Source organism: Salmo salar, chromosome ssa27, assembly GCF_905237065.1.
Source record: "Salmo salar chromosome ssa27, Ssal_v3.1, whole genome shotgun sequence".
Taxonomy (NCBI): Eukaryota; Metazoa; Chordata; class Actinopteri; order Salmoniformes; family Salmonidae; genus Salmo; species Salmo salar.
The window spans coordinates 22,392,501-22,451,360 of record NC_059468.1 but is presented as its reverse complement, the minus strand read 5'-3'; the positions used below and the strand labels follow the sequence as shown (position 1 = coordinate 22,451,360).

At 44.2% G+C, this 58,860-nt stretch overlaps 2 protein-coding genes across 2 annotated transcripts; one reads left to right on the top strand and one right to left on the bottom strand.

The window, feature by feature from the left end:
* Positions 1-316: 316 nt before the first annotated feature.
* LOC106588697 (ubiquitin-conjugating enzyme E2Q-like protein 1) lies at positions 317-23,508 on the bottom strand. Its single transcript, XM_014177961.2, has 3 exons — positions 23,132-23,508; positions 21,890-22,814; positions 317-492 (listed from the first exon to the last, which is right to left on the bottom strand). Exons 2-3 carry the CDS (start codon positions 22,619-22,621, stop codon positions 361-363), a joined length of 864 nt encoding a protein of 287 aa, XP_014033436.1. The 5' UTR covers positions 22,622-22,814; positions 23,132-23,508; the 3' UTR covers positions 317-360.
* Positions 23,509-29,599: 6,091 nt separating this feature from the next.
* On the top strand, positions 29,600-32,116 carry med10 (mediator complex subunit 10). The gene is made up of 4 exons (XM_014177962.2): positions 29,600-29,899; positions 30,255-30,338; positions 30,989-31,091; positions 31,353-32,116. Exons 1-4 carry the CDS (start codon positions 29,778-29,780, stop codon positions 31,446-31,448), a joined length of 405 nt encoding a protein of 134 aa, XP_014033437.1. The 5' UTR covers positions 29,600-29,777; the 3' UTR covers positions 31,449-32,116.
* The last annotated feature ends 26,744 nt before the right edge of the window (positions 32,117-58,860 follow it).

Here is a 58,860-nt window from a genome sequence, read left to right as displayed (position 1 = left end):
CACACACACACACACACTTTCCTGAATAAGTCAGTTCACGCACATCCCGCAGAACCTTCTACTCAGCCGAAGGAGGGATGAACACAGAGAGAGAGGAGGGAGGGAGGAGTGCAGCGCTGGAGGGAGGCTTGATGATGACGAGATTATGACGATTATCGGCAAAGTGAAGACGAAGTAGGCGAGCGTTCCTTCATTTGTTCCTTCTGAAGTCTCAGTGAGCTGATCAAAACAACAACAAGAAAAAACCCAAAGCAACCGAAAACAACTGGAGCGGTGGAGTGGTATGGTCAAGGAGGAGTTGAGTTAGCGTGGTGTGTCATGGTTAGCATGGCTAGCTAGCGTCATGGCCGGCCCATCTCCTCAGCCGTCAGACACAGGGGGGGAGACCCAGCCGTACTTCTCGTGGGTCTTCACCAGACTCTTAAAGGTGGCCTCCGCCTCTTTGCGGCTAAACGCCTTCTTGGACTTCCCTGCTTTTCTGCAGATACGCCCCTACGGAGAGAGAGAAAGAGAGGGAGGGAGGGAGGGAGGGAGGGAGGGAGGGAGGGAGGGAGGGAGGGAGGGAGGGAGGGAGGGAGGGAGGGAGAGATGATTAGTAGGGAATTGACGCCATTGATACATTGAAAACACACCCACACAGAAAGAGAGAGAGAGGGAGTGAGAATGAGTACAGTATCATCTGCATTCAACACCTCACTGAGTCAATTATACTGAGAAAAGAGGGACCCACAACCATCAACCATCCTTCCACAAGCTCCCTCGGTCCAACTCCCCAAGGTGACTACACAAGTCAGCTCTTTACGTAAAAAAACACTTCCTTGTCACAGATATTCAACACCCTTATGTCACCAGTACTGCATCTAAAGGAGGAATATCCTCATAAGGATGAATGGTAAAATAATTTGACAGGTGAATAATAACATACACTACATAACCAAAAATATGTCAACACCTGCTCATCGAACATCTCATTCCAAAATCATGGGCATTAATATGGAGTTGGTCCCCCCTTTGCTGCTATAACAGACTCCATTCTTCTGGGGAGGCTTTCTACTAGACGTTGGAACATTGCTGCGGGGACTTACTTCCATTCAGCCACAATAGGTCAGGCACTGATTTTGGGCGATTAGGCCTGGCTCACAGTCGGTGTTCCAATTCATCCCAAAGGTGTTCAATGGGGTTGAGGTCAGGGCTCTGTGCAGGCCAGTCAAGTTCTTCCACACCGATCTCGACGCTGAACCCCACACCGATCTCAAAGGAATCCCAACTCTGATCTTTTGCCAATTATTTGTCATATTTGATACAGTACATATAGTATCTTATATTTTTCCCAATGTGTAAACAGCAACAACAACAAAAAACACATCTGATCTTTTGAGTTCTGGTTTGTACCACATTTGTATGTGGTTCCCAATGAACTCTGATCCATTATGCAACCTCAGTCTGGACGCAGATTTTTTCCACATGACTTGCTGTTACCAAAACAACCACCCAAAATGTAATGGAACAGTGACAGAAAATGGACTGAAAAAAAGATCAGATATGAAGAACAAAAACTGAATTGGGTTCTTACGGCCCTGCTATATATCAGCCATCAGCCATCAGCCATTGAGGGGATGCTTTAAAAAAAAAAAAAAATGAAAGCTACTATGCTGCTCGCATTGCATTGCGTCCAAGCTCAAGAATCAGCCAGCTTAAATTCTCATTGGCTGACGCGCACTTTCATTCTATCTTGTGAATTGAAATAATGAAAAATAAAGTTGATTTTGGTTGTTTTCTGTGTAGCAGGTAGACTGTCACATTAAGTGACATGGGTAGTGTAGCTGAAGTGTTAGGGCGGTGTGCAGCATGTGTGTCGTTCCACATTTTATTTTAACTGCGAAACTATGCAATACATATAAATAAACTGAATAACAAAACAAACCGTGACGCAGAGTTGAAACATACACAAACTCAAAAACAATCTCCCACAAACCCTGGTAGAAAAAAAACCCTACTTAAGTATGATCTCCAATTAGAGACAACGAGGACCAGCTGCCTCTAATTGGAGATCATCCCAAACAAAACCCAACATAGAAATACAAAACTAGAACATGACAACATAGAAAAACTACACTAGAAAACCCCCCTGTCACGCCCCGACCTACTCTACCATAGAAAATAACATCTTTCTATGGTCAGGACGTGACAGATGGCTGTGTAAACACAACGTCTTTCACTCTCTTGAATGGGGAAAGTTATGCTATTATCTAATTAAATGTGATAAAATAAACAAGCCATCCAAGGTTTTTATAAATATTTTATTTATTTATTAATTATTTACAAATTCTGTATGGATCATGTTTTGTGAATGGGGGCATTGTCATGCTGAAACAGGAAAGGGCCTTCCCAGACCATTATTCCTCCTCCACCAAACTTTACAGTTGGCACTATGCATTCGGGCAGGTAGCGTTCTCCTGGCATCCGTCAAACACAGATTCGTCCATCGGACTGCCAGATGGTGAAGCGTAATTCATCACTCCAGAGAATGCATTTCCACTGCTCTAGAGTCCAATGGCGGCGAGCTTTACACCACTTCAGCTGACGCTTGGTATTGCGCATGGTGATCTTAGGCTTGTGTGCGGCTGCTCGGCCATGGAAACCCATTTCATGAAGATCCCGACGAACAGTTCTTGTGCTGAAGTTGCTTCCAGCAGTTTGGAACTCAATTTCAGACAGATGATTATTATGACCTATGTGCTTCAGCACTCAGTGGTCCCGTTCCGTGAGAATGTGTGGCCTACCACTTTGCGGCTGAGCCGTTGTTGCTCCTAGACATTTCCACTTCACAATAACAGCACTTACAGTTGAACGGGGCTGCTCTAGCAGGGCAGAAATTTGACAAACTGACTAGTTGGAAAGGTGGCATCCGATGGTGGTGCCACGTTGAAAGTAATTGAGTTCTTCCCTAAGACCATAAACTAATTTGAAGGGGCGTCCATACACTTTTGTATATATAGTTTATACATGACCACGGTTTTGGTGGTGACAGCTCAGGTGCTATGGATGCTGTTGCAACATTAATGTTGAAGGAAAGAGAAAGGAGAGAAAAACCTTTTAAGATGTCACTCTCGATTGCCAGAGAGAAGGAGCTACTCGGAGACTAGATCCTCTTCTCAGAGCCAACAATGAAACATTTCAACATCACAAATATGAAAAGCTATAAATATAGGAGATGATATTCTTGCGATGGCTGCAAAAAGCGTCCTATAAACAATTGAGTTGGTCAAAGAAGCAATTCCATCCAAACACAATCTCCCATCTTGGTAAAAAAAACAACAACTGTATTTCCTACACACACAAAGGCTAATAATATACAGTATGTGGCAGATGAGGAAAGAAGTGAGTGTAGGCGTTGCATGTGACGCTAAAGCTGGGATGATCTCTTAGCAACAGTGGCTCAGTCTTCTCTAAAGAGGATTGTGTGGGTGGGAGAACAAAATGACAAAACAAAAAAGCCCTGACTTTATCTTCAAAATATTAATATTTAGCCTCAGAGCCACAATAAGGGGCATACTGAGCTAATATAAGATGCATGGCTGATTCTGCTTTTGGAGGCGTTGTGTGTTGTCTTAAATTACATCATCTAATTTATGATTCACCTCTGGAGCAAAACGCTTTGAAGAGTCAACTCACACACACACACAGAGAAAGAGAGAGATAGAGAGGGGGAGGAAGTGAGAGACAGAGAAAGAGAGAGAGAGAGAGAGAGAGAGAGAGAGAGAGAGAGGGAGGGAGAGAGAGACAGAGAAAGAGAGAGAGAGAGGGAGGGAGGGAGAGAGCGAGAGAGAGGAAAAGAGACAGAGAAAGCGAGAGAGAGACAAAGAAAGCGAGAGAGAAAAAGCGAGAGAGAGAGAGAGAGACAGAGAGCGAGAGAGAGAAAGAGAACACAGGCCAGAATGGCTCCTTGCCACCACCACAGTAAATCAGTTTCCATTGGTCACACTCAAACCACATTAAAAGGTAATGTATTAAACGAGAGGTTCGTGTGTCTGGACGGTCATTTTGCGTCAAAGGGATCTCAGTAAGGCTCTGGTCAAATGTAGTGCACGATGATGACTCTATCTGCAAATCAAATCAAATCAAAGTTCATTTGTCACGTGCACCGAATACAACAGGTGTAGACCTTACAGTGAAATGCTTACTTACAGGCTCTAACCAGTAGTGCAAAAAAGGTATTAGGTGAACAATAGGTAGGTAAAGAAATAAAACAACAGTAAAAAGACAGGCTATATACAGTAGGGAGGCTATAAAAGTAGTGAGGTTAAATACAGACACCGGTTAGTCAGGCTGATTGAGGTAGTATGTACATGTAGATATGGTTAAAGTCACTATGCATATATGATGAACAGAGAGTAGCAGTAGCGTAAAAGCATCTGAAATAGCACCCTATTCCTTATATTGTGCATTACCTTAGGATGCAATTTCAGAACCATTCTTTGTCTGGTCAAAAGTAGTGCACTATGTGTGGAACAGGGTATCAATTGAGACTCTGTTTCAGATTCAGCCATTTTGTGTCAAATGGCAGGCTTGTTGTCTGGTCGGACATTTTGTGTCTCAAAGATTCTGAGGATGAGTAGGATGGGGTCATAATGCTGAGTGGTCAGGTGATTAGGAACACAGTTTCCATGTCTAAATGCGCTGGTTAATGAGACTCAGTGACTCAGACAGACTAGAACAGGAACATAATAAGAACAGGAGGATCATCAGCTCAGAAGGAGAGACCTTTCTCCTGTCTCTCAGAGGAGACATACAAAGACATTAAGGCTGTATCTCAATAGTTAGAGTAGTAGTAGGCCTACTATAGAGAGAATCTCAAATGCATACGTCCGCTCTCCTCTCTTCTCACCTCCTTCTCAAAACCCATTGGAGGAGAAGGTTAGAGCGAAGGGACCTCTGGCTTTCTCATCCAATGGGTTTTGAGAAAGGGGCAAGGAGAGAGATGATGTGAGGGGTATGTAATTCAGATTCTCCCATAGACTATTGAGATTAGTGATGCACCGATATGACATTTTTGGCCGATACCGATATCCAATATTTTCCTTGACAAAAAAAAACGATACCGATAACCGATATTGACAATTTTAGCGGCCTTTTGAACATTCTAGTACAGTTAAATAGTTAACACACACACATGGACGCAGCGGTCTAAGGCACTGCATCTCAGTGCAAGAGGCGTCATTATAGTCCTTGGTTCGAATCCAGGTTGTATCACATCCGGCTGTAATTGGGAGTCCCATAGGGCGGCGCACAATTGGCCTAGCGTCGTCTGGGTTTGGCTGGGGTAGGCCGTCATTGTAAATAAGAATTTGTTGTTAACTGATTTGCCTAGTTAATTAAAGGTTACACACACACACACCACACTGACCAAAATAAATAGCTAGCCAGCTACTTAACCCTGTTGCCCAAAGCTAACGTTATAAGCAGCCAGCTAGCTTCATCTGGCTAGTGAGGCTCGACCGGACTATGTGTTGTGAAGCTAGCCACAATAAGGATTAGGCACAATAGTGGACTTTTCGGTTAGCCTTCAAAATAAAAGTATGGCATAAATCTACTATTTGTGTTCATTTGCGTCACTGTCAATGACATGCTTTTATTTTGAAGGCTAACCGAAAAGTCCACTGTTGTGGCTAATCCTTACGTATCGATGAATCATTGTGACATATGAAATACGATTGATAGTGTAATCAATGTGTAATAACTACATATAAAATGTATGAATGCGTTAAATAATTATTTTGTTGGCATTTATGTATGTCCCCATTACCTGTAAAACATAATCAAAACCTATTTCTTTCACTTACTTGCTGTGTTGTGTTGTTGTTCATTTGTTCAGTCGTTTCATTCTCAACCAGGATTTCTATGGAACGCCATTTGGGTCTTTGTGTGTCAAAAAATATACTATTTAACACTATTTTATGTGTCAAATAACACTATTTGACGTGTCAATTAAGCTTGTTGACCAATCAGGACCTGAATATGACTGCACGTCACATAATTATTTAATGCATTCATACATTTTATATGTAGTTATTACACATTGATTACACTATCAATCGTATTTCATATGTCACAATGATTCATCGATACGTAAGGATTAGCCACAACAGTGGACTTTTCAGTTAGCCTTCAAAATAAAAGCCTGTCATTGACAGTGACGCAAATGAATACAAATAGTAGAATTATGCCATACTTTTATTTTGAAGGCAAATCGCAAATTCCACTATTGTGCCTAATCCTTATTGTGGCTAGCTTCACAACACATAACCCGGTCCGGTCGAACCTCACTAGCCAGATGAAGCTAGCTGGCTGCTTATAACGTTAGCTTTGGCAACAGGGATAAGTAGCTGGTTAGCTATTTATTTTCATGAACTGAAGTTAAATTTCAATAGGCGAACAACAAGTGGCAACCTAGCTAATACTTACTCACAAGGATTCCTAAATCATTGCTAAGAATAATGAAAATGACTGCAGTTTCTACTGGTCATTGTTTTCAGGCTGGTTGTATTGGTGCTAGCTAGGTACCAAGCTAAAGTTAGCTATCCCAGAAGTTGCGGTCAAACAAATTATGTTTTATTACCAACGCGGTATTGTAAACACATCGTTCGTGGCCGGTGTTTGCTTGTTTGCAGACTGTTTTGTACAGCTTTGACAGTGCTACTATATCTTTTTTGACACGCAAAGACCCAAACGGCGTTCCATTGAATGTATGTTGTGACGCTATTACTATTACTGTGTAGCAGTGACGCAATTACTGTGTAACTCCGGTAGGGCAACATCGGAAAAATAGTGCACTTGGTAGTGTTAACCGGTGCTCGACCAGTCGGCGAAAGCCATCATCACCCACGTCAGAGAACGGTTGATTGTCAAGGGCAATGACTTCCATTATCTTGGCTTTAATGGATTTCGCCTTTGAGTTGTCTCGCTGAAATGTTCTTACTCTTTCAAATGACTGCTTGACTTGTTGATTGTTCGATCCACACAGCAGACATTGTGGGCTAGGTTAGGAATGCTGTGTTGCACGTATAGCGCAACATTTTACGTGGAGTCATTACGTCATGTACCTTCGTTATATACGTATGCATGTCACCTTTGACATCGGTTTTGCACATCGGGCGTTAAACTAGACATCGGCCAATACCGATGTTAGCTAATATCGGCCGATTCTGATATGTTCACCAATATATCGTGTATCCCTAATTGAGATGCTCACTAAAGACACTGTGTCAGCAGTAATGGCCACCCTTTCTCAAAACCACTAAAACGAGTTGAAAAGTGAGGGAAATGTCTTGGTATTTTACCAGGCAAAATAATCCAGTTGAAGACTTATGACTTCGAGACAGACAAAGCCTCTTATCAATAACTCATTGAATTCCTGAAACCTAGGACCCATTCCAGAGAGGTGAAAGCTCAACTGGGTGAGACTGTTTAGCTTGCCTAACTAATCGTTACCTTGGTATAATCATGTCTGTGTTTTAATAATGTGCCAGTTGACTCTGTTACAACCACTGATTTATATATCCACTAGATAACTGGCAGGGGGCATAGTTTTGAAGCCACTGTGCCTCCATCTCGGCACTCCCCCACCGTTGTAAAAAAATATTTTGAAAGCTATAGAAATGCATTTATTAATGTCAACATTACTTTTTGACACATTTATTATATTATAGACACCTTAATGCATACTTTTAAATGATATTATATGAGCCAAACATTTTTTAAAAATTATATAAAATCATTACCCTTAAAGTATAGTTTTTGGAGATTACTATTGTTACTGTCCCCACTACAACCAAAAATACTTGAAACATTAAATTGAAATACTATAGAATTCCATTCATTCCTATGGAGGACTGCTCCTACTAGGGAGTGCCAATATGGCCGACCGGTGGCTTCAAAGCCTCTCAATGGCTAATAAATAGCATCAAAAATCCAGGGTTTATATACATCATTGGTTACAGCCCGACAAGGTTTGTGGCCATCTTTGCCATGGAGAGAGGTTGCCAGGGCGAATGAGAAGTGTCATTACCGTGGTGATTAATACCAGAGGACAACTGGCCAGTGGCCACTGGTTTAACACACAACCATTATTAGAGCAATTACAATACACACACACACGCATGCACAGCTAAATTCATCAACCTCATCAATTATGACCAATTAAACAATTAACAAATGACATTCAAAACAATTTCCTGAATTGTCTTGCACTGATTTAAATAAACTGGATATCACAGCCATTTGAGAGCTAAGCCTTATTTCCCCTAATCAACACTGCCTGGAAGAGAGCGATGTAGAGACTGACTACCTAATTGTTTACATTACATCAATCAACAATATCACTCCACCGGCCAGCACACTCCATTAACGTGTGACGATTATGTCTGTCCCCCTAGCCACTGCGCAGCGATTATTTCCTTCCCCTTGGCTGTGTGACGATTATTTCCGTCCTGTCTGACCTGTGCAATGGGTATTTCCTTCCTTCCTTCCTGTGTGTGTGTGTGTGTGTGTGTGTGTGTGTGTGTGTGTGTGTGTGTGTGTGTGTGTGTGTGTGTGTGTGTGTGTGGACAAAATAGGGACTGAAACAACTCGTTCCTGTCCCAGGCATGTCCGGGCTGACTGACGCTTAACAAGACTGAAATAACAGAGAGAGCGAGAGAGAGAGAGATAGAAAGAGAGAGAGACAGAGAGAGAGGGTGAGAGACGGAGGGAGAGAGAGAGAGAGAGAGGAAGAGAAAGAAGGAGCAAGAGAGAGATGGAGAGAGAAAGATGGATAAAGAGAGAGATGGGGAAAAGAGAGAGAGGTGTGCTTGTGTGTGTGTGTGTGTGTGTGTGTGTGTGTGTGTGTGTGTGTGTGTGTGTGTGTGTGTGTGTTACATCCAGAGTGTGCTTGAGGCTGTACACTACAGTTGTCTATCATTGTTAATCTAGTTCACTTAAGCCTTCTCTCCTTTGCTTGCTCACATCCACAGTGACACACACTTGTCCGTTGTGTGAAGTGAAGTGGTTGATGGGTAATCTTGTGAATGGAGATCAATGGGCTGGGCGGCGGGCGCTCCGATCAGGGCCCCAGTGTATCTTGGTAAGAGGCTTTGCGCTTGGGATTATTGCGTAACGCCTAGCTACATGTGCCAGAGAACCGGATCAAGCTAGAGAAACATGCTATGGGACTGGAGAGCTGGGGATATTGTCAACACATCACTGAAGACTTGTTGACTGTGGAGATTCATGTGTAATATGCAAATCGTTGTGGGTTTAGTGATGTCTGACTGTGTGTAGCTTGTGCAACACGCAAGTAGATACAGCACCAGTCAAAAGTTTGGACCCACCTACTCATTCAAGGGTTTTTCTTTATTTTGACTTATCTACATTGTAGAATAATAGTGAAGACATCAAAACTATGAAATAACACATATGGAATCATGTAGTAACCAAAACAGCATTATCTCAACCAGCTTCACCTGGAATGCTTTTCCAACAGTCTTGAAGGAGTTCCCACATATGCTGAGCACTTGTTGGCTGCTTTTCCTTCACTCTGCGGTCCAACTCATCCCAAACCATCTCAATTGGGTTGACGTCGGAGGATTGTGGAGGCCAGGTCATCTGATACAGCACACCATCACTCTCCTTTTTGGTCAAATAGCCCTTACACAGTCTGGAGGTGTGTTGGGTCATTGTCCTGTTGAAAAACAGATGATAGTCCCACTAAGCGCAAACCAGATGGGATGGCGTATCGCAGCCAAATGCTGTGGTAGCCATGCTGGTTAAGTGTGCCTTGAATTCTAAATAAATCACAGACAGTGTCACCAGCAAAGCACCCCCACACCATCACATCCACCTCCTCCATGCTTCATGGTGGGAACCACACATGCGGAGATCATCCGTTCACCTACTCTGCGTCTCACTAAGACACGGCGGTTGGAACCAAAATTCTTACATTTGGACTCATCAGAACAAAGGACAGATATCCACCGGTCTAATGTCCATTGCTCGTGTTTCTTGGCCCAAGCAAGTTTCTTCTTATTATTGGTGTCCTTTAGTAGTGGTTTCTTTGCAACAATTCGACCATGAAGACCTGATTCGCGCGGTCTCCTCTGAATACTTGATGTTGAGATGTGTCTGTTAGTTGAACTTTGTGAAGCATTTATTTGCGCTGCAATCTGAAGTGCAGTTAACTCTAATTAATTTATCCTCTGCAGCAGAGGTAACTCTGGGTCTTCCTTTCCAGTGGCGGTTCTCATGAGAGCCAGTTTCATCATAGCGCTTGATGGTTGTTGCGACTGCACTTGAAATTGACTGACCTTCATGTCTTAGAGTAATGATGGACTGTTGTTTCTCTTTGCTTATTTGAGCCGTTCTTGCCATAATATGGACTTGGTCTTTTACCAAATAGGGCTATTGTCACGTCCTGACCAGTAAAAGGGGTTATTTGTCATTGTAGTTTGGTCAGGGCGTGGCAGGGGGTGTTTGTTTTGTGTGTTTCGGTGTTTTGGGGTTTAGGTTCTATGTTATCTATTTCTATGTTTATATCAGTCCAGAACCTACAGAGACGCTCTTCAGCCCGGAGCCTCCAGCGACGCTCTTCAGCCCGGAGCCTCCAGCGACGCTCCTCAGCCCTGAGCCTCCATTTTGGGGGGGGCACACGGGGAGTTTGGCAGAGTCAGGTTGGAGACCTGTGCTAACTCCCCATGCTTATTATGGGGAGCGACGGATCAAGCAAGCACCTTGTTACGCAGAAATGAGCACGGTGTCGCCCATAAGCACACACAGTCCGGTGCGGCAAATAAGGGCTCCGCAGCGTTGCTGGGCGAGAGTTGGCCGGCAGCCAGGAAGAAGTGTGCCGGCACAACAGATCTGGTCTCCAGTGCGTCTCCTCGGCCCAGTTTACCTTGCGCCTGCTCTACGCACAGCAGCCCTCATTCCCCAGCACAGCCCAGTTCGCCCTGTGCCAGCGCTCCGCCCGTGCCGGGTTACAGTGACCATCCAGCCAGGACGGGTTGTGCAGGCCGTGCGCTCCAGACCTCCAGTGTGCCTCCAAGACCCAGTGTACCCTGTGCCTGCTCCGCGCACTCTACCTCCAGTGCGCCACCATAGCCCTGTAAGGCCGGTGCCTGCTGTGAGCACGCGGTCCGAAGTACGTCTCCCCAGTCCGGTGAGACAAGTTCCAGCGCCCCGAAGGAAGCCTCTAATGATGGTCAATGGTCCGACGTCTCCAGCGATAATCCATGGAATGAAGCCTCCAGTGATGATCCATGGCCCGGAGCCTGTAGTGTTAATCCATGGCACGCAGCCTCCAGTGATGATCCGGAGCCAAAGCCTCCAGTGATGATATGGCAACCCATGGCCCGGAGCCTCCAGTGATGATCCATGGCACAAAGCCTCCAGTGATTATCCATGACGCGGAACCAGTAGTGATGACCCATGGCACGGAGCCTGCAGCGAAGTTCCCCAGTCCAGAACCTACAGAGACGCTCTTCAGCCCGGAGCCTCCAGCGACGCTCTTCAGCCCGGAGCCTCCAGCGACGCTCCTCAGCCCTGAGCCTCCAGCGACGCTCCTCAGCCCGTAGTCTTCTGAAGGGGAGCTACGCCCAGAGCCAGAGCCACCTCCGTAGTGGGAGGATTGGGAAGGGGGGGTGTAGCACAGGGACCATCGTTGACGGTGGCCACCCTCCTTTCCCTCCCTTTAAGTTTGGGGTTGTTTTTGTTTTTGAGGTGCATTTGGGGTCTGCACCTTTGGGGGGGGGGGTACTGTCACGTCCTGACCAGTAAGAGGGGTTATTTGGCAGGGCGTGGCAGGGGGTGTTTGTTTTGTGTGTTTTGGGGTTTAGGTTCTATGTTATCTATTTCTATGTTTATATCTAGTTTTCTATTTCTATGTTGGGTTTTTGGCAATGACCTCCAATTACAGGCAGCTGGTTGTCGTTGTCTCTAATTGGAGGCCATATTTAGTTGTTTGTTTCACTTGTGTTTTGTGGGTGGTTGTTTTCCTGTATAGCCTGTGTTGCCTTACGGAACTGTTTCGTCGTTTTGTTTATTTTGTTCAAGTGTTATCTTTAAATAAATTAAGAAGATGAGCACTTTACCCGCTGCGCTTTGGTCCAATCCTTACGATGCCTATGACAGCTATATTCTGTATACCACCCCTACCTTGTCACAACACAACTGATTGGCTCAAATGCATTAAGAAGGAAAGAAATTCCACAAATGTACTTTTAACAAGGCACACCTGTTAATTTAAATTCATTCCAGGTGACTTCCTCATGAAGCTGGTTGAGAGAATGCCAAGTGTGCAAAGCTCTCATCAAGGCAAGGTGGCTACTTTGAAGAATCTAAAATCTAAAATATATTTTGATATGTTTAACACTTTTTTTGGTTACAACATGTGTAATTTCATAGTTTTGATGTCTTGACTATTATTCTACAATGCAGAAAATAGTAAAAATAAAGAAAAACCTGGAATGAGTAGGTGTGTCCAAACGTTTGACTGGTACTGAATATAAAGGGTTTCTAGACTTTTAATAATATCTTCCTGGTAGAAGATGAAGTGTAGAAAAGCAAAACATTTGAGAGTGAATTTGGTCTTAATTCAACAAAGGTCCTCTCTGGACGTGGTTATGTTCATGGCCGTCATGACCGCTGCCCTTATTAGCTGTGTTAACGTGCGATAATGTGTACTCCGAGCATGCGCTGACTAACTGGCAAGTGTCTTCACTGACATTTTCAACCTCTCCTTGTCTGAATCTGTAATACCTACATGTTTCAAGCAGACCACCATAGTCCCTGTGCCCTAGAACACTAAGGTAACCTACCTAAATGACTAACGACCCGTAGCACTCACGTCTGTAGCCATGAAATGCTTTGAAAGGCTGGTCATGGCTCACATCAACATCATTATCCCAGAAACCCTAGACCAACTCCAATTTGCATAGCGCACCAACAGATCTGTATATATCAATGATGTCGCTCTTGCTGCTAGTGATTCTCTGATCTACCTCTACACAGACGACACCATTCTGCATACATCTGGCCCTTCTTTGGACACTGTGCTAACAAACCTCCAAACAAGCTTCAATGCCATACAACACTCCTTCCGAGGCCTCCAACTGCTTTTAAATGCAAGTACAACTAAGTGCATGCTCTTCAACCGATTGCTGCCCGCACCTGCCCATCCGTCTAGCATCACTACTCTGGACGGTTCTGACTTAGAATATGTGGACAACTACAAATGCCTAGGTGTCTGGTTAGACTGTAAACTCTCCTTCCAGACTCACATTAAACATCTCCAATCCAAAATGAAATCTAGAATCAGTTTCATATTTCGCAACATATTCTCCTTCACTCATGCTGCCAAACATACTCTCGTAAAACTGACTATCCTACCGATCCTTGACTTCGGCGATGTCATTTACAAAATAGCCTCCAACACTCTACTCAGCAATCTGGATGTAGCCTATCACAGTGCCATCCATTTTGTCACCAAAGCCCCATATACTACCCACCACTGCGACCTGTATGATGTTGTTGGCTGGCCATCACTACATATTCCTCGCCAAACCCACTGGCTCCAGGTCATCTATAAGTCTATGCTACGTAAAGCCCCGCCTTATCTCAGCTTACTGGTCACCATAGCAACACCCACCCGTAGCACAAGCTCCAGCAGGTATATTTCACTGGTCATCCCCAAAGCCAACACTTCCTTTGGCCGCCTTTCCTTTCAGTTCTCTGATGCCAATGACTGGAACGAATTGCAAAAATCACTGAAGCTGGAGTCTTATATCTCCCTCTCTAACTTTAAGCATCAGCTGTCAGAGCAGCTTACCGATCACTGTACCTGTACACAGCCAATCTGTAAATAGCACACCCAACTACCTCATCCCCATATTATTACTTATCCTCTTTTGCACTCCAGTATCTCTATTCTCTACTTGCACATCATAATCTGCACATCTATCACTCCAGTGTTAAAGCTAAAGTGTAATTATTTCGCCTCCATGGCCTATTTATAGCCTTACCTCCCTACTCTTCTACATTTGCACACACTGCACATTTTTCTATTGTGTTATTGACTGTACATTTGTTTATGTGTAACTCTGTGTTGTTGTTTTTGTCGCACTGCTTTGCTTTATCTTGGCCAGGTCGCAGTTGTAAATGAGAACTTGTTCTCAACTGGCCTACCTGGTTAAATAAAGGTGAAATAAAAAAATAAATCAAAGATCCACAGATGATGCCATCTCTATTGCACTCCACACTGCCCTTTCACACCTGGACTAAAGGAACACCTATGTGAGAATGCTATTCATTGACTACATCTCAGCGTTCAACACCATAGTGCCCTCAAAGCTCATCACTAAGCTAAGGACCCTGGGACTAAACACCTCCCTCTGCAACTAGATCCTGGACTTCCTGATGGGCTGCCCCCAGGTGGTAAGGGTAGGTAACAACACATCCGCCATGCTGATCCTCAACACGGGGGCCTCTCAGGGGTGCGTGCTCAGTCCCTGTTCACTCATGACTGCACCGCCAGGCACACCTCCAACACTATCATTAAGTTTGCTGATGACACAACAGTGGTAGGCCTGATCACCGACAACGATGAGACAGCCTATAGGAAGGAGGTCAGAGACCTGACACTTACACAACAACCTCTCCCTCAACGTGATCAAGACAAAGAAGATGATTGTGGACTACAGGAAAAGAAGAACCGAGCACGCCCCCATTCTCATCGACGGGGCTGTAGTGGAGCAGGTTGAGAGCTTCAAGTTCCTGGGCTTCCACATCACCAACAAACTAACATGGTCCAAGCACACCATGACAGTTGTGAAGAGGAAACGACAGTCTCCCCCAGGAGACTGAAAAGATTTGGCATGGGTCCTCAGATCCTCAAAAGGTTTTACAGCTGCACCATCGAGAGCATCCTGACTGGTTGCATCAATGCCTGCTATGGCAACAGCTCGGCCACCGACCGCAAAGGCTGATTTCAAGTTTTCATAACAATCGGTAAACGGCATTTTTGGACGCCGATTTACGGCCGATTACATTACAATCCACGAAGAGACTGCGTGGCAGGCTGACCACCTGTTACGCGAGTGCAGCAAGGAGCCAAGGTAAGTTGCTAGTTAGCATTAAACGTATCTTATAAAAAACTATCAATCTTAACATAATCACTAGTTAACCACATGTCACGACTGTTCAAAGGAGCGGACCAAAATGCAGCGTGTTCGTAGTTCCACATATTTCTTAAACGTGAAACTGAATGCAATACACTTAAATACTAGAATATACAAAAACAACAAACCGTGACGCAGAGAGGAAAACACACTACTCAAAAGATAATAACCCACAAACAACAATGAGAAAAACCCCTACTCAAATATGATCTCTAATCAGAGGCAATGAGGATCAGCTGCCTCCAATTAGAGATCAACCCCAAACAATCCCAACATAGAAATAGAAAACATAGAACAACCCAAAACACCCCCCTGTCATGCCCTGCCCTACTCTACTATAGAAAATGACATCTTACTAGGGTCAGGACGTGACAGTACCCCCCCCCCAAAGGTGCAGACTCCGAACGCAAAAAAACCCCCCAAAAAAAACAAAAAAACAAACACAAAACACAAAGGGAGGGTAGGGTGGGTGACTAATGTCTATGGCGACGGCTCTGGTTCCGGGCGTAGTACCCCCACCGCCCGCTGATCCCCCCCGCTTCTGTATGTCAGGAGGAACCAGACCATGGATCATCGCCGGATGCTTCGGACCACCAACCGCCGCTGAAGACTCTGGGCTAAAGGCCGCCGCTGAAGACTCTGGGCTGCAGACCACCGCTGAAGGCTCTGGGTTGCAGACCCCCGCTGAAGGCTCTGGGTTGCAGACCGCCGCTGAAGGCTCTGGGTTGCAGACCCCCGCTGAAGGCTCTGGGTTGCAGACCCCGCTGAAGGCTCTGGGTTGCAGACCAGCGCTGAAGGCTCTGGGTTGCAGACCCCCGCTGAAGGCTCTGGGTTGCAGACCGCCGCTGAAGGCTCTGGGTTGCAGACACCCGCTGAAGGCTCTGGGTTGCAGACCACCGCTGAAGGCTCTGGGTTGCAGACCAGCGCTGAAGGCTCTGGGTTGCAGACCCCCGCTGAAGGCTCTGGGTTGCAGACCGCCGCTGAAGGCTCTGGGTTGCAGACCCCCGCTGAAGGCTCTGGGTTGCAGACCCCCGCTGAAGGCTCTGGGTTGCAGACCCCCGCTGAAGGCTCTGGGTTGCAGACCACCGCTGAAGGCTCTGGGTTGCAGACCAGCGCTGAAGGCTCTGGGTTGCAGACCAGCGCTGAAGGCTCTTGGTTGCAGACCACCGCTGAAGGCTCTTGGCTGCAGACCACCGCTGAGGGCTCCGGGCTGAGGAGCGTCGCTGGAGGCTCCGGGCTGAGGAGCATCGCAGGAGGCTCCGGGCTGAGGAGCGTCGTTGGAGGCTCCGGACTAGGGATGCGCACTGGAGGTCCGATGCGTGGGACTGGCATAGGTGGCGCCAGACTGGTAACACGCACCTCAGGTCGAGTGCAGGGAGCAGGAACAGGACACCCCGGACTGGGCAGGCGCACTGGAGGCCTGATGCATGGAGCTGGCATAGGAGGCGCCAGACTAGTAACACGCACCTCAGGGCGAGTGCGGGGAGCAGGCACAGGACATACTAGGCTATGGAGGCGCACTGGAGGGAGAGTGCGAGGAGCAGGAATCGGTCTCACCGGACTGGGGAGACGTACTAAGGGCCGAGAGCTCACTGCAGGCACTGGCTGTACCGGGTTATGGCTGCGCACTGGAGGAATAGTGCGAGGAGCAGGAATCGGTCTCACCGGACTGGGGAGACGCATTAAGGGCTGAGTGCTCACAGCAGGCACTGGCTGTACCGGGTTATGAATGAGCACTGGAGGGAGAGTGCGAGGAGCAGGAATCGGTCTCACCGGACTGGGGAGACAAACTAAGGGCCGAGTGCTCACAGCAGGCACTGGCTGTACCGGGTAATGGATACGTACTGGAGACTTGGTGCGTGGTACTGGCTTGGGTGGCTCCAGACTGGTAACACACACCTCAGGACTTGTGCAGGGAGCAGGGACAGGACACTCCGGACTGGGTATGCGCACTGGAGGTCTGATGCGTGGAACTGGCTTAGGTGGCGCCAGACTGGTAACACGCACCTCAAGACGAGTGCAGGGAGCAGGAACAGGACGTTCTGGGCTATGTAGGCGAACTGGGGACCTGGCATGCTGAGCAGGCCTACTCCTTCCGGGTTCAATAACCATCTTCGCCCTACACCGGCGAGGAGCTTGCACTGACCGCACCGGGCTGTGAGTGCGTATGGGCGATATAGTGCGCACCACACAGTAACTCATCGCTCGCTCCTCCGCACGCCCGCTCCGCCTTGCACTTTCTGCCAGTACTTCCCTTCGAAATCTCGCGTCGAGCTCCGCGCTTGACTCCTGTACTGACTTCTGTCTGCTCCACGGCTCTCACAGGAAGTTCGATCAGGGCTCCCCCCTGATGTTGACAAACTGCCCTTACGCCCCCACCCCCAAAGAATTATGGGGCTGCCTCTCCACCTTGATTATAGGTGGATATAGTGCTTCATAGTAACGTCGCTCCCTCTTGTCTTCCTCTAGTTCCTCCTTCGGGCGACGATACTCCCCAGCCTGGCTCCAGGGTCCTTTACCGTCTAATATTTCCTCCCAAGTCCACGACTCCAAGTACTTCTCCTCACGCCGCTTGATCCTTTTATGGTGGGTTATTCTGTCACGGCTGTTCGAAGGAGCGGACCAAAATGCAGCGTGTTCGTAGTTCCACATATTTCTTCAACGTGAAACTGAATGCAATACACTTAAATACTAGAATATACAAAAACAACAAACCGTGACGCAGAGAGGAAAACACACTACTCAAAAGATAATAACACACAAACAACAATGAGAAAAACCCCTACTTAAATATGATCTCTAATCAGAGGCAATGAGGATCAGCTGCCTCCAATTAGAGATCAACCCCAAACAATCCCAACATAGAAATAGAAAACTAGAACTTAAACATAGAAATAGAAAACATAGAACAACCCAAAACACCCCGTCACGCCCTGCCCTACTCTACTATAGAAAATGACATCTTACTAGGGTCAGGACGTGACACCACATGGTTGATGATATCACTAGTTTAACTAGCTTGTCCAGCGTTGCATTTAATCAATGCGGTGACTGTTAATTTATCATCGAATCACAGCCTACTTCGCCAAACGGATGATGATTTAACAAAAGCGCATTTATGAAAAAAGCACACTCGTTGCACCAATGTACCTAACCATAAACATCAATGCCTTTCTTAAAATCAATACACGTATATTTTCTTAAACCTGCATATTTAGTGAAAAGAAATTCATGTTAGCAGGCAATATTAACTAGGGAAATTGTGTCACTCCTCTTGCGTACAGTGCAAGCAGAGTCAGGGTATATGCAGCAGTTTGGGCCGCCTGGCTCGTTGCGAACTGTGTGAAGACCATTTCTTCCTAACAAAGACCGTAATTAATTTGCCAGAATTTTACATAATTATGACATAACATTGAAGATTGTGCAATGTAACAGCAATATTTAGACTTAGGGTTGCCACCCGTTCGATAAAATATGGAACGGTTCCGTATTTCACTGAAAGAATAAAAGTTTTGTTTTCGAAATGATCGTTTCCGGATTTTACAATATTAATGATGGCTCGTATTTCTGGAGCACCAAGTCTAGGTCCAAGAGGCTTCTAAACAGCTTCTACACCCAAGCCATAAGACTCCTGAACAGCTAATCAAATGGCTACCCAGACTATTTGCATTGCCCCCCCCCCCCCCACCCTCTTCTACGCTGCTGCTACTCTCTGTTATTATCTATGCATAGTCACTTTAATAACTCTACCTACATGTACATATTACCTCAATTACCTCGACACCGGTTCCCCCTGTATATAGCCCCGCTATTGTTATTTACGGCACAGACAAATGAAAATTTATTTGATTTGATAATGCTGATAATCACCCAAGGTCAAACCACTTCTAAAAACCATTCAGTGATTGAATTGGAGCGGTGCAGCTCACATGTTCTACAGCTTGAGCACCACTTATAGAATATTCCCTCTAAGATATGAACTCTGGTACTGTCAAATTAAAGAACCATCTTCAATCTAAAAACCTAGTCTTCTTCTGCTACCCTGGGGTCACAGCCATGGGAATCTATTGTCTTTCTACTCAGTAATTACATCATCGTCCCATTCAGGAGATGGTTGTTATTGGAGGTGATCATTTCTATCTCAAGCAGAACCACCACAGGGAACCACAGAGTAGCAGTACTGGTGGCACTAGAGGAGGAATTACTTTGTGTTAGTTTCACATTCAGGATATGGCAAACCAATCACATGGGAAATTAGGATACACACATACAGAGATGCACAAGCAAAGACACATGCGCATGCACACGCACGCACTTGCATAATTAATCAATATTGTTTTCATTAGCAAACTGGAGGAGGAAGGCACTGGGAAGTAATTAGTGTATACTGACTGCAGAGCTGCTCCTCTCTCTCTCTCTCGCTCTCTCTCTTTCTCATTCTCTCTCTCTCTTACTATCTCCCCATCAGAGTGTAATCAGAGATAAGATGGAAAGAATAACCGACTAATCCAGATGATGACAAAAGGTCTTCGCTGTCGCGAGTCAATTCTAGAACCTTGTGATGTTCTGTCTTGGCTGATACTGAAAAAAAAGAAAATGGTGTACTCTGAATACTGAATGTGTGTGTGTTGGTGTGTGTGTCTGTGTGTGTGTGTGTGTGCATGCGTGCGTGTGCATGTGTGCAATTTTGAAAGTAAAGATGACCCTTGAAGCTAAATACCTATCACAAGTCCCCCCGGAGACCATTTCCAGTCATGTTATTTGGGTCTCCCTCACGAGCCTTAAGGCCTCAACCAGTGGGATGGAGATGAGGACCACTACCTTCACAGCTGCTTCTGCTCACAATGCATCATTAGGATCTAATTGGCTCGTAATACATTATAAATGTATTAAGTGTAAATGAAATACTTGAGATGATGTGTACATCACCAATCTATATTATTGTCTTTGCTAGTCTTTGCTATGGATCCTTTTGGGTGTTTTTCCTTACATTGCCCATGCATTTACAATTGTGACCACATCTTATGTGTCAATGTACCTGAATTATTTGAAGTGATATGCACGATATCAATGCATAATATTGAAAACTGAACCACCACACATACCTTTGCTTTACATTGTCCATTAGACTAAGCATATGTTTCTTCCTCTCTAATAATTCATGCATTTAATAGACCTATAATAACACCTGCATGACCCAATGTCAACTGGAATTCAACTGAAATTCCGTTACATCATCAAAGAGAAAAGGGAAAAACTACCACTCTTAGGTCATTGGAGGGAAATCACATGACATGCTTACATAAATTCCCCCTGTCATAACGCTATCATAACAATGACGTCACATGTGACTGGCGAACCCAAACCGTCAGTCAAAGCAGCTAGATTCAAGGAATGACAAGCAATAACGTTCTAATGCATGAAATGCTCTACTTGTTCATGTGGTGCATTTCATGCATCAGCGTACTGATTGAATAGGATCAGGTCAACAAACATGATAAATTGTAGGGAAATGATCATATTTGATGACAGAGGGGGTGAGAATGTTGCAGTGTCTGATTTACATAGGTTCTGCTCAGTCCGTATCTGTCAAAGAGGACAGGACAGGTAGAGGGGAGACAAGCCACTGACTGACTGGATGATGCTTGGTCAATGTGGTTCCAATGACTTTATAGGCTACCTGCAGTAGTTTAATTACATGTTTTAGTACATTTTTTACATCTATGATTTCAAATCATTCCTGTAGGCTTGAGGAAATTAAACCCCCATACACATGTATTCTATATCTGGCCAACAACTAGATTATCTGGAGTGACCTTGTCATTCTATGGTAGACATTTATTTCCCCCTTTCTGGAGGTGATAAAATATGATGCATTCCAATGAGGAGATAGGAGGAGGAATATACATCTCACACGGAGTAGAGAACATTCAGAGCACAGTAGCGAAATGGCGTCTGTAATGTCACAGCTAAAGATTAATCACGTCTAAGATGGGGAGATGGATTCCCGCCTCTCCCTTTCTCTCTCTCAGAGCTGGGGGAGAGATATAGGTCTCACTATATGAGATCTGTATCACAGTAAAACACCATTCTGATTCTGCTCAGTTTGGCAGATATGAGCAATGGCAAGCTGTAACTAACTCGCACAGTCTCCTGACAGTATTAGACGTTCATCCAAGTTTCTCAAGCTTCAAATTTCGAAATTGTTGCAAAGATCAAATTTCTAAGTGTTTAAGGTTAAATTAAGGCATTAACTCCGAAATCCTAAAGTACGGGCTAACGTTTGGGATAGGGTTAAAACAGAAATCTCAAAAACAACTTTCTATTACTGGATTCCAACTTGCAACCTTTGAAATCAGAGCAGGTGCTTTTGCCCTTCCGTGTACACAACGCAGTAGAAAAACAGAAACCTACTTGAAGGTAACAGTGCTCAGACATGAATGGACGTCGAATACTGACTTGTATCATGGATGGACGTCGAATACTGACTTGTATCATGGGTGACCTAGCTGCAACTACTTCGTATTGACAGGCATTATGCAGTATGGGTTCACTAAATTAACATTATGCATGTTGCATGAGTGTCATGTATGAACATTCAACACTAAATATTCAGCGTCCGCTGCGTCTGATGTTCCAAAACACACACGGGAAGAATGCATTAACAAAACAAATATCCTCACCTGTCCTTTTACCAGACTTGCCGCAAATTGTCTCATCACGGCTTCCACTGTGTAGGCGCTGGACCATCCGCGGGGGGTTAACAACTCCATACATATCGCTCCACCGTCCAGAACGTACCCGTTTTCCAACCGGGGGGTGAGAACCCGCATGAATGGCGGAGAGAACGGGAAATTGTCGGGGAAAGAGACATTCAGCAGAATGAACTCGGTGTTTGTTTCTTTCATGTCCTGCCACAGCGCCGAGTCTTTGTCCACCTGGTGGAGCTTGACGTTCCAGTCAAATAGATTGTCGTCGACCAGCTCGACCGTTATAAAGTTGTCTCCCAACCGCCGGATCTCCTGGAGTTCCTTCATAAGTCTCCTCGTCCGGACTTGGGTGCAGTGCTGCCGGTGAGGGGCTAGTGGTGGTATTGAGGCACTGGTCGCTGATTTTCCAACCCCGATCCCACCTCCTCCTCCTCCGCCTCCCATCTGCTGTTTCTCATTGGCGTCCTTGCCCTGTTGCTTATCCTTTACGGACGGTTTGTCCTTGCTGTTGTGCTGGTCCAGCTTTTTCGCTTTGATCTCGGGGGTGCTGAGGAGGTTGTTCGTCTCGTTGGTGGTCTGACAGTGCTGCTTAGTGTTCTTCGTGTTCCCCTTGGTTCCCTTTAGCGAGCCCTGGTGATGCTTGGGGTCCTCTGTGTCCCGGTCGTGAAGACGAATCAGACCGATTTTCCGCAGTAGAGTGGCCATTATGTTTTCGCCGAGCGCAGGGCGATCAAAATGCACGATTCTCCCTTAACAGCCAACCACTGATGTTAGACTGTGAAACCGTAAAAAAAAACGTCAACAGTGTGCCGCAATCGCTCAGCTATACTGCAGCCTCTGGACAGACGCTTGCATGTAGCCTAGTCTTTCTTCAGTGCATCATTCCGATGAGGTCCGACTGAAAAAACACACAAGCCATGAATAAACCAATGAACTGCTGTCTAATCGATTTGCAGTCTAATAAATCTGCCACTGAATATAAAAAATAATCATATTCAATATTAGCCTAGTGGACTGACTGTGTTGTGGCTATTGACTGCATTCCTAGTTGCAATGGTTGCTTAATATCTCTGCTCTTATCCAATAGGCAACAAAGCGCACCGAATAGATAGATGCTTTGAAATAAGCCTATACACTATTATGTATGTTAGAAACGAATATAGAAAACACATAGAATAGCTTCTCTATTTTAATATAGCCTGCACATCGACTTACCATTTATACGTCCGTTCGGAAAAATGTAGCCTTGGCGACGAAAAGGCGAATCTGCAGCAGCACTGGCAGCAGCTATTACAGTGGAGAGGGATATCAAACGGTTACTATCCAGCAACGTTCCCGTTGATGTGACCTGGAAGAGCGAGCTAAAGCCTTTGATGTAACTGCAGCTGCCGCGACACTGTATCTACTGAGGACAAACCAACTCCACTAATCCTTGGCGAGGACTCACACAATCCTCGTTAGCTCGCTGCGCTCACTCACACACAAATAGCAGTAGCGGAACGGAACGACCAGCCAGACGTGGGTTGGCTTTGGCCGCTCTACCTTGTTGGAATGGATAATGATGTGGACAGGAGTGAGAGCGATAGATGTGGACGGAAGAGGAGAGAGTGAAAGTGGGCTGGGCTTTTTAGCCAATGTCATCCTATCATAGCCGATACATATGGCCGTTTTCTCCACTTTCCAGGCCTATATGACTCAGGGTTGGGGTCAATTCCCTTCAATTCCAGTCAAGTCAGAAAGTAGGGTGATGTCAGCATTAGTGGGACATCAGGTGTTGTGGTACATTTGTGTTTGAGGGTACTGTTCTGTGTTGATTTTGCAACCCAATCACAATAAATGTTATTGGGCTGTTGGTGAATCAATTAAAATGTTATTTGGCATTGCTTCGTAAACAACAGGTATACTAACAGTAGGGTTGTGTAGGTTACTTTCTAAATGTAAACCGTTACAGTTACTAGTTATCGGTCCAAAATTGTAATCAGTAATGTAATTTTGGGATTACCTAAACTCAGTAATGTAATCTGATTACATTCTGTTACTTTTAGATCCTTTTCCCCTTAAATATGAGGCATTAGAAGAAGACAAAAAGGTATGTTACCACTTAAACGACATCTACTGCAGGATAAATCAATGTTAAAGTTCACATAGCTGGACATATATGGATATTGTTACATTTTACTTTATGGGTTGATTATGTTGGCTTCTTCTAACCCATCACTTTCAACTACATATAATAACAAGATTAAATTATATTTTTACATTAAAAACCAAAGTCTATCAGAATTCCAGTCATTCCAGTAAATGTTATACCCCTTGATCTTCAAGAATAGGACTTGGAAATATGGAAGTATAGATTAGCCAAATTGTTTTACCTGAGCATAACCCCAAAACTAAGGACTTATTAGCCAGCCTACTCTGTTGTTTATGATTTTGTTGTCATGGAGGACTGATTGGGCTCATTGATTCGAGTTGAAAAATGTATGCTGCGCTCATGGAATGGCATGCTTTGCTATTTACATGTGAAAATTAATGCTGTATGCTGCATTTGCAGTCGCCCTGCCTCTGTTTTGGTAAAAAGCTGAGGGATGGGTCTGGAAAAATGAATCCACTCTCAGATTAATAGACGGAGCTATGGATGCAAGGACTGACCATCCATGATATAAAATGTATTGTTTTAACCATGTTATATAGTGTTTGTTTACATTTATAATGTTTACAAACATTGGAGATATACAAGCTTATATTTTGGGTTCTCATGGAGTGTGACTAAATTCTTGAGGCATTTATAAGTTATATTCTTCAAGAATCAATGGATATATACAGTACCAGTCAAAAGTTTGGAATCACCTGCTCATTCAAGTGTTTTTCTTTATTTTGACTATTTTCTACATTGTAGAATGATAGTGAAAACATCAAAACTATGAAATAACACATATGGAATCATGTAGTAACCAAAAAAGTGTTAAACAAATGAGATTCTTCAAATAGCCACCCTTTGCCTTGATGACAGCTTTGCACACTCTTGGCATTCTCTGAACCAGCTTCATGAGGTAGTCACCTGGAATGCATTTAACTGAACAGGTGTGCCTTCTTAAAAGTTAATCTGTGGAATTTCTTTCCTTCTTAATGCGTTTAAGCCAATCAGGTGTTGTGACAAGGTAGGAGGGTATACAGAATATAGCCCTATTTGGTAAAAGACCAAGTCCATATTAAGGCAAGAACAGCTCAAATAAGCACAGAGAAACAACAGTCCGTTACTTTAAGACATAAAGGTCAGTCAATACGGAAAATTTCAAGAACTTTGACAGTTTCTTCAAGTGCTGTCGCAAAAACCATCAAGCGCTATGATGAAACTGGCTCTCATGAAGACCGCCACAGGAATGGAAGACCCAGAGATACTTCTGCTGCAGGGGATAAGTTCATTAGAGTTACCAGCCTCAGAAATTGCAGCCCAAATAAATGCTTCACAGAGTTCAAGTAACAGACACATCTCAACATAAACTGTTCAGAGAAGATTGTGAATCAGATCTTCATGGTCCAATTGCTGCAAAGAAACCACAACTAAATGACACCAATAAGAAGAAGAGACTTGCTTGGGCCAAGAAACACGAGCAATGGACATTAGACGGGTGGATATTTGTCCTTTGGTCTGGGGTCCAAATTTGAGATTTTTGGTGAACGGATCATCTCTGCATGTCTATTTCCCACAGTAAAGCATGGAGGAGGAGGTGTCATTGTGTGGGGGTGCTTTGCTGGTGACACTGTCTGTGATTTATTTAGAATTCAAGGCACACTTACCCGGCATGGCTACCACAGCATTCTGCAGCGATATGCCATACCATCTGGTTTTGGGCTTAGTGGGACTATCATTTGTTTTTCAACAGGACAATGACCCAACACACCTCCAGGCTGTGTAAGGGCTATTTTACCAAGAAGGAGAGTGATGGAGTGCTGCATCAGATGACCTGGCCTCCACAATCTCCCGACTTCAAACAAATTGAGATGGTTTGGGATTAGTCGGACCGCAGAGTGAAGGAAAAGCAGCCAACAAGTGCTCAGCATATGAGGGAACTCCTTCAAGGCTGTTGGAAAAGCATTCCATGTTAAGCTGGTTGTTGAGAGAATGCCAAGAGTGTGCAAAGCTGTCATCATGGTTACTACATGATTCCATACATGTTTTTTCATAGTTTTGATGGCCTGATCACCGACAACGACGAGACAGCCTATAGGGAGGAGGTCAGAGACCTGGCCGGGTGGTGCCAGAATAACAACCTATCCCTCAACATAACCACGACTAAGGAGATGATTGTGGACTACAGGAAAAGGAGCACCGAGCTCACCCCCATTCTCATCGACGGGGCTGTAGTGGAGCAGGTTGAGAGCTTCAAGTTCCTTGGTGTCCACATCAACAACAAACTAGAATGGTCCAAACACACCAAGACAGTTGTGAAGAGGGCACGACAAAGCCTATTCCCCCTCAGGAAACTAAAAAGATTAGGCATGGGTCCTGAGATCCTCAAAAGGTTCTACAACTGCAACATCGAGAGCATCCTGACCGGTTGCATCACTGCCTGGTACGGCAATTGCTCGGCCTCCGACCGCAAGGCACTTCAGAGGGTAGTGCGTACGGCCCAGTACATCACTGGGGCAAAGCTGCCTGCCATCCAGGACCTCTACACCAGGCGGTGTCAGAGGAAGGCCATAAAAATTGTCAAAGACCCCAGCCACCCCAGTCATAGACTGTTCTCTCTACTACCGCATGGCAAGCGGTACCGGAGTGCCAAGTCTAGGACAGCTTCTCAACAGTTTTACCCCCAAGCCATAAGACTCCTGAACAGGTAACCAAATGGTTACCCAGACTATTTGCATTGTGTGCCCCCCTCCCCTCTTTTACGCTGCTGCTACTCTCTGTTTATCTTATATACATAGTCACTTTAACTATACATTCATGTACATACTACCTCAATTGGCCCGACCAACCAGTACTCCCACACATTGGCTAACCGGGCTATCTGCATTGTGTCCCATCACCCGCCAACCCCTCTTTTTACGCTACTGCTACTCTCTGTTCATCATATATGCATACCGGTAGTCACTTTAACCATACCTACATGTACATACTACCTCAATAAGCCTGACTAACCGGTGCCTGTATATAGCCTTGCTACTCTTATTTTCAAATGTATTTTTACTGTTGTTTTATTTATTTACTAACCTACACACACACACACACACACACACACACACACACACACGCACGCACGCACGCACGCACGCACGCACGCACACACACACACACACACACCTTTTTTTCGCACTATTGGTTAGAGCCTGTAAGTAAGCATTTCACTGTAAGGTCTACACCTGTTGTATTCGGTGCGCGTGACAAATAAACTTTGATTTGATTTGATTCACTATTATTCTACATTGCAGAAAATAGTAAAAATAAAGAAAAACCCTTGAATGTGTAGGTGTTCTAAAACTTTTGACCGGTAGTGTATGTTGGGTGAATTCGGAAAAACTGGGACACTTTTTGCATTTCCTTTTTCTGTAACCTCTTTTGACATATATCCAACATACAGTATTAGCCCAACACATGATACATTAACATGTCTGAAATCTTCAACTGAGTCTAAACCATTTTTTCAGTTTACATTTGGTAGACTGGGACAGCAGGTTAGATAAATTGGGACACCGTTGTTAAAGTCCTAATTGTACCCCAATGACAATTCAATTCAATTTTGTATGATTAGGAAACTTCATGTGTTGGGCTAATATGTTGGGCATACACTAAGTGCACAAAACGTTAAGCACACCTTCCTAGTATTGAGTTGCCCTCCCTCAGAACAGCCTCAATTCGTCGGGGCATGGACTCTATAAGGTGTTGAAAATATTCCACAGGGATGCTGGGCCATATTGACTCAAATGCTTCCCACAGTTGTGTCAAGTTGGCTGGTGGTTCCTTTGGGTGATGGACCATTCTTGATACACAAGGGAAATTGTTGAGTGTGAAAAATCCAGCAGTGTTGCAGTTCTTGACACAAACCTAGGCAACATGATAGATAATAAACAGTAGCATCAGCGTATGCGATCTGTCAAAAGTGTTAGTGCAAAAAGGGTCAATGCAGATAGTCTGGGTAGCTATTGCTTAACTATTTAACTAACTATTTTGCAGTCTAATGGCTTGGAAATGAATCTGCTCAGGGTCCTGTTGGTTCCAGACTTGGTGCATTGGTACGGCTTGCCTGTGCGTTAGCAGAGAGAACATTCTATGACTTGGGTGGCTGGAGTCTGACAATTTTTAGGGCCTTCCTCTAACACAACCTGGGATAGAGGTCCTGAATGGCTGGGAACTCGGGCCCGGGGATGTACTGGGCTGTACGCACTACCCTCTGTAGTGCCTTGTGTCGGATGTCAAGCATTTGCCATACCAAGTGAGGATGCAGCCAGTCAACATGCTGTCAATGCTGTAGACCTTTTTGAGGATCAGAGGGCCCATGCCAAATCTTTTCAACCTCCCGAGGGGCTGAATATGTTCTGTGCATGAACCATTTATTAGTTAGTGTGACATCATTGTAGTGTAAGTGTTCTGGCTTCCTAGATGGGGTGACACGTTGAAACTCATGAAAAACCGCCATATGAAACCTTAATAATAAGGCTTTCATTCTATCAATTATAATTCAAAAATCTAGCTTTTGGTGTTAAAATGAGTAGTTATTGGTAGTGTTTTAAAATATAATAACTAGTCATGTAAACAGTTGTTATATTTTATGAAATCAGATTTATATCACTGTTCCACTTCCCCTGAATGGTGTGTGAATAGTGGGACAGAGACCTTTTCAGCTATAAAAATGCACAAAATGAACCTTTAATAAATGTAAATGTATTTTCCTTCATTAGATATTGTATAATACATTGAAATATGTTATTTTAGTTGTTCATAACATCTCTGAATCAATTTATTTTCTATATAGCAAATAAACAGCATATGATGATGGTGGAAGGAATTACAGGGAAATAATAAGTTAGGAAAGAAAGGAAGCACATGATGTGCAATAAAGGGGGTAGAAAAGAGGCTACATTCATGAAAAGGGGCAGAATTTGGGGATAGTAGAGGTGTTTCAGGATCAAGTAAAAGATGTGCAGACTCCATTAGTTAGATTTTCACCAAGAGCCTGGAAAGTCCCCAAATCAATTTCCCAAGTGCATGGAGAGGGTTTTGTAAAAAGGTTATTGTCACATATTTGTAAAAAACAAGAGTTTGTTATTGGATCGTTATCTACAAGCTTCTACAAAGTCTTATTGATGAATTCATAACAAGTGTGAGGTGATGTGGGACACTAGTGTAAGGTTATTATATTACAAAGTGGCATCAAACCAGCTGTCCTAAGTAGCCTACAAAGTATTTTACTATATTTTATATTTTGTTTGTTTTATTGTTTCATTGCACTGCTTTTATGAATTGAAAACACTTATAAAACACTGTCCATCAATATATAAACACACGCTTTCAAATGACCTGTATTAAAAATGCATGGTGATGATGATACATTGTAACAATCAATGTTCGAGTTGTAAGACCTTGAACAAATAACAAGTTGCAACAATGTGTCTCTGACTATTTCAGAGCACGACGCTTTGCGGCAATCTGGAGCGGCAGACGGCAGGCTGTCGCTACGGCAACTACATATTTGCCAATGATTGGTTCTTACCCTTCGGAAAAGCAGTGTAGCGCTATAGAAGTCTGGATAGCGACTGAAATTGTCATGAATTGATTAAAGGCTTTGTTTGTCTTTTTACATTTCCACAAATATTTAATGTTTATGAGAACTGAAGACATAGATAGCGTTTTGTTGGAGACATGGCTGAGAAATTTGATAACCTCGAGGAGCATCTCGAGAAGTTTGTTGAAAATATTCGACAAATGGGAATCATCGTTAGCGACTTCCAACCTAGCAGTCAAACAGGACTCAACCAAAAACTGTAAGTTATGCCAGTTGGCTAGCTAGCTAGGTGTTTCTAGTATTACTAGCCATCATAGCTAGCCACTTAAATATGTGACTACTAACTCCCCGTTATCAATACACCACAGTTGTGTAAAAAAGGCAAACGGGTTAGTCAATGCTAACTAGCTTCCACATAGCGAGCTAGCTAGCTAGTACAGTCAATCAATGTTATAGACACATCATGGTATAAAATACTTAACATATATTAATGACCTGATTTAATTGCTGACTAACTATCAGTAATGTTGAGGTAGTTAGTTGTATGGTAGTTGTAGATTTAGCCTGCTAACGTTAGTTGTTGAAATGTCAATACTCGATTCTGTGCCTTTCAGAAACTACATGATCACGGGACTGCAGGACATTGAGAAATGTCGCCAGCAGCTACATGAGATCAACGTTCCTCTCGAGGCATTCGAGTGAGTAGATGTACCTACCAACTTGTACATACATCTGCCATTTCTGGCTCTAGTTTGTGAGCCTCGGAATCCCAGGATTGTCATGTAACTTTTGAAAGCCTGGGAAAGTTCGCCTCACGAATACGATAAAAATGGGTGTAGAGTACGAGATGGAAACTAGGTATGCGTTGCCATTTCAAACCAATCACATAGTTTGTATGGGTGACACTGAGCAGGAAACAGATTGTTTTCTGAAAATAAATCTGGCTTGCATTAGGCGAGCATGCATGCGAGCATGCATGCATGCATGCATGCATAATATACTAAACAAATGCTGCATAAGCTATAAGACTTTGTCTGACAGGGTAGGAAAAGGGACACAGACATAACAAGGAATTGCCTCTCTTGAGGGGAAACTGAGTAGTAATTTATTCTCAGAGTCAGTCAAATGCGAGTGTTGAATGCTAGCGCTCCCATTCAAACGCAAAATCAAGACATCCAATAGTCGAGTCAACGAGATGAGATTTGTAACGATGGCTACTCGAGACTGTGGTGAGCTTAATAGAAGGAAAGTCACCCTTATACCAGCTATTTCTCACCCTCAGATCTCCACTTGGCCACAGACCCTCAGCCTAACTAAACCAATGTAATGTTTTGCCTTATGTTTTCAGATACATAGATCAGGGTCGTAACCCCCAGCTGTACACTAAGGAGTGTCTGGAAAGGGCCCTGGCCAAGAACGAGCAGGTTAAAGGCAAGATTGACACCATGACGGTAAGTGGCAGTAGATTCAAGCCTAATAAAGACAGAGAAATAGATTCAAGAAATGACTTAAGGACAGGTAGTCATGGTTACACTTTACTCAAAGCCTGCTGGTATAATGCCTGATTATAATGGAGTGTAAGATGTGTCATAAGCACATATAATCCTCTTATACTGTCTTATTACCATTAGGGCCATAATGGTTCTTACTAAGTAACAGTAAATACACTTTAGCTTCAAACTCTGACCCCTCTGTTCTGTCTCTGGTTGCAGAAGTTTAAGAGCCTGCTGATCTCTGAGCTGGGCAAGGTTTTTCCAGAGGAGATGACCAAGTACAAGGCTATCCATGGAGATGACCCCCCATCATAGTGACCCCTAACCCCACTACCCAAAGCCACAGTGAGGTTTCACAGGGCAGGATCGATGAGTCAGCCAGATGACGTGTATTCATATTCACAAATATTCATGGGAAAGTGGGTTGTTGACATTGAGAAATCGCCTAGTCTGAGATAATGAGACAGCTGTAGAGGTAGTTGGAGGAGAAATTCTTTGTTTCTGATGTGGGAAGAGTAATGTGGCAAGAATGCTCCATGGAAGGGTACAAAATATTGTGGACAAAAAAACAAAAAGAAAGACAATCATCACAAATGAGCTAGAGCTGAGGATTGGATAGTAAGAACTGGCAGCCAAGAACCTATTGCCTTTTTCGACTATCTTTTTGTTGTTCTGGAAATATAAAATAATTCTCAATGTGATATCTGGCTAACTGTTTCCTCCTGCTGTGTGAGATCCCACCTAGAACATGTATATAATGTTTCTACTCATACGGAACCTTTTTGTAAAGACTAAGATCATTGTACAATGCTGAAGATCTGGACTGGGACTCTGTTTTGTATCAAGCTCAAGTATCTAAATGTATCTTGTACATGGTCAACAAACTAGATCAGATGTTTACAATACACATTTTGTGTTTTGATTGAATCTTGTTTGTTTTGCTTTTTGTTTTATATTGCAAATAAATGGTCTTGTGATTGAAAGATTAGTGTGGTATTTACTGCGCCTTATAGGCTACAATTCATAAACAGGGTCTTGATTTATAAGTGGTAAAGGCCTCAATAATGTCCCATTCTTTTACCCAAAGGTCAATCACCATGGACATTACATTATAAGAGGTTGTGTTCAGTGGGTATTAAAGAAGGAAATGGAAGAAAATAGTTTTAACCAATGTTTTTTGTTGTTGGATATTTTACCCACCTACCAATAGGTGCCCATCTTTGCGAGGCATTGGAAAACCTCCCTGGTCTTTGTGGTTGAATCTGTTAGAAATGCACTGCTTGACTGAGGGACCTTACATATAATTGTGTGTGAGGTACAGAGATGAGGTAGTCATTCAAAAATCATATTAAACACTATTATTGCACACACGGTGAGTCCATGCAGCTTATTATGTGACTTGTTAAGCACATTTTTACTCCTGATTTTATTTAGGCTTGCCATTAGAAAGGGGTTGAATACTTATTGACTCAAAACATTTCAGCTTTTAATTTTGAATTAATAAAAAACAAAAATATGAATCCACTTTGACATTATGGGGTATTGTGTGTAAACCAGTGACACAATCTCAATTCAATCAATTTTAAATTCAGGCTGTAACACAACAAAATATGGATAAAGTCAAGTGGTGTGAATACTTTCTGAACGCACTGCAGGTATCGACTTCTCAGCCGATGAGGCTGCCATCAACTTTCACAATGCCCTGAGGTCGCAGTTGATTAATTAAACTTAGGTTCTCCACAATGCAGGTGTGTGTGTGTTCCCTGGATGACTGGTTGCTTAGTAATTGGCGTGTTAATGACAGAGCCCTCAGTGCTCTTTAGTGACGCACAGACGTGACGATGCAACCTGTCCTCGGGAAAGGGGTGACGTCATATGTGTGTGTACAGGGGACAGGTAGGTGGCTGATGTCATCAAATGGACACTATTCTCAGTGCTTCTTTTCTCCTTATCTTCCTTCTCTTTCTCCTCATTTCTCTTCCTCCCCTACTTGTCTATGTCCTTTACTTGTACTGTGCTGTCAACATCTTCTCTCCTCTTCCGGTGTATTTTCATCACCTGCTAACCTCTCCCATTTCTCAACGAGTTTTGAAGGAATTGTCAGTGACAACACATCATAGGTCAGGGGTAGACCTTTCGGTCACCAGCAACACAGGGAAAGGCTTTTGATGGAAATGTACTTTGGATGTTTTTGTTCAGTTTGTTGTTATTCACTTTTTATTCGGTTTGCGTACATAGATGTAAATGGCTGTGGCATTTCTCTAGCTGTGTGTGTGTGTGTGTGAGAATTACTTCTTGTGAGGTAAGTTTGACTTTCTCTCTCTGTTTCCCTCGTCCTCTTCATTTGCACTCAGGCTAGTCGCCTCCAACGTGAACATCCTCGGCCGTTACCTAGGTTACCTACCTTCTCTCTTTTATGATGGCCGGATTATTTTAATTTCATTAAAAAAAATTGTCTTCAGCATTCCCCCCAGGAGTGAGACAGAAAGAGGGAGGGAATGTGAGGTTTCTTGATTGAAATAGTCTTTCTGCTAGAGGTGGATCCTCTTGCTCTTTGTTATATGCAGTTCCTGGCCTTGAGTAGTATTTATAACATTGAATGCTATGTAGTTCAATGAGGGTACTGGAAAAAAAAAACATTTTTGTTCCTAACAGTTACATTTATTAGTTAAAGTGATGTCGTATTCCTATTGTAAACTATAGATGGTAAATGTATGAAGTAGTCTACATTAATGCAACATAATTAACGTAGTTAAGCCTCTGTCCTGTGTAGCTCAGTTGGTGGAGCATGGCACTTGCAATGCAGCGTTGTGGGTTCGATTCCCACGACGGGTCCAGTACGACGAAAAGTATGAAAATGTATGCTCACTAGTGTAAGTCACTTACGCAACAGCAATCTCTTCCTTGATAAGGGTCAGAAGGCAGTCACAGTCCTTCTGTCGCTCCTGTTACTATGGTAACACCCCTCCCCCGGTCCCTGGCTAGATGCAGAGACAATGGCCCATGCCGTGTGTGTTTAATTGCATATTCAGGGAGAAGGCAGTAGGTGTGTGTTTGTTATTCATATTAGAGCCCTAGAGGACAATAAAGTCAGCCAATAGAATCCGCTTTGATGAGACCGACACACACACAAACCAGCCTTAGAACAAGGTCGTCAGGTCACCTGAGAGGTATTGACGATCTCTAGGATCACTTTACCTATTCAGTTACCTGTAGTAGAGATAGAATGACAGTTACCTATTGCGTCTATGGTTCCTCTAGGTCCATTTACACACTAGCTGTTGAATCACCAAGGAAAAAGACACCTCTACCCTGGCACCATTCTGAAATATCCCTGCTTAGAGGAGAGGGGGGTGAGCGAGAGACATATTCCAAGAGAGAGAAGAGGGGAGGGGGGAGAAACATTCAAACAGAGAGAAGAGGAGAGATGAGAAATAGAGGGTGATTGAGAGAGGAGATAGATGATTGAGAGAGAAATGAGAGGAGACAGGAGAAAAAGAGGGAAATAGATGGGGATTGAGAGAGAATGCAGAAAGAGAGGAATTGAGAGAGAAAGGAGAGAAGAGAGATGGGAAAGAGGGAAATAGATGGGGATTGAGAGAGACGGAGTCGAGAGAAAGGGGGAGAGAGATACCACGCCCAGGGTTGTAGTATTGTCCAGTGAGGAGGATGGGACACTAAACGTTAAATTAAACCTATAAATTACCAGTTAGTTGTCGTCTGCACACCCAGACTCCACTGATAAATCACATTACTGTGTAGGAGAAAGTGACTGATTGCACCTTTATTGTTACAATTGGTACTAATACATGGAAGGATATCTTTATTTGAGGATTATGCCTGCTCTATCAGTATTTCTAACCATTTTTTTCTCTCCTCTCCTCCACTCCTTGACATCCCTCTCTCCCTCCCCCATCCCTCGCTCCACCCTGCCCAAGAGTCCCCATTTAATCTACAATCAGAGAGATTTGCTAAGGTGCAGGGTGAACCAGAGGGAGCAGGAGGAGGGGAGAGATAGATAGATAGACAGACAGACACAGAGGGAGAGATTGCAAAATGAGAGAGAAAGAGAATGTATAAAATGATCCTATAATTTCCCTCTGGTTTAATTATCTACCTTTGTAGACAGCTCTGCTCTCTCCCTATCAGTGGTAAGTGTGTGTGTGCAATTGTGGTGTGTGTGTGTGTGTGTGTGTGTGTGTGTGTGTGTGTGTGTGTGTGTGTGTGTGTGTGTGTGTGTGCAAGCGTGTGTGTAGGTGTTAGGACGCTGCTCCCCGTCTCAGCATTAAGTGTGTCTTAATAACACTGAATTGTAATCCCACCATAACACACACAACCCCCCTACACACACACACACACACACACACACAGACACTACTGGATGAATGGAGGGAATAGATCACTTTCATGTTTCTCCAGCGCTTTGTGTTGTTGTGATCAGATATGTCATTACAATCATTTTGATGATGTATATGTAATCACGTTTCTGTGTTATGTCTGGGTAAAAGTGGCAGGTATGCATAAATTGAAGTCTAGGTTAATTCCACAAGCTTAAACAATGGCTGTGAATGATACCAACAATGATTCTCACATTCTATTCATTATATTGTCTTCAGACGTTCTGCCTCAGGCTGCTTTGACCTGACGCTGAGGGAATTTGGGATATCATTAACTGGGAATTTGGGAATGTGTTTGTACACTTAGTAAGTACACAAAACATGACGTTTGAGAAACATGGCTGAACATCTCATTTTGACGTGAGACTGTGAGAGATGGTAGGGACTCCACAAGGTGTCGAAAGTGGTCCACAGGGATGCTGGCCCATGTTAACTCCAATGCTTCCCACAGTTGTGTCAAGTTGGCTGGAGGTCCTTTGGATGGTTGAGCGTGAAAAACCCAGCAGTGTTGAATTTCTTGACACAATCCAATGCGGGATCATAGGTTTCACTTGGATTCACCTGGTCAGTCTATGTCATGGAAATACAGGTGTTCTTAATGTTTTGTACACTCAGTGTATGTGGGTCCTCTGCTTTGCTCCGTAGGCGGCCTCCCCAGGAACAGAAAGGGTGAGTAGAGATGTGTCCCAAATGGATGAATAAAATGTACTTTTGTCTCCTCTATAGTCAGCTGTTAGAAAAAAACAACACACACACACACACACACACACACACACACACACACACACACACACACACACACACACACACACACAGGCCTCATGAAACTGCCCACCACGCCCAGGCTTTGTCTGGCCATGTGGCCCCCACTGCTGTGCTCATATGTGGCTCTTGGTAGGGACATCGCATGTACTCTCGAACTCACACACACACACGCCCCACAGACTGCGACACACAGGTGCATGCATGCACATTTCGCCATGAGCCAACTGTCTCCCAAAGGGCCAGGAGAAGGACAGACAGGACAGAGAACAAGAGAGAGACAGAGGAGAGAGACCACTGTTGTCTGGGGTGTGTGCTAGCAGTAAGGTTGGGGTTGGATGTATGCCACTAAGAGTGAGAGGTGGGGTGAGGGTCATGCAAGTGCTCAGGGACGTCACACACCTCGCCATCGGCTGTTAGAGACCATGGACGGTGGGGGTGGGGGCATGTAGGGTGTGTATAGGTCGTGTCGGGGTTTTGTGTGTGTGTGAGGGGGAGGTTGACCCCCTGGTATAATGGGGTTGTGATGGCCATATTGTTTCCGGCTCATGCTGAGATCTGGCCCCGGCAGCAGATGTGGTGTTACACACAACATAATGAATCACTGTCTGCTGTGTGTGTGTGTGTGGCTAGATGGGTGTCTGTTGGTGTCCATGTGTGATGTCAGTTATATGTGTGTAAGCAGTTTTTGATGATGAAGTGTGTGTGTGACTCACTAAGATCGGTTCATGTCCCTAGGGACTGAAGGTGGTATAAAAGGGAACCACAGTCTAATTTAAATCATAGCTATGGGGCTATTGTGACCACATCTTTATAACACACACACACACACACACACACACACACACACACACACACACACACACACACACACACACACACACACACACACACACACACACACACACACACACACACACACACACACACACACACACACACACACACACACACATGCTCATAAAAGGCACAGGAGGGTCATTACTAGTCTGCGGCACTCTTTTCTCCTCTTCTCTCTCCTCCTCTCTCCCTCTCCCCCATCTCCTCCCCCAGACATTATCTCTTTATCAACCATTTACCATACAGGTGCCACCACCACGCCTTCAGTCACTAATAACACACATACTGTATCTGTGCTAGTTTCCACCACCACGCCTTCAGTCACTAATAACACACATACTCTATCTGTCTTATTTTCCACCACCATGCCTTCAGTCACTAATAACACACATACTGTATCTGTGCTAGTTTCCACCACCACGCCTTCAGTCACTAATAACACACATACTGTATCTGTGCTAGTTTCCACCACTACGCCTTCAGTCACTAATAACACACATACTGTATCTGTGCTAGTTTCCACCACTACGCCTTCAGTCACTAATAACACACATACTGTATCTGTGCTAGTTTCCACCACTACGCCTTCAGTCACTAATAACACACATACTGTATCTGTGCTAGTTTCCACCACTACGCCTTCAGTCACTAATAACACACATACTGTATCTGTGCTAGTTTCCACCACTACGCCTTCAGTCACTAATAACACACATACTGTATCTGTGCTAGTTTCCACCACTACGCCTTCAGTCACTAATAACACACATACTGTATCTGTGCTAGTTTCCACCACCACGCCTTCAGTCACTAATAACACACATACTGTATCTGTGCTAGTTTCCACCACCACGCCTTCAGTCACTAATAACACACATGCTGTATCTGTGCTAGTTTCCACCACTACGCCTTCAGTCACTAATAACACACATACTGTATCTGTGCTAGTTTCCACCACCACGCCTTCAGTCACTAATAACACACATACTGTATCTGTGCTAGTTTCCACCACTACGCCTTCAGTCACTGATAACACACATACTGTATCTGTGCTAGTTTCCACCACCACGCCTTCAGTCACTAATAACACACATACTGTATCTGTGCTAGTTTCCACCACCACGCCTTCAGTCACTAATAACACACATACTGTATCTGTGCTAGTTTCCACCACCACGCCTTGAGTCACTAACAACACACATACTGTATCTGTGCTAGTTTCCACCACCACGCCTTCAGTCACTAATAACACACATACTGTATCTGTGCTAGTTTCCACCACCACGCCTTCAGTCACTAATAACACACATACTGTATCTGTGCTAGTTTCCACCACCACGCCTTCAGTCACTAATAACACACATACTGTATCTGTGCTAGTTTCCACCACCACGCCTTCAGTCACTAATAACACACATACTGTATCTGTGCTAGTTTCCACCACCACGCCTTCAGTCACTAATAACACACATACTGTATCTGTGCTAGTTTCCACCACCACGCCTTCAGTCACTAATAACACACATACTGTATCTGTGCTAGTTTCCACCACCACGCCTTCAGTCACTAATAACACACATACTGTATCTGTGCTAGTTTCCACCACCACGCCTTGAGTCACTGACAACACACATACTGAAACTGTGCTAGTTTCCACCACCACGCCTTCAGTCACTGATAACACACATACTGTATCTGTGCTAGTTTCCACCACCACGCCTTCAGTCACTGATAACACACATACTGTATCTGTGCTAGTTTCCACCACCACGCCTTCAGTCACTAATAACACACATACTGTATCTGTGCTAGTTTCCACCACCACGCCTTCAGTCACTAATAACACACATACTGTATCTGTGCTAGTTTCCACCACCACGCCTTCAGTCACTAATAACACACATACTGTATCTGTGCTAGTTTACACCACCACGCCTTCAGTCACTAATAACACACATACTGTATCTGTGCTAGTTTCCACCACCACGCCTTCAGTCACTAATAACACACATACTGTATCTGTGCTAGTTTCCACCACCACGCCTTCAGTCACTAATAACACACATACTGTATCTGTGCTAGTTTCCACCACCACGCCTTCAGTCACTAATAACACACATGCTGTATCTGGGCTAGTTTCCACCACCACGCCTTCAGTCACTAATAACACACATGCTGTATCTGTGCTAGTTTCCACCACCACGCCTTCAGTCACTAATAACACACATACTGTATCTGTGCTAGTTTCCACCACCACGCCTTCAGTCACTAATAACACACATACTGTATCTGTGCTAGTTTCCACCACCATGCCTTCAGTCACTAATAACACACATACTGTATCTGTGCTAGTTTCCACCACCACGCCTTCAGTCACTAATAACACACATACTGTATCTGTGCTAGTTTCCACCACCACGCCTTCAGTCACTAACAACACACATACTGTATCTGTGCTAGTTTCCACCACCACGCCTTCAGTCACTAATAACACACATACTGTATCTGTGCTAGTTTCCACCACCACGCCTTCAGTCACTAATAACACACATACTGTATCTGTGCTAGTTTCCACCACCACGCCTTCAGTCACTAATAACACACATACTGTATCTGTGCTAGTTTCCACCACCACGCCTTCAGTCACTAATAACACACATACTGTATCTGTGCTAGTTTCCACCACCACGCCTTCAGTCACTAATAACACACATACTGTATCTGTGCTAGTTTCCACCACCACGCCTTCAGTCACTAATAACACACATACTGTATCTGTGCTAGTTTCCACCACCACGCCTTCAGTCACTAATAACACACATACTGTATCTGTGCTAGTTTCCACCACCACGCCTTCAGTCACTAATAACACACATACTGTATCTGTGCTAGTTTCCACCACCACGCCTTCAGTCACTAACAACACACATACTGTATCTGTGCTAGTTTCCACCACCACGCCTTCAGTCACTAACAACACACATACTGTATCTGTGCTAGTTTCCACCACCACGCCTTCAGTCACTAATAACACACATACTGTATCTGTGCTAGTTTCCACCACCACGCCTTCAGTCACTAATAACACACATACTGTATCTGTGCTAGTTTCCACCACCACGCCTTCAGTCACAAATAACACACATACTGTATCTGTGCTAGTTTCCACCACCACGCCTTGAGTCACTAACAACACACATACTGTATCTGTGCTAGTTTCCACCACCACGCCTTCAGTCACTAACAACACACATACTGTATCTGTGCTAGTTTCCACCACCACGCCTTCAGTCACTAATAACACACATACTGTATCTGTGCTAGTTTCCACCACCACGCCTTCAGTCACTAATAACACACATACTGTATCTGTGCTAGTTTCCACCACCACGCCTTCAGTCACTAATAACACACATACTGTATCTGTGCTAGTTTCCACCACCACGCCTTCAGTCACTAATAACACACATACTGTATCTGTGCTAGTTTCCACCACCACGCCTTCAGTCACTAATAACACACATACTGTATCTGTGCTAGTTTCCACCACCACGCCTTCAGTCACTAATAACACACATACTGTATCTGTGCTAGTTTCCACCACCACGCCTTCAGTCACTAATAACACACATACTGTATCTGTGCTAGTTTCCACCACCACGCCTTCAGTCACTAATAACACACATGCTGTATCTGTGCTAGTTTCCACCACCACGCCTTCAGTCACTAATAACACACATACTGTATCTGTGCTAGTTTCCACCACCACGCCTTCAGTCACTAATAACACACATACTGTATCTGTGCTAGTTTCCACCACCACGCCTTCAGTCACTAATAACACACATACTGTATCTGTGCTAGTTTCCACCACCACGCCTTCAGTCACTAATAACACACATACTGTATCTGTGCTAGTTTCCACCACCACGCCTTCAGTCACTAATAACACACATACTGTATCTGTGCTAGTTTCCACCACTACGCCTTCATAAAGGTTTCTATGTGTGATGTATGTAGGGATACTTGGCAAAACGCACATTACTATTGCGCACTGGTGATCGGAACATTGAAAAAGGCATGAAAACAAACAACCAGCTGACAAAGGATTGATCTTTTAGGAGCAGGATTCTTTTTGTCTTCTCGTGGTGGACATACTGTAGGGATAGAAATCCACTCTTAGTAAAACAGATGCTATCTAGAACCTAAAAGGGTTCTTCGGCTGTCCCCATAGGAGAACCGCTTGAAGAACCCTTTTTGGTTCCAGGTAGAATCATTTTGGCTACAGGTACAACTCTTTTGGGTTCCATGTAGAATCCTTTCCACAGAGGGTTCTACCTGGAACCAAAAAGGGTTCTCCCATGGGGACAGCCGAAGGAACGCTTCTGAAACCTTTTTTCTAAGAAGTTACATTTGAACCTTTTTATGTAACTTCTGGTCTATTTTGGGAGATTGGTGAGATACAATAGACTACCATCTAGTCACTGCAGTGCCCACTCACGATTCCAACCCACGCAGGGCTGTTTACTGGAGTTGTGATACAATATATACTATGGTACTCAAACCTATTTTTACAGAAGATGATGAAAAAGGTGTCCACATGCTTGATGTTAAACCCACATTCCTTATCGGCCTACATGTTCTTCTTATATCTCATTCTCCCACATACACATATCTCTCTTCCTCCCTCTCTCTCTCTACCTAGCTCCCATCTATCTCTCTCTCTTTCTCTCCCTTCCTTCTCTCTCTACCTCACTCACATCTCTCTCTACCCCCCTCTCTCTCTTTCTCGCTCTCTCTCTCCCTTCCCTCTCTCTCTACCTAGCTCCCATCTCTCTCTCTTTCTCTCCCTTCCTTCTCTCTCTACCTCGCTCACATCTCTCTCTCTCTACCCCCCCTCTCCCCCCTCTCTCGCTCTCTCTCTCTCTCTTCCCCCTCCCTCTCTCTCTTTCTCTCTCTTTTCATGTCTGCTTAAATCCTATGGGGATGATGGTGATGTTTTCCCAGGTCTGTGTAATGAGTATTGATGAAGTTATTCTACCAGAACTCATTACAATACTGTTGATTCTTGGTTTCCTACAGATGACATATACTAAGCACCATACATTGTAGTGTGTGTGTGTGTGTGTGTGTGTGTGTGTGTGTGTGTGTGTGTGTGTGTGTGTGTGTGTGTGTGTGTGTGTGTGTGTGTGTGTGTGTGTGTGTGTGTGTATGTGTGTGTGTGTGTGTGTGTGTGTGTGTGTGTGTGTGTGTGTGTGTGTGTGTGTGTGTGTGTGTGTGTGTGTGTGTGTGTGTGTGTGTGTGTGTGTGTGTGTGTGTGTGTGTGTATGTCCGTCCAGCCGTCCGTCCCCATCTGTCTTATTGTATTCTTACCAAGAGCAGCATCACTACAATACATTCTCACTGACCTCAGACTGAAGAGGTGTGTCTGGAAATAGCCTCCGGTTGACAGCTTTGTCCCTTGTTCTAGGTAGGACACACACATGCGTCTAATGGAGGAGCTTAGGGGGAGGACGATGCTTGTGTCAGCATGTCACGTAATAGATTTTATCATTGCGTCCAAAAGAGCATCGAGCCAAACCATCTCACACACACACACACACACACACCACTGTGAACATCTTCAAGGTCGTGCCAACACCTGCTGCTAGACACACACACACACACACACACACACACACACACACACACACACACACACACACACACACACACACACACACACACACACACACACACACACACACACACACACACACACACTAACAATATAAACATAACAGAGTGGGTCAGTCTGCAGAGGCAGGGGGAAATTATATAAAACGATTTAACTGAAGACCTGAGCAGAGAGAGTTTAACAGGAATACTGTCACTTCACGACACAAATCAAAACAAACCAAAATCTGCTGCTGCCTTCACCATTCTGGACCATGATAAATGTTTTTATCTGAGATCTGCACGCTGAAGAATAATTTATTCTCAAATCTCTCAGTGACGTCAATGAATGTGTGTGTTTGTCCGCATATGTGCATGTCCGTGCATGAGTGTGTGTGCTGGTAAATAAGTGATGGCGGTATATTACTGAGTCAGTGGAAAGAGCAACAACACCTGTTCAAGGAAATGATGGATGCAGGACCCTATTCTCCTTGACAAGCCTAGGCCTCGATCCCTCCATACCTGCCTGTACCACTTTCTAAAAGGCACAGACGAGGAAATACAGTGGTTATTTCAAGAGATAGGGGGAGAGTGTGTGTTGTGTGTGTGTGTGTATATGCAATTTATATATAGATATACACTGAGCGTAGAAAACATGAAGAACTCTTTCCATGACAGAGATTGACCAGGTGAATCCAGGTGAAAGCTAATATCTCTTATTGATGTCACTTGTTAAATCTACTTCCATCAGGGTAGTTGAAGGGGAGGAGACAGGTTAAAGAACAATGTTTAAGCCTTGAGACAAAGATTGTGTATGCGAGCCATTCAGAGGGTGAAAGGGCATGACAAAAAATGTAAGTGCCTTTGAACGGGGTATGATAGTAGGTGCCAGGAGCACCGGTTGGTGTCAGGAAATGCAACACTGCTGGGTTTTTCCACACCCGTGTGTATCAAGAATGGTCCACCACCCAAGGGACATCCAGCCAACTTGACACAACTGTGGGAAGCATTGGAGTCAACATGGACCAGCATCCCTGTGGAACGCTTTAGACAGCTTGTAGAGTCCATGCCCTGACGGAAGGGTGCAACTCAATATTAGGAAGCTGTTCTGTGTAGATCTGCATGCATGTGTTTTTATTTGCTTGTCGATAATGTTACATCATAAAAACTACACAAGAGGAAATAAATAATTGTTGCTTAGGCCAGCTCTTCGTCCCAAGTGTACCTACTACTACTTAGGAGGGGGCGAGGGGGGGGGGGTAGTTCTAAGTGCAGCGAAGCCGGACAAATTTAGATTGGCGTAAAAGTGCTGACTTTCCTACGCAGTCAGCACTTTGTGTGTTCTGTGGAGACGTGCTGAAATTAAGAGGTGAGTAAAACAAGTCTATAAAGAGAGAGAGGGTAAAAGAGAAATGAGGGTGAGCAGGTAGAGCAGGACTATCCCCTCTTAGTGCAGAACCTCTCTAACTTCTCTAACTCAGCAGAACCTGTCTCTAACTCCTCTAACTCAGCAGAACCTGTCTCTAACTCCTCTAACTCAGCAGAACCTGTCTCTAACTCCTCTAACTCAGCAGAACCTGTCTCTAACTCCTCTAACTCAGCAGAACCTGTCTCTAACTCCTCTAACTCAGCAGAACCTGTCTCTAACTCCTCTAACTCAGCAGAACCTGTCTCTAACTCCTCTAACTCAGCAGAACCTGTCTCTAACTCCTCTAACTCAGCAGAACCTGTCTCTAACTCCTCTAACTCAGCAGAACCTGTCTCTAACTCCTCTAACTCAGCAGAACCTGTCTCTAACTCCTCTAACTCAGCAGAACCTGTCTCTAACTCCTCTAACTCAGCAGAACCTGTCTCTAACTCCTCTAACTCAGCAGAACCTGTCTCTAACTCCTCTAACTCAGCAGAACCTGTCTCTAACTCCTCTAACTCAGCAGAACCTGTCTCTAACTCCTCTAACTCAGCAGAACCTGTCTCTAACTCCTCTAACTCAGCAGAACCTGTCTCTAACTCCTCTAACTCAGCAGAACCTGTCTCTAACTCCTCTAACTCAGCAGAACCTGTCTCTAACTCCTCTAACTCAGCAGAACCTGTCTCTAACTCCTCTAACTCAGCAGAACCTGTCTCTAACTCCTCTAACTCAGCAGAACCTGTCTCTAACTCCTCTAACTCAGCAGAACCTGTCTCTAACTCCTCTAACTCAGCAGAACCTGTCTCTAACTCCTCTAACTCAGCAGAACCTGTCTCTAACTCCTCTAACTCAGCAGAACCTGTCTCTAACTCCTCTAACTCAGCAGAACCTGTCTCTAACTCCTCTAACTCAGCAGAACCTGTCTCTAACTCCTCTAACTCAGCAGAACCTGTCTCTAACTTCTCTAACTCAGCAGAACCTGTCTCTAACTCCTCTAACTCAGCAGAACCTGTCTCTAACTCCTCTAACTCAGCAGAACCTGTCTCTAACTCCTCTAACTCAGCAGGACCTGTCTCTAACTCCTCTAACTCAGCAGGACCTGTCTCTAACTCCTCTAACTCAGCATGACCTGTCTCTAACTCCTCTAACTCAGCAGAACCTGTCTCTAACTCCTCTAACTCAGCAGAACCTGTCTCTAACTCCTCTAACTCAGCAGAACCTGTCTCTAACTCCTCTAACTCAGCAGAACCTGTCTCTAACTCCTCTAACTCAGCAGAACCTGTCTCTAACTCCTCTAACTCAGCAGAACCTGTCTCTAACTCCTCTAACTCAGCAGAACCTGTCTCTAACTCCTCTAACTCAGCAGAACCTGTCTCTAACTCCTCTAACTCAGCAGAACCTGTCTCTAACTCCTCTAACTCAGCAGAACCTGTCTCTAACTCCTCTAACTCAGCAGAACCTGTCTCTAACTCCTCTAACTCAGCAGAACCTGTCTCTAACTCCTCTAACTCAGCAGAACCTGTCTCTAACTCCTCTAACTCAGCAGAACCTGTCTCTAACTCCTCTAACTCAGCAGAACCTGTCTCTAACTCCTCTAACTCAGCAGAACCTGAACCTGATAGAAGGTTTATTTATATTTGGCTTATGAAATGGTGCAGGTCAACATCATCAGTCTCTCTCTCTTCTCTCCATCCACCCCTCCATTTATATCTTTCCTTCTACTTTCTTTACTCTTCCTCCATCACTCCCCTCTCCCCTCATTTACTCTATCGCTCCACCTGTCCACCCCTCTTATCCTCCCCTCCTTCCTTCCCACTCTGCATCTCCCTCTCTCTGATCCTCTCTATACCTAGGCAGACAGACCTCAGTAGGAGGATGGAGGCTGATGACAGACAGATCTTCGTAGGAGAATGGAGGCTCATGACAGACAGATCTCAGTAGAAAGAGTTTTTTTTTATTTCACCTTTATTTAACTAGGCAAGTCACTTAAGAACAAATTCTTATTTACAATGACGGCCTACCCCGGCCAAACTAGGACGACGCTGGGCCAATTGTGCGCTGCCCTATGGGACTCCCAATCAAGGCCGGATGTGATAGGGCCTGGATGGAGGCTGATGACAGACAGATCTCAGTAGGAAGATGGAGGCTGATGACTGACAGATCTCAGTAGGAAGATGGAGACTGATGACTGACAGATCTCAGTAGGAAGATGGAAACTGATGACTGACAGATCTCAGTAGCAAGATGGAGGCTGATGACTGACAGATCTCAGTAGGAAGATGGAGACTGATGACTGACAGATCTCAGTAGGAAGATGGAAACTGATGACTGACAGATCTCAGTAGGAAGATGGAGGCTGATGACAGACAGATCTCAGTAGCAAGATGGAGGCTGATGACTGACAGATCTCAGTAGGAAAATGGAGGCTGATGACTGACAGATCTCAGTAGGAAGATGGAGGCTGATGACAGACAGAACTCAGTAGGAACATGGAGGCTGATGACTGACAGATCTCAGTAGGAACATGGAGGCTGATGACTGACAGATCTCAGTAGGAAGATGGAGGCTGATGACAGACAGAACTCAGTAGGAACATGGAGGCTGATGACTGACAGATCTCAGTAGGAACATGGAGGCTGATGACAGACAGAACTCAGTAGGAACATGGAGGCTGATGACAGACAAATCTCAGTAAGAAGATGGAGGCTGATGACAGACAGATCTCAGTAGGAAGATAGAGGCTGATGACAGACAGATCTCAGTAGGAAGATGGAGGCTGATGACAGACAGATCTCAGTAAGAAGATGGAGGCTGATGACAGACAGATCTCAGTAGGAAGATGGAGGCTGATGACGGACAGATCTCAGTAGGAAGATGGAGGCTGATGACAAGCGTGTTCCAGTGCTATCTCATCCCTGACATATTCAAGCATAAGCCTGTCCTTGTTTCCAGGGGTTCAGTATAAGGTTTGGGTCAGTTCCATTTCAACTAATTCAGTTCAATTGCTCAATCTTGGTTGGGGTCAATTCCAAGTCAATTAATTCAGTCCATTTTAGTTCATTCAACTCCACCATAGATTGAGAGTAACCAAAGAGCTTTACAATACACTGCTTCACAGAACTGTCACTCATGTCCCATTCATCCCTGTAGTCTGCGTTTTGCCTTCACCTTTCTGTTAGGACAGGCTGTATAATCCTCTTTGCTGTGAATGGGAACACACTCATACACAAACAGTTGAAGTTGGAAGTTTACATACACTTAGGTTGGAGTCATTAAAACTCGTTTTTCAACCACTCCACAAATTTCTTGTCAACGAACAATAGTTTTGACAAGTCGGTTAGGCCATCTACTTTGTGCATGACACAAGTAATTTTTCCAACAATTGTTTACAGACAGATTATTTCACTTATAATTCACTGTATCACAATTCCAGAGGGTCAGAAGATTACATACACTAAGTTGACTGTGCTTTAAACAGCTTGGAAAATTCCAGAAAATGATGTCATGGCTTTAGAAACTTTTAATTGGCTAATTGACATAATTTGAGTCAATTGGAGGTGTACCTGTGGATGTATTTCAAGGCCTACCTTCAATCTCAGTGCCTCTTTGCTTGACATCATGGGAAAATCAAAAGAAATCAGCCAAGACCTCAGAAAAAAAATGGTAGACCTCCACAAGTCTGGTTCATCCTTGGGAGCAATTTCCAAATGCCTGAAGGTACCACGTTCATCTGTACTAACAATAGTACGCAAGTACAAACACCATGGGACCATTCAGCCGTCATACCGCTCAGGAAGGAGATGCGTTCTGTCTCCTAGAGATGAACGTACTTTGGTGCGAAAAGTGCAAATCAATCCCAGAGCAACAGGAAAGGACCTTGTGAAGATGCTGGAGGAAACAGGTACAAAAGTATCTATATCCACAGTAAAACGAGTCCTATATCGACATAACCTGAAAGGCCGCTCAGCAAGAAAGAAGCCACTGCTCCAAAACCGCCATAAAAAAGCCAGACTACGGTTTGCAACTGCACATGGGGACAAAGATTGTACTTTTTGGATAAATGTCCTCTGGTCTGATGAAACAAAAATAGACCATAATGACCATCGTTATGTTTGGAGGAAAAAGGGGGAGGCTTGCAAGCCAAAGAAAACCATCCCAACCGTGAAGCATGGGGGTGGCAGCATCATGTTGTGGGTGTGCTTTGCTGCAGGAGGGACTGGTGCACTTCACAAAATAGATGTCAGGAAAATTATGTGGATATATTGAAGCAACATCTCAAGAAATCAGTCAGGAAGTTAAAGCTTGGTCACAAATGGGTCTTCCAAATGGACAATGACCCCTAGCATACTTCCAAAGTTGTGGCAAAATGGCTTAAGGACAACAAAGTCAAGGTATTGGAGTGGCCATCACAAAGCCCTGACCTCAATCCTACAGAAAATTTGTGGGCAGAACTGAAAATGTGTGTGCGAGCAAGGAGGCCTACAAACCTGACTCAGTTACACCAGCTCTGTCAGGAGGAATTGGCCAAAATTCACCCAACTTATTGTGGGAAGCTTGTGGAAAGCTACTCGAAAACGTTTGACCCAAGTTAAACAATTTAAATGTAATACTATTTCAATTTAATAACAATTTTAATTTAATACTAATTGAGTGTATGCAAACTTCTGACCCACTGGGAATGTGATGAAAAAATAAAAGCTGAAATAAATCATTTTCTCTACTATTATTCTGACATTTCACATTCTTAAAATAAAGTGGTGATCTTAACTGACCTAAGACAGGGAATTTTTACTAAGATTAAATGTCAGGAATTGTGAAAAACTGAGTTTAAATGTATTTGGCTAAGGTGTATGTAAACTTCCGACTTCAACTGTACGTGGTTGATGTGCACACACACACTTGCAGGCAGGCAGGCAGGCAGGCAGGCAGGCAGGCAGGCAGGCAGGCAGGCAGGCAGGCAGGCAGGCAGGCAGGCAGGCAGGCAGGCAGGCAGGCAGGCAGGCGCACACTCACACGCACACACACAGAGAGAAGCTCATACAGGGATATCCTTTAGATTTCTTCATCCTGTGTAGTTGGTTCCTTGAGCCATTGATAGGAGAGGATACAGGGGAAGAACAAAGTGATGCGTGTGTGTCACCATAATAAGTGTCCCCCTTCATCCCCTCATGTAATATGTAACAGGTTGAGGAGGAACATTTCTTCTCTGAAAATCAATTGGGACGATGAGTCACTTGTTGCCTAAACCTCTGTGTCTGTTCTCTTCTGAGTCTCACAGAGACTGTCTGGCCAACAATCTACTATAGTTGTTACAATCAAATAGTTACAATTCTGCTTCTCCACATCCGCTCAATTTCCAAATCACATAGATGTTAGCAGTATTGTCATCTATCCCTCTGGCTTTATTTCATATTAACGTCTCAAAGCCCTAAAACATCACCAACATTAAACAATCTGTACAACGTTAGCTATAACCCTCACATCACAGCCTGTAAGTAGATTCAGTGTGAGTCATGCACAGTAGTACATCCATAGATGTGTTGACGTCTAAAGCTGTCACACACATGCACACACGGACACACACACGCCATCGTGATGTTATAATGTTGTCTTTACATTCTATTCTAACCTCAGAGGACTTCTATATTGAGAAGGTAAGAGATCATCCATCATTAGCAGGTGGCATCGGATTAAGACTGTGTGTGTGTGTGTGTGTGTGTGTGTGAGTGTGTGTGTGTGTGTGTGTGTGTGTGTGTGTGTGTGTGTGTGTGTGTGTGTGTGTGTGTGTGTGTGTGTGTGTGTGTGTGTGTGTGTGTGTGTGTGTGTGTGTGTGTGTGTGTGTGTACAGGTCCATGTATTAGTGTTGTAATACGTTGGCAGAGCAGTGGGTCACAGACACAGCACCTTTGTACCGTAAATTAGGCTACAACAACAACAACAATCGTATGCTCTGCATCTTTGTGGTTCACTTAATTGACCCTCTGCCTTCCGACTGTATCTGGTTCTAAAAAAGATGGACCCAAGACACGAGATGAAACGGACAGGCGACTGACACACAGAGAAAGAGAGAGAGAAAAAGACAGAGAAAGGAGAGACAGAAAAAGAGAGAGACACAGAGAGAAAAAGAGAGAGACAGAGAGAGAGAGAGAGAGAGGAAAGACAAAGACAGAGAGAGAGACAGCGAGAGAGAGACACACAGAGAGAGAGAGACACAGAGAGAGAGACACAGAGAGAGAGAGAGAGAGAGGGAGAGAGAGGAGAGAAAGACAGAGAGAGAGAGACAGAGAGAGAGAGAGACACAGAGAGACACAGAGAGAGACAGAGAGAGAGACAGAGCGAGACACAGAAAGAGAGAGAGGAGAGAGAGACGGAGAGAGACACAGAGAGACACAGAAAGAGAGCGAGGAGAGAGAGACAGAGAGAGACAGAGAGACAGAGGAGAGACAGAAAGAGAGAGAGAGAGAGAGACACACACATAGAGACACACAGAGAGACACAGAAAGAGAGAGAGGAGAGAGAGACAGAGAGAGACAGAGAAAGAGAGAGAGGAGAGATAGAGAGAGAGAGAGGAGACAGAGAGAGAAAGAGAGACACACATAGAGAGAGAAGGGATCACTTCAGCGGAAATTAGATAATGTCACAGTAATTTGCTGCTAGCACCATGACGACAACCATACTCACATCTTTAACTTTGAGTGTGTGTTTGCATGCGTGTGTGTGCGTACGTGTGTGCGTACGTGTGTGTGTACGTGTGTGCGTTCGTAGTTGTGTGTGTGTGTAAAAACCTTGTGCGGTGGGGTGTAAAGCGATTAAATGTAAGTAAATGAATCATTGAATAGGATAAAACTAGAGCAGTAGATTGATGTGAACAACCACCTCTTCCCTCCTCCTCTCTCCTTCTCCCTGCTCATCCCTTTTCCCTCATCCTCCTTCTCCCTCCTCTATCCTTCTCCCTCCTCATCCCTTTTCCATCCTCTTCCTTCTCCCACCTCCTCCCACCTTCTCCTACGTCCTCCCTCCTTCTCCATCCTCCCTCCTCCCACCTCCTACCTTCTTCTCCAACCTTCTCATACCTCCTCCCTCATTCTCCCTCCTCCTCCCTCTTCCCCCTCCTCCTTCTCCTCCTCATCCCTTTTCCCTCCTCCTCCCTTCTTCCACCTCCTCCCTCCTCCTCCCACCTTCTCCTACTACCTCCCTCATTCTCCCTCCTCCTCCCTACTCCTCCTCCCTCCTTCTCCCATCTCCTCCATCCTCCCACCTCCTTCCTTCTTCTCCAACCTTCTCCTACCTCCTCCCTCATTCTCCCTCCTCCTCCCTCCTCCTCCCTCTTCCCTCCTCCTTCTCCCTCCTCCGTCCTCCCTCCTTCTCCCTTCTTCTCCCTCATCCTCCCATCTTCTCCCTCCTTCTCCCACCTCCTCCCACCTACTCCATCTTCCTCCTAACTCTCCTCCTCCGCCTAAACCTTTATACTGTATACATGCCTCCTCAAGGGGCAGGTGTGTGCGTGTGTGTGCATCCATGCTAGAATTGTATTGTGTGTCTGTGTATCCGTGCTTGCACGCTCCAATGTGTGTTGCTCTTTACCTTGACGTTGAAAGGTCTATTCCCCTGGGGGTTGGCTCTCTAATTCAGGTTAACAGGGTTACAGGATGTTGAAGGAAAGGTTCCTCGCTTTCTCTTCTCTCTCTCTCTCTCTCTCTCTCTCTCTCTCTCTCTCTCTCTCTCTCTCTCTCTAAGCCAGGAGTAGACATACAGAGCTCTGTGCTTACGTGTTCCTCTATAGGTCAAGAACACCCAGCTGCAAGAAGCTGTATACATTATGGATAATGTAAACAGTTTACAGACACAATATATATAGCTATACACACTGAAAACATACAGTATCAGTTGTGTTTTTCCCTGATCCATCTGCCCCTCTGATCCATTCACACACTATTTAAAGGTCAGCTGCCCCTCAGAACCAACTTCGCTGGTTTTAAACGGACTATGTGGCATTGATATGAGTCAAAACCATGAATTGTAGTATCAAAATTGACTACAAAGTGTAGATAGGATCATTTCAATCATAAAGTCAGTCTCGTCCAAAGCAGAGTTTTGTAAGTGAGTTGGTTACGACTTCCTGGAGGGTTGGGTATAGATTACTTCCATTCCCATTTTTACCAATGATGCCCAATAATTGTCAAGAGACAATATGTTGTGGTCCATCCCCAGCTGCCATGTGGACATTTGTTGTCAAGTCTGCATATGGCTGCAACTCCCACACATTTTGCTCAGCAAATAGAAGTGAAAAGGGCTTCCATGAAGTTGGTTCAAACTTCCAATGCGTTTCAACAATATTGCCAGATGGCCAGGAATGGATTACATCTGACACGGTCACTTCTGCTGCCTGCCAACCATCAAACCACTGGTGTTGGGGAGTACTAGAGGTCTTCACGGATTCAACTGTACCCAAATTCCCGAGACCCGATTCTGCACCCGAGTGGGTCCCGATCCAGAATTCTAAATAATGTCACGGTTCTGGGTCAGATCTGATATGATTGTCATGGGTCTCGGGTACAGTGGGGGGAAAAAAGTATTTGATCCCCTGTTGATTTTGTACGTTTGCCCACTGACAAAGAAAGGATCAGTCTATAATTTCAACGGTAGGTTTATTTGAACAGTGAGAGACAGAATAACAACAAAAATATCCAGAAAAAATGCATGTCAGAAATGTTATAATTTGATTTGCATTTTAATGAGGGAAATAAGTATTTGACCCCCTCTCAATCAGAAAGATTTCTGGCTCCCAGGTGTCTTTTATACAGGTAACGAGCTGAGATTAGGAGCACACTCTTAATAAAGGGAGCGCTCCTAACCGCAGCTTGATACCTGTAAAAAAGACACCTGTCCACAGAAGCAATCAATCAATCAGATTACAAACTCTCCACCATGGCCAAGACCAAAGAGCTCTCCAAGGATGTCAGGGACAAGATTGTAGACCTACACAAGGCTGGAATGGGCTACAAGACCATCGCCAAGCAGCTTGGTGAGAAGGTGACAACATTTGGTGTGATTATTCGCAAATGGAAGAAACACAAAATAACTGTCAATATCCCTCGGCCTGGGGCTCCATGCAAGATCTTACCTCGTGGAGTTGCAATGATCATGAGAACGGTGAGGAATCAGCCCAGAACTACACGGGAGGATCTTGTCAATGATCTCAAGGCAGCTGGGACCATAGTCACCAAGAAAACAATTGGTAACACACTACGCCGTGAAGGACTGAAATCCTGCAGCGCCTGCAAGGTCCCCCTGCTCAAGAATACATATACATGCCCGTCTGAAGTTTGCCAATGAACATCTGAATGACTCAGAGGACAACTGGTGAAAGTGTTGTGGTCAGATGAGACCAAAATGGAGCTCTTACTCAACTCGCCATGTTTGGAGGAGGAGGAATGCACCATCTCCACCGTCAAACATGGAGGTGGAAACATTATGCTTTGGGGGTGTTTTTCTGCTAAGGGGACAGGACAACTTCGCCGCATCAAAAGGACGATGGACGGGGCCATGTACCGTCAAATCTTGGGTGAGAACCTCCTTCCCTCAGCCAGGGCATTGAAAATGGGTCGTGGATGGGTATTCCAGCATGACAATGACCCAAAACACATGGCCAAGGCAACAAAGGAGTGGCTCAAGAAGAAGCACATTAAGGTCCTGGAGTGGCCTAGCCAGTCTCCAGACCTTAATCCCATAGAAAATCTGTGGAGGGAGCTGAAGGTTCGAGTTGCCAAACGTCAGCCTCGAAACCTTAATGACTTGGAGAAGATCTGCAAAGAGGAGTGGGACAAAATCCCTCCTGAGATGTGTGCAAACCTGGTGGCAAACTACAAGAAACGTCTGACCTCTGTGATTGCCAACAGGGGTTTTGCCACCAAGTACTAAGTCACGTTTTGCAGAGGGGTCAAATACTTATTTCCCTCATTAAAATGCAAATAATTTTATAACATTTTTGACATGCGTTTTTCTGGATTTTTGTTGCTGTTATTCTGTCTCTCACTGTTCAAATAAACCTACTATATAAATTATAGACTGATCATTTCTTTGTAAGTGGGCAAACGTACAAAATCAGCAGGGGATCAAATACTTTTTTCCCCCACTGTATGTGCCATTTTAACTTACTTGTCCGGAAGAACCCATATAGATACTGCTACTGCTGCCGTAGAAAGAGAGAAAGAGAAATTGCATAATTGATGCTGCTACTCTTTGCGTTTCACGAGAGTGGTGCTTGTAGCTTGTTGTTGGCCAATCATAAACCATCAAAGCGGCAATAGGCTACAGTCATAGAGAGAGTCTCTGTGTTAGGGGAAAAAAGTTAAGAGATATCTAATCAATGGAAGATGGAATTAAAATGATGGAATAAAAGTTAAAGGAGAAGGATAGGCTACAACGGCCAACAGCTAGGCTGCTACTTAATATTCTGAATTGAGATGTTGTTTGTAACTGTAGGATGAGAAAGCCATGCAGCCTCAATTAGCCTAGCTATTTAGCTAGCTCAACTAGCCTCTCCCGGTTTGATGCAGTCAAGACAGGTACTACTTAATCATATTGGATGATAAATAACCTAGCTATGTCAGCTATTAGCCCACTATAGCGCGAGTCATCTTGGTTGGTAGCGGTCTCTCCCTCTTTCCTCCCTGTTCCTCTTGTCACTTGCTGACACTCACAGTAGCCTGCACACACAGCACAGCCCCTGCTGCCACCTCCTCTCCCGCACAACTTATCACCTCCGGTTAATAAAGTAGATTAAATATATACTTTTCTGCTGCTTCCCTCACTTGGATCAGACCGGGTCTGGATCAGACTAGATCTATACGGAACGGGTCTAGTTGTCCATGGGTCCGTTTGGAATGGGTCTCTATATTGTAAAAATGTATTTATGCATATCGGGTCCAGATTTTTTATTTAGCCTTTATTTAACCTCTCTAGGGTCGGCGGGACGAAATCGTCCCACCTACTCAACAGCCAGTTGAATCTCGTGGCGCGTTATTCAAATACCTTAGAAATGCTATTACTTCAATTTCTCAAACATATGACTATTTTACACCATTTTAAAGACAAGACTCTCGTTAATCTAACCACACTGTCCGATTTCATAAAGGCTTTACAACGAAAGCAAAACATTAGATTATGTCAGCAGAGTACCCAGCCAGAAATAATCAGACACCCATTTTTCAAGCTAGCATATAATGTCACATAAACCCAAACCACAGCTAAATGCAGCACTAACCTTTGATGATCTTCATCAGATGACAACCCTAGGACATTATGTTATACAATACATGCATGTTTTGTTCAATCAAGTTCATATTTATATCAAAAACCAGCTTTTTACATTAGCATGTGACGTTCAGAACTAGCATACCCCCCGCAAACCTCCGGTGAATTTACTAAATTACTCACGATAAACGTTCACAAAAAACATAACAATTATTTTAAGAATTATAGATACAGAACTCCTCTATGCACTCGCTATGTCCGATTTTAAAATAGCTTTTCGGTGAAAGCACATTTTGCAATATTCTCAGTAGATAGCCCGGCATCACAGGGCTAGCTATTTAGACACCCACCAAGTTTAGCACTCACCAAAATCAGATTTACTATAAGAAAAATGTTATTACCTTTGCTGTCTTCGTCAGAATGCACTCCCAGGACTTCTTCTTCAATAACAAATGTTGGTTTGGTTCAAAATAATCCATAGTTATGTTCAAATATCCTCTGTTTTGTTCGTGCGTTCAAGACACTATCCGAATGGTAAAGAAGGGTGACGCGCACGACGCATTTCATGACAAAAAAAATCTAAATATTCCATTACCGTACTTCGAAGCATGTCAACCGCTGTTTAAAATCAATTTTTATGCAATTTTTCTCGTAAAAAGGCGATAATATTCCGACCGGGAATCTGTGTTTAGGTTCAAAGACGAAAGAAAATAAAAACATGGGGTCGACTCGTGCACGCGCCTCAGCCCATTGTCCTCTGATATAGCCCTTGCCAAAAGCGCTAATGTGTTTCAGCCTGGGGCTGGAATTACATCATTCAGCTTTTTCACGCCTTCTGAGAGCCTATGGGAGCCGTAGGAAGTGTCACGTTACAGCAAAGATCCTCAGTCTTCAATAAACAGAGTCAAGAAGCTCAAGGAATGGTCAGAGAGGGCACTTCCTGTACAGAATCTTCTCAGGTTTTTGCCTGCCATATGAGTTCTGTTATACTCACAGACACCATTCAAACAGTTTTAGAAACTTTAGGGTGTTTTCTATCCAAAGCCAATAATTATATGCATATTCTAGTTTCTGGGCAGTAGTAATAACCAGATTAAATCGTTTTTTATCCGGCGGTGTAAATACTGCCCCCTACCCCCAACAGGTTAACTAAGAAAGTAAATTAAGAACAAATTCTTATTCACAATGACGGCCTACCAAGAGGCAAAAGTCCTCCTGCTAGGACGTGGGCTGGGAAAGGTTAATGTCGGAATGGGTCCAACTTTTTGGACTCGTAAAGGCCACTAGTGAATACATCAGCTAAGTAGATAGCTGGTACTAGCTAGTTTGGATATACAAGCTTGATATACTAGCTTGGATATACAATATTATTTGACAATGCTAGCGAGCCAGGCTAGCTATGATACCACATGAAAGGGGAATGATACTGTAGTTATCTAACAACAGCTAACTGTAGCCCATTGGCATTTAGAATAAATACAGGGCAGGCACTTGGATACTAGCTTGCTAGTACATCGTAAGATGTAGCCAGTTCGCTTTCAATAATTGTTCAACTCGAACTGGCAAGCTAACATTAGCTAGCTAGCCAACTGATTTCAACTCGGACAAAGATATGATAACTAACTCGGATTTGCAAGTTAGCTAGCATTCGGGGGCTTCGTCTGCTAACCCAAAACAACATGCCTGTTCTCATAAAAGTTTATAGTGTATTTTCTAGGGCAAAAGGATGGTATTTTTCTACTACAAATGAAGCTATGGCTTTGGCAGCAAATAGCAAAACGTACACAGCTGGTTGCCTAGTAACGGCGTCACCGGCCTGTAACAATTTTGTAGTTACAGTCCCTCTATTAGCATATAAATTACTTCCAAACTGCAGAAAGTATTTTTTATCGCTATATGTAACTGAGTGATTGTATTTCATTTCATTCACAGTCTACATAAAAAAAATGGTGGATTTGTTGTTCAGCAGCATCGTGGGAACCATCATATCAGGAGCTGTTACAGAAGGCTGAGGCAGTGGCCAGACACCAGTCCCACTTCAGAGTAATGGAGGACACTTGAATCAAGTTGGTCACATTTGATCTGCTCAATCTGTCCTGGAATTCACCTAACCACCATTGATAATGTAATCAGTGCTGTGTGTATGTGTGTGTCTTTTATGTTGTAAGGAGATGCCAATGGACTACTCCTGGGCCCGAGTGAGTAATGCCAACCAGTCAGTGCCATGCTGGTACGTGTCCCTTGTGAATTAGCTGTGAAACAGGATCTTTGATTGGATATGTTCAGCTGTGTATTTACTGTTGGCTTCCATGACTATGTTGACAGTCTTACTCTCTCTCCCTCTCTGATATAGGAGCAGAAGTCGGGCTCCTTCATGACCAGTCTCTGTGACGAGAGGGGCCATTTCCATGGTAACATGTATTTAATGATGCGTTTGCTATCTTGCCATAACTGATTTGACAGAGAAATGTCAGCTAGATAAGATAGCCAGCTGCCACCATGCTATGCTAGCTAGCTGCTGTCAGCTTGGCTCAATGCATGCTTTAGCTGAACATCTTGAAATGGCGAGTCAGCACAGAGAAGTCCTTCAAAACTTTGTTCTCTCAATAGCAAAACTAGCTTAGCTTGCCTTGCTGAACTCACTACTGGCCTTGTTTGTTGTGATTGAATGGCGAAGACACACCCAAGAAACATCCACATCAAACCGCACCCCCAAGACAAGTCTTATTTGCCTTCAGTCATGACCGCTAGCTTTTCTTAATGAGCATTGACGAAAAACAAGGCCAAATCAGGAAATGCCGTTGCCCTTTAAAATTCTCTGGACAAATGTGTAATATAATGATACATTTTGATGGAAACAATATATAAATCATATTTGTTATGTGAGAGTGATATTTTGAAACAAAGGTACGTCTTATTTTCTCTTCTCTTTTTAAGCTCTTCTGCGTCTCCAGAGAGACTAAGCTGTTTTCCTCCACATTCTACCCTCCTTATCACATACAGCTAGAGCCAACGGCAGCGTTGTTTAATATTCCAGTCATTCAGGTAATACATGAGACAGCACCATTGTAACCAGATCCAGGTTAAGGTGATACATAAGGGAGTACAATGATTAATTGCAGCTGGCTGTGAATCAGATCATTGTCATCATGGGACTGTATTGGGCCATTTATTACAGCTGTTCAGGCTTGGTACAGTAAGACAGCAGGAAGATGTCAGGCTGAGAGAGGAGATATATTGGATTTCATAAACTGGGTGGTTTGAGCCCTGAATGCTGATTGGCTGACAGCCACGGGTATGACAAAACATTTATTTTTACTGCTCTAATTACGTTGGTAATCAGTTTATAATAGCAATAAGGCACCTCAGGGGTTTGTGGTATATGGCCAATATACCACGGCTAAGGGCT

Excerpts from the sequence above, each read along its gene's own strand:
- med10 (XM_014177962.2), top strand. The coding sequence starts at position 29,778 with ATGGCTGAGAAATTTGATAACCTCGAGGAGCATCTCGAGAAGTTTGTT. Across the intron at positions 30,339-30,988 it reads GTTCCTCTCGAGGCATTCGA|ATACATAGATCAGGGTCGTA; the intron begins GTGAGTAGATGT and ends TTATGTTTTCAG. Across the intron at positions 31,092-31,352 it reads GCAAGATTGACACCATGACG|AAGTTTAAGAGCCTGCTGAT; the intron begins GTAAGTGGCAGT and ends CTCTGGTTGCAG.
- LOC106588697 (XM_014177961.2), bottom strand. The coding sequence starts at position 22,621 with ATGGCCACTCTACTGCGGAAAATCGGTCTGATTCGTCTTCACGACCGG. Across the intron at positions 493-21,889 it reads CAAGTCTGGTAAAAGGACAG|GGGCGTATCTGCAGAAAAGC; the intron begins GTGAGGATATTT and ends CTCTCTCCGTAG.